The sequence below is a fragment of the Cupressus sempervirens genome, chromosome 2 (genome assembly GCF_028749045.1).
Source record: "Cupressus sempervirens isolate cs-2001-9-10 chromosome 2, ASM2874904v1, whole genome shotgun sequence".
NCBI lineage: Eukaryota > Viridiplantae > Streptophyta > Pinopsida > Cupressales > Cupressaceae > Cupressus > Cupressus sempervirens.
In genome coordinates, this window is record NC_143119.1 from 165266858 (window position 1) to 165338946 (window position 72089).

The 72089-nt window shown below is 34.4% G+C and overlaps 2 pseudogenes across 1 annotated transcript; one reads left to right on the plus strand and one right to left on the minus strand.

Annotated features, from left to right (window-relative positions):
• Positions 1–22015: 22015 nt before the first annotated feature.
• Positions 22016–24526, plus strand: LOC149571566 (LEAF RUST 10 DISEASE-RESISTANCE LOCUS RECEPTOR-LIKE PROTEIN KINASE-like 2.4; annotated as a pseudogene). The gene is made up of 2 exons (XR_016359831.1): positions 22016–22971; positions 23065–24526. The product of XR_016359831.1 is annotated as an LEAF RUST 10 DISEASE-RESISTANCE LOCUS RECEPTOR-LIKE PROTEIN KINASE-like 2.4 (transcript).
• An 11741-nt stretch (positions 24527–36267) lies between these two features.
• Positions 36268–49267, minus strand: LOC149571567 (rust resistance kinase Lr10-like; annotated as a pseudogene).
• Positions 49268–72089: the final 22822 nt, after the last annotated feature.

Genomic DNA, 72089 nt, shown 5'->3' on the forward strand with positions numbered 1-72089 from the left:
AGATCTCCAAAAAGTGAGAGAGGTTATTGTAGGACTCCACAACATGGTCCTATAGGAACTAGAATTACATCCATACCTCACACGAGCTCCGAGATATACCCCATCAAAGATTGTTGCCCTATGGAATTTAGTGACCCTCAGGGACCTTTTGGTTTGACATGCCTAAGAATGTTCAAGCACTCAATGAGATGGGACAAGGATGGGTATAGGGTTTACCCAGCCACTTGGAACTAAAAAAATAGATAGTTCGATCTCGTGATGAAAGGTGAGTGAGATTTGGCAATTGGCAACTTTGTACTAGCCAACACTACAAGTTTTAGCATCACTTGAGATGGCATCGCAAAATCAAAACAAAGTAATATCTCTAAAAAGTGAGAGAGAATATTGTAGGTCTCCATAATATAGTGCTATAGGAAATATAATCACATGCATACCTCACATGAGCTCCGAGATATGCCCCGTCAAAGATCGCTACCCTATGGCATTTAGTGACCCTTAGGGACGTTTCAGTTTGGCATTCTTGAGAAAATTTGAGTACTTAATAAGATGGTATGAGGTTGGGGATAGGGTTTACTTAGCCATCCAAAGTTAATAGAATAGACAATTCAATCTCGTGACAAAAGGTGAGTGAGATTTGGCAGTTGGCAACTTTGTACTAGCCAACACTACAAATTTTAACATCACTCGAGATGGCATCACAAAATCAAAATGGAGTAAGATATCCAAAAAGAAAGAGATGGTATTGTAGGTCTCTACAACATGGTCTTATAGGAACTAGAATCACATCCATACCTTGCATGAGCTCTAAGATATGCCTCGTTAAAAATTGCTACCCTATGGCATTTACTGACCTTTAGGGATGTTTCAATTCGGCATGCTCAAGAATGTTCAAGCGCTCAATGGAATGATATGAACTTGGAGATAGCATTTACCCAGCCATCTGGAGCTAACAAAATAGATAGTTCAATCCCATGACAAAAGGTGGGAGAGATTTGGCAGTTGGCAACTTTGTACTACCCAATACTACAAGTTTCAGCATCACCCAAGATGGCATCGCAAAATAAAAATGAAGTAAGATCTCTAAAAAATGAGAGAGGTTATTGTAGGTCTCAATAACATAGTCCTATAGGAACTAGAACTATATCCATACCTTGCATGAGTCCTGAGATATGCCTCATCAAAGATCACTTCCCTATGGCATTTAATGACACTTAGGGACATTTTAGTTTGGTGTGCCCAAGAATATTCAAGTGTTCAATATGATGGGATGAGGTTGGGGATAGGGTTTACCTAGCCACTCGGAGCTAATGGAATAGACACTTTGATCCCATGATGAAAGGTGAGAGAGATTTGGCCGTTGGCAACTTTGTACTGGCCAACACTACAAGTTTTAGTATCACCCAAGATGGCATCGCAAAATCAAAATAGAGTAAAATCTCCAAAAAGTGAGAGAGGTTATTGCAGGTGTCTACAACATGGTCCTATAGGAAATAGAATTGCATCCATACCTCACACGAGCTCTGAGATATGCCTTATCAAAGATCGTTGCCCTATGGCATTTAGTGACCCTTAGGGACGTTTCAGTTTGGCATGCCCGAGAATGTTTGAGCACTCAAAGAGATAGGACAAGCTTGGGCATAGAGTTTACCCAGCCACCTAGAGCTAACAAAATAGATAGTTTGATCCCACCGCCCTTTTTCCACTAAATTGCAAATTTGAGCAACTTTTACAACTTTCAACAATGCAACTTTGCACAAAAAGTGCAATATTTACATTTTTCACTTGATTCCACTTCTACAACTTGGAAAAGTTTTAGAAACACTAAAATAAATTATTTTCAAATGGTCAACCCTTCACCAATTCCCAAACTCTTGCAAAGTTGTCAACATTTTTGAAATTTTTCTTTAATAACTTTTACAATTTTTGACATCTTGACTCCTAGAGACCTAAAACTTAACCTAATGACCATAAGGACCTTTATAACCTCTTTAGGCTTGAATTTATGATTTTTAAAGTCTTTAATTTTTTCCAAAATCTTATTTTCATTTATTCTTATTCTAAAAATGCCTTCAAACTCCTCAAAAATTCAAATGCCAAATGTGAAATTCACTGACTACAATCATGTCTACTCTTCTCTTTGACTATTTTATAGTTAGTTGGTTGTAATGACATCTTTAAAAATCATTGTATACAAGGTTTGATGAATAAATGCCACCATCATTTCTTCTCAACTTTGCACTATCCTACACCATGGCAACTTTACACCATCCTACATGTTGGCAATCGAAGACATCCATCAACCTAATATTTTTGTTTAAATTCCATGTCTTCAACAAGAATTTATGGTGTAGGGCACTCTGACCGTCTCCCATGGAATCTTGAATCTTATTGAGTATGGTTTGAGTCTTGATAGATTACGAATTAGTTATTTTATATCATGTTATTAGGTGTTCAAAATAAGGTCATGTTGACCAATTTCATGTTTTAAGTGTTATGAGTCATAGTGAATAAAAAGTGGAAAAAGGCATAAATGAAATATATAATAGTATGAAGATGTTATAAGATGATGATAAACCTTTTAAGGTACCTAGGAAAGTATATTAGAACTTAAAATGCAAAATATGGAAAAGATGTATAATTACCAAAAAGTGCAATCAGTAAATTGTGTAAAATTGAGCAAGTGTAGTCTAAAATGAACAATCATTCATATTGTTAGAACTTCTTAGGAAGGTAAAGAATCATGTTATGCTATAAATAAATGTAATCTCATATCGAGAGAGATATAGAGTGAAGGGGAGAATTTGTGGAGAAGAGAAACAAAGTGTTTTGTATATAGTTGTGAAATAAAAATCAGTATTTTGGTGTAATATTGCCGCTATATTGGCATTTAGATTACAGACCTTCTATCCTCTCTTAGGAATTCATGGTTATGATGATCTTTAAAGTTTCCTATTTATGGTGAAGAGCATAATACTTCTATGGTTGATAGAACATTTGTATGTTATCATTAAATATTATTACTAGGAATACATTACTTGTTGTTTGCACAGTAAATTCTATAATTTTTTAGAATATGGTGTAATAATGATTGCATATTCTCATTTGTGGAGATAGTGGAAGGTATTAACGATTCCCATGGTTATTCTAGTTTTTCCTCTTACTAAGTTAACACCTTAACTTGTTCCTTGTAAGGGAGATGCCCATAAATTAGCAAGTTACTTGCTGCTGCATACATTAACAGTGAATCAACAATTTGAAAATAAAGAAAATGTGGCAGAAGTTGATGTGTGGTCTACATGCTTTTTGGGAGATTTCTTTTGTTCATAAGACACTAAAGAAAAAATTTGAAAGAGAAGGAAAGGTAGGATATTGGATCTTAGAAGCCAACCATAGTAATTAGCAATAAAATTCTCATCAATACAAGGGTTTGATAGTTTAAAGATCTCGTTAATAATTGGGAGCCAAACATCAACAATTTGAAAGACTTTAATGAGGTAATGAATTATATAAGTTCATTTGGTAGAGTTTACTGAGGTTGTTAAGAGTCATAGTTTGAGTGAGGATTGTATGCCTAATAGCATAGGCCTAAGTCTTCGAATTATATGCTTGAATAAGCAAGTCAAAATCTCAGATTTTCGAATTGAAAAAAAAAGTGCAGTAAAAGGTATTAGAATCTACTTTTAGTAGTGGTAGATTATTTTAGGGATTTGATTTTTAACCTACATTCCAAGGTAGGCTATGAGATAGAGTAGTTTGTATTGGTGTTTTGAAGTCTCTAAGGTGTCTAGAACCTTATGAATAGTGAAGATACTATATTGGTAGTGACTTAATTCCTTTGGAAGCTTATAGGGAGATGGTGTTAATAAAGATCCTAGAGGTGCAATGTGATTGAGGTGTTGTGTGGTGAGGTGTAGGGTTGTTGTTGTGTGATTTTGTGAAGGTGTAGATAGAGAGAATTGGAATAGGTGAAAGTGGCAGAAGGAATAGGTCATTCACCTTGTCTCTAACCTTAGAGAATTGAAACAGATAACATATGTTATGCTTAGGTAGGCTTGGAAGAAGCCTAGCCTAGTTTGAGAGATTTTGTGTTAAGAAACAAGTATCATCACCACCATTCTTGCATCAATTCCCATCTCTAGGTAGATCCTCAAAGATTAAATCACAAATAAGCATTTTAGGTAATTGTGCACATAACATAGCTTCATCCACAAAAACAAGTTTTTTCTACAAGTCAAAATTATGAATATTGAGTTTTACACAAACATAAATTGCACAACCACTGTTTCCTATACCTAAAGCCTAAAGATTGATCAACCACCCATGATTATCCTTAAGGGTGTGGATTCTTCCACACAATCATAACCTTGCAATATTATGACTATGAGAAAACAAACATAACATCTTATGGTCATCCTTAAAGGATTTGACCCCCGAACCCATACATATGCTAAAAACTTGAATCTTGTGACTAGGAGTAAACCAAAGATCATACACTTTGCTATTAATGCTTCCAAATAGACAACATCTGAAAAATTTATAAGATGGGTTTTATAAGTTTATGATTTGGATTTAAATTTGTTTTGGAGTTTATCTAAAATAATTACAAATGACAAAACAAATAAAAGATAAAAGTATGTTAGTCATAATATCGTTATTGGTAACAATGTTCCAAATGCAAAGAATTATTTGTTTGAGCTTCTAGCAATGATCAAGCAGCTTACTAAATGGCTTGATGAGTCTTGGAAACTTGTCCCATTGTATCCTTGCTTTCGCCAATTTGAAGTTTCTAGTTACATGCACACAATCATGACTTTACATCACAAAGCATTCACATTCTAACAATTTTCATGTTCTTTCATTACATTTTGATCTAAAAAAAAATTTGAAACTTTCACTTATTCAAATGACTAATCTAAAAATGGGTCCTATTAAAGAATCTAATATAAATTCAAATAATGTATCTAGATTCTAAACAAATCAAAACATAAAATCTATGATTTAAACTTATCTTATCACTTACACATAATAAAAATACCCACCTTGTCATGTGGATAGTCTTGGGGGAGAGGTTGCAACATTGTATTTGGATCCAATTGATCACTCTTTCTCTCTCTCCCTATTCAATCTAATGAACCAACTAGATTTTCTCTACATTTTAATGTCTCAAGTATTGCCTCGTGGTCTGACTTACAAACTTTCCAAAGAATCTTATTATGTGGTTTTTCACCATATTTTATCAAGTGGATGTTTGATGCAACAATAAGGTTTGAATAATGAAGAATCTTTCTCTCTATTCGCCAATCCTTGAATAACCACAAGTTAGGGTTCTTCATAGAATTCTTTCTAAGCCATGTGTTAGTTACAACCACCACACCAATATGGTACTCTAAACCTTCACCGTCTATAACGTAGTGATCCAATTTTTGTTTGGCTTGGACACAATGAAAAAAATAACAATATGTCCCTTCTTCATTGTATTCAGGTGCAGTAATAGTAAAAACATGGCCTGTAGTGACAAATGTACAAAATGTGGTCATTAATTCAAAAAATACTTAAGTAAAAGTTATAAAGTTACATATTAAAATTATATATATATATATATATATTACCATGTTGCACTAGATCAGACAAGTGGTCAAAGTTAATAGACGAATCCATCTCTACCAATTCTAGTGCTTGTGGGGGACAATAGGTGTCAATTGGGTCCAAAACCCATGTATCCCATTTGTCCACCCATTCATTTGACTCACAGTCATCCCAATTTTTCTTTACACATGATGGACAATAGCATGTCATTTTTCGTGTGTGGATACTCCATGAACTTGCATCAGAGATTCTAAAAGAGTGCAGCTCACTAGATCCTATTAGTGTGCAACAATCCTCATATGGTGCAATGTTAGTATTATCTATCAACAAAAAAATTCTATGAACCATAGACTCGCCTTCCTTACCTGGACCCATTGTAGAATTACACCACTGGATGATGGATTTTGCATCTATTAATATTGCTCCATCTTTGTACTTTAGGTCTTCATGAGCTAAGGCTCTTTTGATGCATGCACCCACACCATTGTGCTCTCCCTTTCCATGACCAGCCTCTATGAAATTCCACATATATTGAATTCTAGACAACCTGTGCATCCTGTTCAACCAATAGAACATCCATGCATTCTTGAATTGAGATGCATAATTTTCTGACCAAATAATGTGCTAACGGTATGTTATGCCCATGTTAGCCAAATCTCCATAAAATAATTAAGAACAACCATACACAAACTCCATAGAATGTGATCGATCATCACTGATGTAAAAATGGTACTCCCTCAAAATCTTTCTATCATCCTCTATACTTGTAGGTGAATGCATGAATGTTATGTGAACAAATATGGAAACCTGTTGAGAAGTATAATACTTTTCTTGCACTTCATTTTGTGGTTGTAGTGTGTAGTTCTCTACAAAGTCTACAACCGAAACAATTCTATCCAATGGAAATGTATCCTTGCACAACTTGAATTGCAAATCCAGCCATCGAGCTCTATGTGTATACCTTGCATACTTGTAAATAATCTTTCCATGAAAAATCTTCATGAACTCATACACTGGAATCTTTTCAATGACTAAATCACATCTTTTACCCTGTTTCCTATCTTTTAGAGCATATGTCACTATCTTAAATTTTTCGTAATCTACTATTTCATTTCTAATTGCATGTGTACTATCCATATCTTCACTAGTTGATAAAAGTTGTAAAAAATCACAAAATAAGCATGTACCATCCAAGTATGATGTCTTGTAAAACTATTGGCTATCCCCTATTTCACATAAAATGTTGCATGTGAATTTTCTTGAAGATCTTGGTGGCTCATTCATGTCACAATCTTATAAAGCAAACTTAGAATGCAAAAACACACATATATGCCTAAAAACATCAAAATGGTTAGAAAATTCAATAAGTATCCTACAACAACAAGTTGTGCATGTGTGATTTATCTTCACATAAAAAGGCTTACCCATCTCAAAAAATCTTTGACTTATTCAAATTTTAAGATACATACAAATAAAATTTTCAAAATATTGTGTTTGAGTTGAGTCCAAAAAAATGTTTCACATATGGGTCATGATTTTGGCTACCAATCCTCTTTCTTACAACATCTCTTTGATTAGGGGAAACATGTGAGTTATTTTTTCAAAAAAATTCAATCAATGATTTCAAAGCTTCACTAATTTCTTTATCCTTTCGTGGTAGTCTACCACTAAATGTCCATAACTCATTTGTTGTTGGATCTTCCAATCTCTCATGCCTTGACATGGCTCTCCTTAGAGTACCTTTACCAATTTTCAATGTTTTGCTTGTCTTTCTCATGAGTTGAGCTTTCTTAATTAGGGTACTTACTATTGTTGATGTAAGTACTTGTCTTGTGATATTACTATCTTTGGTGCATGATTGAGAACCCACTTTGTCATAAGCACTCATTAGATTCTTTACAATGCTTTTTTTTATTTGAATTGTCCATTGTTCTTAGCCCAAGAATCTTCATGATAGGTCTAAATTTCAAATTCCTCATCATTTCAAAAAATAATTTGCATTGACCTATAATATTTAATTCTTCAAAGAATAATCTCCACATATGATTAACTTTTCTTTGACAGGTACGCTTGCTAATCTTGTCAGGCATTGATTTCAAAATGTTAGTATCAATATCAATCAAATATTTTGGTGTTCTAAAATGAATTCTAGAAGGTGTTATAATATCTTCCATTCCCTCAACATTTTGAACATTAACATAAGGTTTAGTGTTTTATGTACCTTGAACCAAAGATGATGTGCCTTGGCAATAAGATGCAAAAGATGGAATATCACCTACTTGATATGTTGATGTCATGCCTTCAACATGACATGATGGAGTGTGTACATTATTGGATCTAAAAATTAGTATCTCTTTAATATGAGAGGATGATATGACTCCAACATTGGAAGATGGTGTAGCTTCACAATTCAATTGTCTTCTTGAGTGTAACAGTCTCATTCATTCTCTTTGTCTTTCCAATTCTTCCTCTTTGTTTCTTTGCATTGGTGGTTCTTGATCCTCTTCGAAAGTCAATTCTTCATTATTGCTTTGCAATTTTTTTTGTTGACGTAGTAGTTTTATTTTATCTCTTTTAATTGCCAAATCTCTCTCCCATCTTCAATTGTTTGAGTTTTTGGTTTCTTCCTTGGCATGATGATGATTTCTACATGTCAAATTATTCAAACATCTGAATTACTTACAATTTGTAAATTATAAATCATTCAAATACATATAAAGATTACAATTATTTCAATGAATACACAATATATATCAAACAACTTACCAAATTTCAAACCATTTTCAAATAACAATTCATTCAAACATACAAATTTCAATGAATTCACTATATATTAAATAACATGTCAAATTATAATCAAATTTGTCTCTATATATCAACAAACAATATTTAAAAAGGACTGCACTAACCTTTTCTATAGAAAGAATATTCATAAAGCTTATCCAATGATTGAATTTGGTGTTTGCTAGCTTCAAAAAGTCTTCAAATAGTGTTTGCTAACTTCCAACAGCTTGAAACTCGTGTTTTCTTTTGGAACAACAGAAGGCACAATAGACAAAAAGTAGAATATGGATCAGAAGGGACCCAAACTTTCTTTTTGACCATTTTTAGGTGATTTCACATAGTGCATATGCACTATATTGCATACTTGCTATGTCAAAACACATTCCTCCCTATCCCACTATCCCTCATCCCCTACTCTCTCTCTCTCTCTCTCTCTCTCTCTCTCTCCCTCTCTCCCTCCCTACTCTCTCTCTCTCTCTCTCTCTCTCTCTCTCTCTCTCTCCTCTCCAATCCCCTACTCTCTCTCTCACTCTCTCTCCCATCGCCTACTCTCCCTTACTCTCTCTCTCCCATCACCTACTCTCTCACTCTCTATCCTCTCCTATTCCCTACTCTCTCTCTCTCTCTCTCCCCCCTCTCCCATCCCTTGCTCTCTCTCTCTCTCTCTCTCTCTCGCTCTCTCTCCTCTTCCATCCCTTTCTCTCACTCTCCCTCTCCCACCGCCTACTCTCTCTCACCCTCTCTCATCTCCCATCCCCTACTCTCTCTGTCTTACACACTCCCATCCCCCCTCTCTCTCAGGCTACTCTCTCTCTCCCCTCTCCCATCCCCTACTCTCTCTCTCTCTCTCATTCTCCCTCTCCCTCCACCTACTCTATCTCTCATCCCCTACTCTCTCTCATTCTCCCTCTCCGTCCACCTACTCTATCTCTCATCCCCTACTCTCTCTCACACTCTCTCCTCTCCCATCCCCTACTCTCTCTCTTACTCCCATCCCCCCTCTCTCTCCCTCTCCCACCACCTACTCTCTCTCTCCCATTCCCTACTCTCTCTCACTCTCCCTCTCCTACTCCCTCTCCCACTGCCTACTCTCTCTCTCCCTCTCTCTCTCTCTCACTCTCTGTCAAGTCTCCCATCCCCTACTCTCTCTCTCTCTCTCTCTCTCCTCTCCTATCCCCTACTCTCTAGATCTCTCACACACTCCCATCCCCCCTATCTCTCTCCCTCTCCCACCACCAAATATCTCTCTCTCTCTCTCTCTCTCTCTTTCTCTCTACTCTCTCTCTCTCCCATCCCCTACTCTCACTCTCTCTCTCCCACCCCCCTACATTCTCTCACACTCTCTCTCATCCCCTACTCCCTCTCTCTCTCCCATCATGTTCTCTCTCTATGCTACCCCCTACTTTCTCCCTCTCACACTCTCTCCCATCCCCTACTCTCTCTCTCTTACACACACTCCCATCCCCCCCTCTCCCATCCCCTACTCTTTCTTTCACAGACACACACTCCCGTCCCCCATCTCTCTCTCCTCTCCCATCCCCTACTCTCTAGATCTCTCACACACACTCCCATCCCCCCTCTCTCTCTTCCTCTCCCACCACCTACTCTCTCTCTCGCTCTCTCTCTCTCTCTCTCTCTCTCTCTCTCTCTCTCTCTCTCTCTCTCTCTCCCTCTCCCTCTCTACTCTCTTTCCCATCCCCTACTCTCTCTCTCACTCTCTCCCATCCCCTAATCTCACTCTCTCTCTGCCACCCCCTACTCTCTCTCTCACTCTCACACTCTCTCCCATCCCCTACTCTCTCTCTCTCCCCCCCCCTCTCCCATCCCCTACTCTCTCTCTTTCACAGACACACACTCCCATCCCATACTCTCTAGATCTCTCACACACACTCTCATCCCCCCCTCTCTCTCCCTCTCCCACTCCATCTCCCACCACCTACTATCTCTATCTCTCACTCTCTCTCTCCCTCTCTACTCTCACTATCTCTCCCATCCCCTACTCTCTCACACTCTCTCCCATCCCCTACTCTCACTCTCTCTCTCCCATCCTGTACTCTCTCTCTACCACCCCTACTCTCTCACACACTCTCACACTCTCTCCCATCCCCTACTCTCTCTCTCTCTCTCTCTTATACACATTCCCATTCCCCCTCTCTCTCTCTCTCTCTCCCACTCCCTCTCCCAGTGCCTACTCTCTCTCCCTCATCCCCTACTCTCTCTCTTTCACACACCCACACACCCATCCTCCCTCTCTCTCCTCTCCCATCCCCTACTCTTTAGATCTCTCACACACACTCCCATCCCACCTCTCTCTCCCTCTCCCACTCACTCTACCACCACCTACTCTCTCTCTCTCTCTCTCTCTCTCTCTCTCTCTCTCTCTCCCTCTCTCTCTACTCTCTCTCCCATCCCCCACTCTCACTCTCTCTCTCCCATCCCCTACTCTCTCTCTGCTACCCCTACTCTCTCTCACACTCTCACACTCTCCCATCCCCCTTGTCTCTCCCTCTCCCTCTCCTACTCTCTCTCCCATTGCCTACTCTCTCTCTCTCCCATCCCCTACTCTCTCTATATCTCTCTCTCCCCTTTCTCATCCCCTACTCTCTCTCTTTCACACATACACACCCATTCCCCCCCCTCTCTTTCTCTTACACACATTCCCATTCCCCCCTCTCTCTCCCTCTCCCACTCCCTCTCTCACCAACTACTCTCTCTCTCCCATACCCTACTCTCTCTCTCTACCTCTCCCATCACCTATTTTCTCTCTTTCACACACCCACACACTCCCACCCCCCTCTCTCCTCTCCCATCCCCTAGTGTCTAGATCTCTCACACACACTCCCATCCCCCCTCTCCCTCTCCCACTCCCTCTCCCACCACCTACTATTTATCTCTCTCATTCTCTCCCTCTCTACTTTCTCTCCCCCATCCCCTACTCTCTCTCTCCCCTCTCCCATCCCCTACTTTCTCTCTCTCACACCCCTACTCTCTCTCACACACACTCCCATCCTCCTCCTCCTCCTCCTCCTCCTCTCTCTCTCTCTCTCTCTCTCTCTCTCTCTCTCTCTCTCTCTCTGTCTCTCCCTCTCCCATTGCCTACTCTCTCTCTGCCATCCCCTACTCTCAATCTCTCTCTCCCATCCCATACTCTCCCTACCTCCCCTACTCACTCTCTCTCCCATCTCCTACTCTTAATCTCTCTCTCCCATCTCATACTCTCTCTTTATCACCCCTACTCTCTCTTGCACTTCCTCTCTCTCCCATCCTGTACTCTCTCTACCACCCCTACTCTCTCTCACTTTCTCTCTCTCCCATCCCCTACTCTCTCTCCCCCCTCTTCCATCTCCTACTCTCTCTCTCTCTCTCTCTCTCTCTCTCTCTCTCTCTCCCTCTCTCTCTCACTCACACACACACACACACACACACACACCCACCCACCGCTGCCCCTCTCTCTTGCTCTTGCTTTGCCTCTCTTCTTCCCTCTCTATGCACTATTTAGGTCTCAATAGTGTGTTTGCACTATAGCGTACATGCGCTATTGAGACCCAAATTTAAAAAGCTTTAAATAGTGTGTGCATGCTATAAGGCATATGTGCTATTCAAACCTTTGCATTCTACCAAGCCTAAGGCTTGGTTTTTCCTTGGGGATTCAACCCAAATGTTTGGAGTCTATAAATTAGTCTGAGATGTGTTTTGTTGCAAACATACAAAAAATGATTGATTTTTCTTGTGTGCTCTCCTTCAAGATTCCTTGTGGTTGAGCATCAGTAAGATCAAGTTACATGACATTGTAGGTCTCTATGTCAGCTATATAACCATATAATTTATTTTTTATTTGAACTATTTCAAGCCTTTCATCTATAATTTTTTTTGAATATATGTTCATTTTTTGTCAAAAACCAACATGTACTAATTGGGCTATAGATTTGAGCTCATTCATCGAGTTTTGCAACAACTTAGTTTTTTAGAAACTAGAATCCATTCTACACACTTTGAGAAAAAGGAGTTTTGATTTTAGATTAGTTTTCAATCATTTCTAGGGGAAGCACACACATATTTCATATTTTTGGGATGTGTCTAGTTAAAAAATTCATAAAAAATAAAATACACATTATAAAATTACCTTAAAAATTTGGGATAAACTACATAGTGTTAAGTAACTTTTGACCAGAGTGATTAAAGAATTTCAAAAACCAAGTAAAAATTTTAGGGGGGCCACAGTTTGTACTGTGTTATGTTTTTTTGGAATAAATAGTACCACTTTCTGTGGCCCCCTTTTTTGAAGACCTAAAACTAATCCATTTTGAAAAAAATTTATTATTTTAGAAACTAGATTCAAAGGACTACTACTTTTATTTATTGTCATATCTTAAAATTTTGAGCATAATTATCTTCAAATTCTTGTTGAAGTTTAGAAATTGTTGATTTCAGAAAAAAATGTGTCCACTTATACCTCCCTTTTAGCATCACAACTTGGTGCACTTACCCCTCAATTGTGTGTGGAATTTACATTTGAATAGTTAAGATCCCCTAGGATCCCTAGGTCCATTAATGTATCTTAACATGTCCTACGGTCCATTCATGTATATTAGGTTTCATTAATACATACAAGGACCTAATGTAGCACTTAGGTACCTTTAAGACATGTATTAGGACCGCTTTGGATGAATTATGATACCTACGACCCCTTAAGGAATTCTAGGACCCCGATCCATCCCTTACAACATGTTACCCCTAAGACCCATTAATGTATCTTAGCATGTCCTAGGAACCATGAATGTACCTTAGGTTCAATAATACATGCAAGGATCCATTATAGCACTTAGGTACTCTTAAAATATACTAGGATCAATTTTGACCACTTGTGACACATATATAACACATGTGACACATATCTAACCTTTATGACATACATATGATACATATGATACATATGTAGCATGTATATATGACACAAATGACACATATATGACCCTTAGACACACCTATGACACATATGACCCTTTAAACCCCAACATCCATTAATATATCTTTGGATTATCTTATTATTTCTTATCCTTCCTCTCTCCCTATCTCCTTCCTTTTATTTTTATCTATCACCTTCCTTCTCTCACACTCTTGCTCATTTTATTTTTATCTACTAACAATACTACCTAACTCTCTTATTTTCTCACCCTCAAAGACCCCTTTATCTTTTTCATCTCTACTTGTTTGATTCTCCCTTTATCTCTCCATCTTTATCCCTCTTTCCCAAGGATCTATATCTCCTTATGTCTCTATCAAACTATCTAATCATTCACATCTCTCTCTCTCTCTCTCTCTCTCTCTCTCTCTCTCTCTCTCTCTCTCTCTCTCTCTCTCTCTCACACACACACACACACACACACACACACACACAAACTTTAAAAATAACATGGAGTTATTGGAATTAAAGTCTAATTATATTCATTATTTTGTGGTTTTATTCCTTTCATGTTTGGATCCCTACAAGTGGATGTATAAATCATTTTAAGATATCACTTATTTATTAAAACTGTTGTTGTCCAAGCATCATCATTTTCTAGATAGCCTACCAATTGACATTATGTATTCGACAAATGTATGAAAAAACAAACATAATGATCTTTTGCACCTCTTTGATTTATCCATTGCACAACATAATACAATTGCTAACTTACTTGATTTTTCATATAATTAAATATTTGACTATAAAACATATCATTTTTAATACAAATTTACTAAAAGCAATGTACCCAATAAAACTATAAATATAATTGCTAATTTGATTTAAAATAATAAATTATTTATATAAATCTCATTAATTTTTTGTAAACCACATTTAGAAGAATAAATAATCATGGAAATAGGTATGTAGTCCATCCCGACTTTACGAAGTTCAAACGATTGACCTTTGCATGTGTGGAGAGGCATAGAAATTCTTAGAATTTCTCCAAGCGGGATCCATGGGAAAGCCATAGGATTATGGTAGGAATATCCCGACCTTGGGGATGCATAAATTCTAGAAGAAAATATGTGTTAATGTGCAACTTGGCACATGAAGGAAAACAAGCCAACTCAGTCAATGAATAAACTGAACTAGCTTGATCAATGAAGGAACTGAGCCAACTTGGCTCATGAAGAGACCGAGTTAACATGAGATATTAACCCAACCAAAAAGTGTGTTAACCCACATCAAAGAATCTAGCCCATTGAAGGTCTCTCAAATCGGTTATCAGTGATGGGCTAAATGGGGGGTAAAAATGGGCAACAGTTACTGAAATCTCAATTCTAAGAGCGCATAGGAAAAAACTATCTAGTTAGAAGAAAACAAATGCCTTGTACAAAAATTTAGGATGAATAATCTTATGCTCATTCTTGGATGCACTTGACAAATAAAGATCACATTGAAGTGTGTGGTTCAATTAGAGGCCCATATTTAACAAATACAGTTAGTAACAGATGTATCAAGAGCTATGGTGTTTGAGAACAATGTCTCAAAGACAATTTGGAGAGAAGAAGTTAACACAAATGTATATATAGTGAAAAAATTTCAAATTAGACAAGGTACTGAGAAGACCCCCTATGAGCTTTCATTTGGACATACACCCTCGGTTAAGTATTTCAAAATTTTTGTAAGTAAGTGTTACATTAAGTGAGAAGATGAGATTGGTAAGTTTTATGGATGAAGTGATGAAGGTATTTTTATTAGTTATCCATTGAAAAGTAAAGCATACATATGTTTTAATCAAACAACCAATACTATTGTTGAGAGCATGAATGTTAAAGTTGATGAGAAGTTTTGAATTCAAGAAAGAATGCTTGATTATAATTCTGATGAAGTGACTAATCCCAAGGCTAACCAAGAGAATACTGATTTTTTTTATGAAATTGACATATATTTACCAAATGACATACAGATTGTGGAAAGAAGAGAAGAACCAAGGAGTGAAGCTAGAGCTAAAGTAAGATTTGAGACAGTGACACCTAATAAGAACTTGATATATAATCATACTATTGATTAGATTACTGGTAGCAAAGACAAATGAGTGATGAAAAGGAACAAGGTATAAAGAGAAGAACTATGTTTCATTTCTCAAACTGAGCCTAAAAGTGCAAATGAAGATAGTTAAGATGAATTTCAAATTCAAGCTATGAGAGAAGAATAAGATCAGATTGAGAAGAATGATACATGGGAATTGGTTCCTAGACCTAAAGACAAGAATGTTATTGGAACTAAGTGGATTTTCAAAAATAAGATGAATGAACAAGGTGAGGTAGTGAGAAACAAATAAAGACTAGTATGTAAAGGTTATTCACAACAAGAAGGTATTGATTATGAGAAAATATTTGCACCTGTTGCTAGAATAGAAGCAGTTAGAATGTTTTTTGCATATGTCGATAACAAGAAATTCAAAGTGTATCAAATGGATGTCAAATCAACATTTCTGAATGGAGAACTTGAAGAAGAAATTTATATTGAACAACTTAAAGGTTTTCCTTTAACAAAAGGAGACATGGTTTCTAAGCTTGAAGAAAGCTTTGTATGGATTGAAACAAGCACCTAGAGCTTGGTATGCAAGGTTGGACAAATATATGGCCAAATTAGGATTTTCTAAAGGTATTGTAGATAGTAACTTTTATCAGAAGGAAATTGAGAATGTTTTGCTAATTGTTGAAGTTTTTTTGGATGACACAATATTTGGAGGTAATGATGAAGCAAGTGATAAATATTCTAGTGAAATGAAGAAGGAATTTGAGATGAGCATGATTAGTGAGATGAAGTATTTGTTGGGCTTACATATTGTGTAGAGAAATGATGGTATTTTAGTATCACACACTAAGTATCTGAAAGATTTTCTAAAAAGGTATGGTTTGGAAAGTTGTAAACCTATTGTTACACCTATAATAATTGGTCATAAATTATCTAGAAAAGTTGAGACATATATTGTTGAGAAGAAGAAGTATAGATCTATGATTGGAGGATTATACTATTTGAGTTACACAAGACTAGATATAGCTAATGCAGTTAGCATTGTGGTGAGATTTCAATATGATCCTAAAGAATCATAGTATGCAGCAATAAAAAGGATTTTTAGATATTTGAAGGGTACACCTAATTTTGGGTTATGGTATGACACATCAAATTACTTTAAATTATGTGCATTTACTAATGTAGATTGGGAAGGTAGTATGGATGACATAAAGAGTACAAGTGGTGGATCATTTTTCTTAAGAGGAAGCTTACTTTCTTAGCTAAAAAAGAAACAAGATTGTATTTCTCAGAGCAAAAAAAAAAACACTATGTAATAGCAATGAATAATTGTAATTAGACCATGTAGATGAAGCATATGTTAAAGGATATTGGAGTTAAGAGTTATAGAGACTGTTATCATACATTGTGATAACACAAGTATAGGAAGTGTGTATAAGAATCATGTGTTACATTCTAAGGCAAAATACGTATCTATTATCATATTTTGATAGAGAAAGTTGTAGAGAAGGAGATCTAATTAGAGCATATATTAGTACAAAGGAGAAGATAGAAGACATATTTACAAAGCCTTTATCGAATGATACATTTGAGTACCTAAGAGGTATGCTTGGGGTTATGTCCCTACCTACTTATTAGTAGTTGATGTAGAGATTGCATCAATCTAGCAATACAAAGCATTAATATTTATCTAGACTATGGGAGTATTTGTGTTTGAGCTAAGTCATGAAGCACTCTTGGTAACCAATATTTAATAGTGTCTTTGGACACCTAAGCTTGTCAAATATTTATTTGTAGAAGAATTGACATAAGGATTCCTTTTTCAATGATGTCAATGGGGGAAAAGATGTACATGAAAAACATCACATGATACATTGAAATGGGGGAGAAAAAATGGAGAAAGTATCAATGTCAATGGGGGAAGTATATCTATGGGGGAGAAGCATTAATTGAGATTTTTTCCTAACATTCAAATTTGATTGATGAAGAGGATTTGAAAAGAAAGAGTATAGTGAGTAGTTGCAGCAGATTTGGTATTCATGAAACTAGATGTTTTTCATCTATGTTGCCACCAATGCCAAAGGGGGATATTGTTATCATGAATGTTGATGATATTCCTATGGGGGAGTATCCTAAGACTGTTGGAGCATTTAGGAGATTCTTATCATGATTGTGTGTTGCATTCATGACTATTTTTTTCGTTGATGTCAAGATACTTATGAATATGTGAAGAGTCGTAGAGAAGCACATAGTAATTGAGATCACGAGGTTAGAGGACTAAAAATAAAGAAAAGTGTAGTTTAGGACATGTTCTACAAAGTTTCATGATGGCGTAGCTAAGAGCACACAAAGAAATATGAAGAGAATTGACAATTATTCAAGATTTATTGAAGAAATTTTTTTGGTCAAGTTCCTAAGAAGCAATTTTCGGTAATTGGATTATATCTCCTAATAGAGATACATTCTAGTTAAGCATTTTTAGATAGAGGTAGAAGACATGATGATGATGGTTTAGTTGATCATGCAAAGTCTGAGGTTGTGCATGTGAAGATTTGTGGAGACTATGAGTCAAAAATGTTATGTAATTATGGAAAGATGCAATATAATGTGTATTATATTATCTTAATGAGGTTCTATTGTAAATGTAGATTGAGAAATCCTTAAGGCTGATTTAATAATTAGTTTGAGGACTTGGTATAAAAGAAAAAAAAAATCCTTTTAGTTAAGTGTATGTGTGTCAAGTGATTGTGAATTGAAACTATTGACTGCAAATTATAAGTAAGTGATCTAAGGGATTTTATGTGATGTGAGTATGTGAATCTAGATGCAAGATTCAATAAATCTGATATTGAGATCAAAGAAGTGTTTCATGCAATAGAGGCACAATGATTATATTTGGCAGAGAGTGCTAGTGGAAAATTGATCATTTGGTATGATTCTAGAAGGAATACTACTAAGGCCAGTTGGATAGCTAGTTCATTTGTCTTTACCCTCAAGGTGCTTGGACAATGGGTCCTTCTGCCTTCTACAACTCCTAACAAGGTTGGAATCTCCTCACATGGATTCAAAGTCTCCTAATAGGGACTAATATGTACTAAACGTAATTTATTGACTCCTAATAGGGTCCATCCTCTTACAAGGAATTGATACATTAGTATATCATTTTGTGGGTACCATCCCCACTGGGGTTTTCCCCTTGATCAAGAGTTTCCCTAGTTAACAAATTTGATATTATTGTGCATAGTTATCTTCTCGTCGTTGTTGTACTTGTTGATTACATGTTCCCAATTTAATAAGGTTAATAAGTTTTCTTTAAATTGGATAACTAATTTATCCCACCCCCTCCTCTTAGTTATCTTGGTGGACTTTACTTTCAAAAAGACTTGCCCTTGTATGTTTCACCATATTAAAATTGCCTCCTACCACCTAGTTAACATTAGGAAAACTTTTATACATCTAATCTCATAATTAATTTGTCTTTTTCACTATTAGAGGCATAAACTGATAAAAACTAATGTATTTTTCTATTGATAAAGGTTAGGAGCTACCCACAACAATAAGAAGGGTCCTCAACTTTATCAAGTTATTTTTGAAATCTACATCAATGACCTTCCCTACTTCTATGTGCTACATATAGAAGAAAGATGAATATCTATATAAAATAAGTGTGATAGATGGCATTGATATTACCTTCATGAAGAAATATAATATCTAGTTTGCACTCAATGATGTAAAATATTTGACTCCATATTCATGACGAGGGAGAAAATTCCCTCTTACATTCTAAGACAAATTTGAAGATCATGGTGATGAAATTTTAGAAATGGTCTCCTCTTATGGGAAAACATAATCGAACGAATTAAACATCACACACTAAGGCTTGATTCCTAGTGCAAAAGTGTTAAATAGTCAAAGTTTGACTTACTTTTCTAGGCTTAATTTCTTCCTTAGTGTGTGATGTTTAAGGTTGGCCCAACATAATGGGGGTTAGTAAGAGAAAATAAGTCGTTGGAAATTTCTTAATATTTAGAAGGAAAAGGGGATCAAAAATTTTCCTTGGAATGGTAGGAGGAAAAGAAGAGCTCCATCCCACCTCCCTTACATGTGGCGTTGAAGGAGGGAAAGAGTGATAAGAGAAAAACATGTACCTTAAATTCTAAGAATTCTAGAATTTTAATTTACTTTCCTCGCCATCTTCAAAATATCAATCATTACAATATCTTGGATGGGTGAATTAAACATATCTAGGTACTTGTTATGATTTTAAACATCAGATGGGACATGTTGTTTCTTAGGGTAAAAGAATATTATCATTAGGCATAACTAAATTTTGGGCTAGAGATTTTATTAAATGTTGACTAGTAGGTGACATTATCTTGTAATATTGTAATCTGACATTTCTTGACATGACAGTCTCTTATCAGATAGCCCTCTTTATAGTAATAAAAACAAGCATTGGGTTTATTTAAGTATATATTAGAGGTTTGTTAAAATTAAAACTAGGTCCTTATATGTTTTATATTTTTAGATGTGTACTTGTTTAAGTTCATTCCTTCACATACTCTTGGATGAACCCTTAAGGTCAAGAATTTTTCCTCACTACTTTTGCACTAGATGACTCTTATATTGAGCTAAGACACCATTTCTCACAAGAAAGTCCTAAATGCTAGTTTCAAAAATGAAATTTCACTCACATAGGGTAACATGACTTAGATGGGCCTCTAGGATAAAAATATAAGGTTTAAGCTTGTAGATCAAAAAATCTAACTACATATGATCCAAGTGCCATATTGTAGTACAACTTGTGCACGGTCACCTATTTTAAAATTTACAAAAAAAATAATCTTTATCTAAATCCCTTATTTAAGCCTAAATCTCCCAACCCCTAATATGCTAGTCAATTTTACTTTATTTACAAAAACCAAATTACGAGGGCATGCCTCTTAAGAAAAATAAAATTACAATTTTGTGCTAGCATTCAACAATGCAGTCCATTACATTACTAGGGACCATTAATTGTAAAGTTTTGTAACCTCTTTTTTTTTTTTTATTCTAATATTTTGTTTTGTACTTCTGTCATTCTACTTGTTTCTATTTCCTTTCCCATTATTGTAGTTTATTCTTCTCAAATAGCCAAATTTTCTTCCTCCATGCTTTTCACGGAGTTTAGTAAAAAGTTCCTCTAATTCCTAGTTGTTGGCTTGAGCCTCATCTTCCCTTGGTGTCTTATTCCTCTTTTCTATTCAAAAATTTCAACCCTAGCATATAGCTGCAAATTACGAGCAGTGGGGGTACCTAAAGGTGAACTCATACGAGCCTACTCCACCATTGTCAATTATGTGGAGCCAACAATTAACACATCTAGAATTGCAAAAAACCCTCATTCATTTGCTCTAGAAACTCAAATGTGATATAATTTAAATTTTGACTAAAATATAAAAAATTTAAAAAGTTCTGCAATACAAGATCTTTTAAATTTAATACTTTTTCATAAATTGTAACAATTTGTTTATCAATTAAAATTTTAAATAATACATTGTGTTATATATATATATATATATACACATATACATACATATATATATACATATACATATACATATATATATATATACATTGTGTTATATATACATACATATATATATATATATATATATATATATATATATATATATATATATATATACATACATATATATATACATATACATATATACATATACATATACATATACATATATACATATACATATACATATACATATACACACACACACACATATGTACATATATATACATCTATATGTGTGTGTGTGTGTGTGTAATATGTATGTACACACACACACACACACACACACACACACACACATATATATAATTTACTAAATCTAAAATAATTTATACATTATTTGCATAATTTCATTAATCTATTCTACACCACATTCATGAAAAAAAAAAAAATTTAAATTATAGGGAGTTCAGACCTGCAAGGCAACCCAGCAAGGCACGAGGCCTCTAAGCTACCAACCAGTAAAAGGCACCACTTGAAAATATTATTTGTCTTTGCACAACCATTAATTTTGGCAATCATAATCTTGGGAGGCTAAAGATGTGTAAATTGGTGTATTGAAATAAGCTAAATTTAATTGGGCAAATTTGTGTAGTGAGATGTGTCTCTAGAACCACTGAAATTTCGTAGAATTTGATGAAGCCGAGTTTAATAGGATAATGATTTGCTGTAGAATCCTAGCACTCTAAGAATAATGTTTGTACCTTGTATTTTGCATGTTTGCATGGTAGGAAAAAGCTCCGAACCGGTATTGAATTGACGATAAAGTAAACACCCAGGCAATACCCACATTTCATATTATGGATTCCTTGCAATTTCTCTCTTCGTAGGGATATTTTCGTAGAAATATCCAGGCATTTGGGAAGCCAGAATTGAGAACTTTCAGTGCTCTCGAAAGGCTACACCCGAAACTTCCTCGAGGAACCGTTTCACGGAAGTCAGATATTTTCTGTAGTCACGGGCGACTGTGACACTTAAAAGAAAAGCGCGTGGGATTTTATCACCAGCAGATGTGAATAAGGAAGAAAGAAAGAGACAACCGAAATCGTTCGGAAATTCTGGTGTTAAATTTGTCCTAGTTAATTGAGTAGGGGCAACGGAAAAGAAGAATCAATTTGGCGTATTGACTCCGTTGTGGTCTTCCTTGCGCCGGGTCTTTCTCTCCCCCTTCTCTCCCAAATCTTTCCCTGCTATTAATCTGCTCTTCATCGGATCTCTCTACTTCAATTCTAGTACTGTTTTGCTTGTTGCTCCTGTAAACGACTGAAGATGAAAATGGAAGGCCTACATCGTTATCTATGTTGCTCTCGGTATAGCAGTCTATCCCCTCTATACCCCCTGCGCTCCCTCTTTCTTGTCTTCACGATTTTCATATGTTGCCTGCCTCCTTCATGTCGAGCTTGCCAAGCACCCTGGAAATGTGGGAATCTAACATTCTCATATCCCTTCGTAACAATGAACAGCAGCTGCGAGGACCCTGCTCTTCGGGTTGACTGTGATTCTGCACTGCATATGCCTCTAATCAATATTAGCGCCCATCAATACTACATACTGGATATATCAGAGAACTGGAAGATGGACAATTGGTATGAGGATCCCACTATAACAATAATCGACAAGGATCAGTGGAGTCAGCGATGCAATCCATTGTTCAGTAGCCATACATCGGAAATCTGGTCCAGTCCCCAATTTAGCATTGCCCATGACGGCAGGAATTTAACTCTATGGGAGGATTGCTCTCCTCTCACAATTCAGGAAAACCTAGTGTACCCACTATCATGTAACCGTAGTTGGTCTTTAAATTCGACTGAGGAGTTAAGTTTTGGGAGAATGTGTAAGTCGCGGGTTACTTTGCCAGTCCCAGCTGAGAGCTTGGAAAAATATCCACCGGATCTACCTTATCTAGGGCTCCGAATAAAGTGGAATCCCACCCAAGAGTGCGAGCGTTGCCTGTATCACCAGGGGATTTGCGAATATGAAACCAATTCAATGCAAGTTCATTGCAATTGCACGGACAGCCCCAATCCAGACTGCCGCTCTGGTAAGAACACTGACTCCATTCTCTCTCTATTCAATCCTACAAAAGTTTATGGTAAGAATTGTTCATTGAGCTTTATGTATTGGCGCGTTGCAGACAATTCAAAGACTAAACCTGCCAGGTCTATTATTCTAGGTGACTGGACATTAACTTCTTTATCGATTGTGGCTTTAAGAGATGATGTATACATTTCGTCGGAAATAATTATTAAATTTACCGAATTTTATGGATTGCGGCGTGGGGACAATCCTTAATGTTTATTCGAGGAGGTTTTCACCCACTTCCTCTCAGGAGCCCGATCTGTCCGGCGTGGAGAAATTTCTGCAAGATTATGTTCATCAAATGCCATCTAGATATTCCTACTCTCAGCTCACAAAGATCACCAATAACTTTGCTCATAAAATAGGGGAAGGAGGTTTTGGTGTCGTATATAAAGGAAAGCTACCTAGCGGCGAACTGGTGGCCGTCAAAATGCTTGATCAGTCAAGGCGATGTGAGAATCAATTCATGAACGAAGTAGCAACCCTCGGAAGGGTCCATCATGTTCATTTGGTTCGCCTGATGGGATATTTCTATGAAGAATATAGAAACGCGTTGGTGTATGAGTACATGGCTAATGGATCTCTGGATGAGTTCATATTTGTAGGAAGACAAAAAGAAGAAATCTTAAATTGGGCACAGCTGTATTCAATTGCTTTCGGTGCAGCTCGTGCAATAGCATACTTACACCAAGATTGTAACAACCGTATCATTCATTTTGACATTAAACCCCACAATATATTATTAGATGTGGATTTAACACCCAAAATAGCTGATTTTGGTCTGGCGAAATTGTGCGGCAGGGGAGACGATCACATATCAATGACAGCTGCAAAAGGAACGCCAGGGTATGCTGCTCCAGAGGTGTGGAATAGAAATTTGGGGTCTGTAACAGACAAATCAGACGTTTACAGTTTTGGAATGGTATTATTGGAGATGGTTGGAGGAAGGAAGAATGTCGATGTGTAGGTAAGTCGGTCCAGTCAATTGTATTTTCCAGAGTGGGCATTCAAGATGATGGAGAAGGGTGAGTTAGAGAGGGGATTGAGGGGAAGTGGTAGGGCAGAAATAGAATGTGAGGAGATGGAGAAAGGAGTGAGACTGGCCAAAGTAGGACTGTGGTGCATTCAATACAACTCAAGAGATAGACCGAGCATGAGCAGAGTGGTTCAAATGATGGAAGGAAATGGAGATGATGTCAGCAATCCTCCCCTCCCTTTCAATTCATCACACAGGGCTGCACCGTCAACACATACAAGTGAAGATTCTTCTGTGTAAGTAAACAGGGGAATCTCATCGACACCCTTCATTCTGCTCGTCGACTTAGTCCCAAAGAGATGGGAACAAAAAAGTGAGATCACACATATGATAAGTGTTCAACCTCACCGTACATAAACTCTCTTACTTCATTCCAACTCATTGAGGATTATTTTTAAATGTTTTTGGTGTGACTATATTATTTTTATTTTCTTCGAAGTATCGTTTAATGCATCTTTGAAAATTGTCTTAAGTTGACGAACATATGTATTTTTTGAAGAAAGTGTGACTCTATTTTTATTTTCTTATTTATCATATCTATGCAACTTTGAAAGTTGTGAAGAGCACAATTTGATTAGAATTTATTAATTTTATATTAAAAACATTGTCTTCATTAAAAATTAGAATTGATTATGTATTACATATGGTATTAAATGTTAATTTTAAAAAACGTTAAATAGCGAGATGTTGACAATAGTTTTCTTCTATGTGTATAATTATATATTTTTCTATTATTTTGAATGTATTTTATCATTTTAATCTTGGTGTCTTTCATTATGCAAGCTGGAAATTTCTTCACACTTGAATTGGTGATAGTAACTATCTTTATCTTTGCAGTCTCACTTTTTCTTCCTTCTTAGAAGATTTTCATTACCTTTTTTTGTGGATATTGTTGTCATAAAAAACAATGATATCAGGGTAATCTCTTCTTTCTTGGTTGAATCTTTTTTTTCTTGGTTGACAATTGCAATCCTTCAAACTATTATTTGTTTAGTGGTACAAATATCTATTCTAAACAACAACTTTGTCTTATTATAGGATTCACAATGTGCATGTGTAAGTGGGTGTAGATGTCTGTGCAAGTGCAAGCTCGTGTGTGTGTGTGTCGTATGCCTACATATACTTATATATGTTAGTTCATACTCTCTATGATTTTTTGGTTTACTTATATTGTTCTTGTTCTTTTTTCACTTTAAGACTATGTTTGGATTTTTCTCTTATTGTGCTTCATTTTATTTCATAGTAATTTTTTTTTTCTTTTTTCTGGGTAGTTTTTTTATTTTTATATTTTGTTTTGTTATTTCTTATTTTCCCTTGCTTGTGTTATTTTATCTTTTGGTAGGGTTTTGTGTGTGTGTGTAATTTATTCTTTTTATTATTTTGTTAGGTTTTGTTTTCTTCTTTCTTTAATTTTTTAACCTCTTTATTTTATTTTAGCAATCATTTTATTTCTTTTTATTTATTTTATTTTATTATAATTTATTTATTTCATTTAATGGTCTTGTTTCTATTTTAGGTTTTTAAAATTGATCCTCTCTTTTCTTTGATTTTATTCTTATGGTTCATTTAGGGGTTGGCTTGTTGTGTTTCTTCTTTGTATTCCCATTTACTTCCCTCATCTTCTTATGCTTCTTTCTCTTGGTCTACATGTTCCTCTTTGCCCACATTCTCTCTTCTTTTTGTAATGTCTTGGTCTACAATCTATTCTATTTCACATTCTTACACCCTCTCATCCGAATGATGTGTCATGAAGTATAATCTCAAACATTGATGCTAACAATGTACACACAATTTGACCTAAAAGAATAACACATTTTATGAATTGTAGAAATCTTCTATCTTCAAAGCACAATGTGTTTTACTTTTAGCTTTTGGCCCATAAACAAAAACAATATGCATGTTTTAGAAGGGACAACACTTTGAGCACAATCTATTTTACTAAAAACTGATAATCTAGTGAAATTTGTCATAGATTAAAATTATGAAAATATTAGATGATAGCATAATAAGTGCAAGAGACTAATCTATAAGACATTAAAAACTTGAAGGTTCAAACCTTAATTCAATAATAGGTTTGCTAGCATTTCCTTTGCACACTGAAAACTTTTCTTTATCTATAAATGAAGAATTACTACTTGATTTGCAATCGTATCATTTCAATGTTAATGGAAGATGATGAAGCCACCATGTGTAGTTATTTTTTTCTTTCTTTAGAATCCATTTTCCTTCCCACAATTGTTTCATTTTTAAAACTTAGAAAATCATCATCATGCAAAAGATTGATAAGTTAGTTGATACCAATGATACTTCTCAAGTTAAATCAGAGAGTTTTGCAAAAGCATATTAACATCTTGTACAAACTATGGAACTATCCATGGAAGATTTAGATGTTCTTCCTTTAAATCAAACACAAATGATGATTGCCAAGATCACATCAAAATTATTAACCTTTGTTATTGATAAATGATCTACTTAGCAACTTCCAAATAAGAGAAACAACAATATAGATTAGATATGGTACCTCTATTCCATTCCTTTTTACATGTTAAGAGATTAATCTACGAGAAACAAAAAAATCACTTGAATAATGTATGGTGATTGATAGTCACACCCAAAATTTTAGCAATTCTTGCTAAGATGAAAATTGAGGGTAAGATATTGCCTTCATTTATACTTATACAGGACAATGAAAGAGACCATATTGTTCACTTTCTTATTTTTCCTTGATGACAAGGATGGTGTGGGTCAATTTATCCTTTTTTAAAATAATGCAAGGTTTTGAGTTGGCACTTTAATCTTTAGTGATTATTTTATACATATTATTAAGGTGTCTTGTCATGAATTTTATTGGCAATACTTATATACTTGTATGCATAAGTGAAAAGGACTTTTCAGCTATGATATTATTAGACCAAGTAGACATGACATACTATGAACTAGAACTCAAAAGTATTAAACTTCACTTTGGGATATATTAAAATTGAAAAAGATTGATTCTTTTTGTGTTGTGTTTATGATACTATCACAAGGCATATGTAAATTTTTTGTGAACTTTTCCACATTGATTCATCCCACTCTTAGAGTGAATGTACTTCCAATAATATTGATAATTTGAATAGTGATGAATTAGATCATGTTTGACTAGATGAAAAGAATAAGCATGCTATGATCCTAGCAGTGCAGTTTCCATATTGACAATGGCTACTAAAGATGATGCATTAACAAGTCCTATCATTCATTTAATTTGCATTCATATAACAACCTTTCTTTCATGCTCAAAATTATAACCATCAATTTTTTAATGTCATAAATATCTCAAAGCATGGATGTAGCCAATGGAATTGTAATTCAAGAATATTGTGTATAATCTACTACATGGAGCAAAAGCTTAGAAAAGAGCACTGCCAAGTATATAAAAGAATATCAAAATAAATAGAAGAGCTTGAGGTGGTTATTTGAGATATCAATTAAAATAGTACCGATAAAAATTAGGAATTAGCTACCTATCAAATTATTGCTAAGATATTATTTCTTCTAATGAGGTTACAAGTGCTTAATACTTTCATCACAAATCAATAATAAGGAAAGGAAAACATTATAACCTCAATTATTGTAATTGATTTTGAGGAGTCAATTACTTGAAAGTCCAAACCTGAAAAGTCTTACTTAAGGGAGTCTTTAAAAAGGATTTTTGTAAAAAATGATAATGGAGGAGGTGTTGTAGAGAGTCCAAGATCTTGTGCTCAAGTGGAGGAAATATATAATAATTTTAATATTATAAGAGGAGAAGATATCAAATACACTATTTTTTTAAAATATGATACTTTTGTAGAGTGTTGGTCAATGAAATAAAGGAGATTTATTGAGCTTTATATTTATTATATTTCTTCTGGTTGTGTAGCATTAGAAAATGGAAACAAGTCAACCCTATGTATGCATTAAAGGGGGAAGACAAAGATCCACCCTTTTGGATTAGATTTGATTAATACAAGAGAGAGTGTCAAACCAAAACCTAATAGAAAAAAGAATGACTAACTTGGATTTACTTCCCTCTCACCCCCACCTTAAGAGGATTTAAGTAAAATTGGAAAAATAAGTAATGTTAAAATGGAAAGTATGGAAATATAAAAGAGAAGATGATACCTTCTAGAAAAAAAAACCTGAAAATATGTTGTTTGATGGTGTAAAAAGCTATTGTAACCTAAGATCTAGTTTGAAGTATGTGGGGTAGATAAAACCAAAAAATATTGCACAGATCAATGAGGGGAAAACTAGATTTTCAGTGGTGAAAAGAGATCTTCAAGGGTGCAATGCACCTCTGACAATAGTGTGCAACATTGATTTTGATTTTGGCATTCCAAAAAAGGAAAAAAGGGTATTCAAAACAACAACCTATTCGTCAATCTAATATCTAAAAGCTACAAAATAAGGAGATTGTTTATTTTTTGTTGGGTGGGTGTTCCTCAATCAAAACCTAGTTTAGGAATTAACCAACAATCTAGCATATAGATTAATAGGATTTCTGAGAGCCTATTAATTAATACCAAGTCCTAAGCCAGTGTAAACTTATTAAACAAGCACGTAATAAAATTTAGGATAGCTATTTGTCAGATCTTCAACAAGAGGATATTCATGAGAAAGAGTGGTATAAGGAATGATAATAAGAGGAGGAGGAAAAGTGGACTTATATTTTATCGTATTAATAGTAACAAGAGGATAAATATGCTCCTCAAGGAAGGTAGAAACATCCTCATTGTGAACTAAAGTTTAAGCTTGATGTAGAAGTGCTAGGACAAGAAATGGATAAATGGAGAGATAGTATGTTTTAGTTGTCTCAAACTTGGACACATTGGTAGAAACTATAAAACCAAAACACTAGCACCAACACCTAGTAATGGAAGTGATGAACCTAAAGAAAAGATAAAATGGATAGAGATAGTAAGAGCTAGAAGTAGTAGAGCAGATGAAACTATGATCACCCAATTTGATTGATCAAGTGATCACACCACATCTCACTAGAGAAAGAAGGTATCTAGAAACTGTATACTCAATGTTATATTTTACATCAGTTCCTAGCATATAAGTGATAAAATTTCATATTTGCATAATCAAACATGCATTAAGAACTGTTAGAAAAACAAAATCATAAAGTATCAAGCATTAGTCGTATAGTCTACATTGACTGAGATTTGTAGTATAGTCTGAGTAATCAAGGAAGGTAATGCACTAATTGAATGAATTAGTTATGGCTAAGTGAGTTAGCTTGACTGAGATGAAGTTGAGACTGGGATAGTTGACATACACTAACCAAGTACAAAGACATTAATTACAAACCTAAAATGCAAGTTTGAAGGTATTGATAAAATTTGGACATTCATTTTCATTCACCAAGTGATCAAAGAGCTTATGAGAAAATTTCAAGGTGATCGACAGGATTTTAGAAACCAGAGAAAAAGAATCACAATAGTTTATCAACAAATTTGTGAAACAAAGGAGGTATTGTTCTCAAAGATTTGTCATAAATATTTAGTGAAGATATTTGAAAAATATTTTTATTTCAAACTCTTATTTAAATTGGCATTTATAAGTGAAATGATGAAGGACAATAGTGCACAAATCATATGAAATGATCAAAGTCCTCCACCAGACTTCAGAAATTCAGTGAACCTCAAAAATATTGTTGATGATATTGGAGCTTTATCATAAATTCTACCCAAAGTCTTGATTGTTTAAGATTTAAGATTATGTTATCAATGCAAATTTGGAGAAATCAAAGATTTTGAGATTAGAGTAGCTTATGATAAACTATACATTGATGGAATTCTGAAGGATGAATACAAGATCATTATCGAGAAAGGGCTTATCCATGCCCTAGGATTTCTAAAGATTTTCAAAGTTGAATGGATAAAGATTGTTCTCAATTGCATTCATGATATGAAAATATAGATATAAGGTGGGCTGATCAAGATTAACAAGCCTATCATTCATAGGGTAATTGGGTATCCTACCTTGGATCGACCAAAGAATATTAGAAGTGGAACAAGGACTGAAATGGAAAATCTAACCAAGGAAAAGTGGAATGGTTGTGGTATGCCAATTGATGGAATTGAAGACCCATTAATTGAATTTTTTGTTAGTGTGATAGCACACAAATTTTATCAATCTATTAGGTTGAACAATGTATCTTATGTAATAGTGGATTATTGTGAAGAAGGATCACTCATATGATCTTTCTAACCTGCAACTTGACCAACTTCTAGAGAACTTAGATGTAGTTAGGAAAGTAAAGAACATCACTTGTAAGTTTGAATCCTTATTAGTTTGTATATTTTTATATGTACAAAACTTTTTTCCTACTATTGGAATAGATGTATGGGATAGGAATCTAACAACTATAGAGAAGACTAGTGATTTAATCAATAGATTGGGAGAAAAATTTGAAGCAATAATGGACAACTACTTTAAAGAATGCAAGGTAAAGATGAAGAACAGAATGAGAATTCCTAAGTCTATTGTCAATAAATACTATGATAAAGTATGTTTCATGGTAGATATAGATTTTGTATATGCACAAATAGTTTTGTTGAGGGTAGCATGGCTAAGGCCAATGCCCCATGAAGTAAATGTAGATGAGATAATTGCAGTAGTTATTGCACTTTTGGCAGAAGATATAGATGTTACTATTGAGTAATTTGGCATATATGGAATTGTAATTGTCAGCCAACTGTTGATCTAACACATCCAAACTAGGGAAGAAAAGAAAGAGAAAGGTTGTTGAAGGTGGTAATAAGGAACAAGTATATGGTTCTAGAAAACCTACAAAAGTCGAGGAAGGCAAAGGAAAATAACTTCTTATTGTGATGCTGAAGGCCACCAAGAAGAATTTTTTTTGTTGTGATAGAGCCTAAGGTAAAGGCTGGCCTAAAGAAGGACATGCAATAATTTGTGACACCTCAAAGGCCAAAGGGAAAGGTGATCATCACTAGGAAAAGGATAGAACAACCCCCTATCAAGAAATTAACATGAAGTCCATTTTAGAAGAAGAAACCTGATGAAGAACAAAAAATAGTCAAAGAGAAAATTGTTCATAGCACAAGAGGAGGAGGAAGATGATGAAAAGACTGAGTCTTATGAACCTAAAAAACTTCAAATAGTAAAGAGACTCCCTCTAATGATTGTAGACTCAGAAAAGAAAGGAAGAAGAGGACAATAGGAGAATTGTTGAAGAAGAAAGGTAAAAGAAAACAAAGGAAGAAGAAAGGAAAAGATTAGAAGAAAAGAAGGAAAGAGAAGAAAAATAAAGGAAAGAAGAGGAAGAGAGGAAAGCTAGGGAAGCAACAAAGAAAAAAAGGGAGGATGAAACTAAACCATTTAGTTCATCTACTCCACTCTCTCTTGCAAGTTTGGCCACTAATGATGATGATCAAACTAATCTGATTTCATCCATATAAAAACTCCTACAAAAGAATAAGATAATAAAGAGTTTGCAAGGATCTTTGATGGAAGTGACTAACAGATTGCATAGTACTTTGATAGTACAACACACTGAGTCAAATCTAGAACTAAGAGCACAAGCAGTACTAAAGTCTTTTGATGAAGAGTTTACAAATTTTCTAAATGTTGCAGAGGCAAAAGCTCAAATTTCACATGATGCTAATTTGTTTAGCACCATCTGCCAGAATATCAAGAATAACTTAGTTAATCTTGATACATGCATCAAAGAACTTTGGAGATGTCAGTAGGAAGGGAAAGCTTTGTATGTTAAGTGTACCTTATCATACAAACTGATTAAGGATTTGGACAGTCGGTAGAGGCAAAGATGAATTAGTTAGAGGCTTTATCTAGCCCAATCTAGTACCCATCAAGTAAAGTTTATGATATTGAGAGTCAAGTTGCCAGTGTTCACTATGAGATAAGGAAATTGGAACTTTAGAAAGAGAAGATATTGAAGAGAACATCTAATTTCAGAGAATCTATTTCTCTGAAGTTATTATTTGTTGAGAAGTAGCTAGAAGAATGTGTTAAGACTAAGGACACATATACTAACTCTTTGTATTCAGATATCAATGCAATTGAGATTGCATCATATGCATTATGCACAATTCTCTCATCAGCAGAGTCTATAAAAGACATTGGACAAAAGATATGGACAACTTGAAGACTATTTTTGAAGATTGTATAAAGATTATTTTAGCATAAAGACAATGACAACAACTTTGATAGTTTTTGGACAAAATCTTCACATTTTAACCTTTGTCATTGATGTTAAAGGGGAAGTAATAGCAAAGAAAATTGTATACATGTCATTTTTGGGAGAGATACATGTGTAGTATGAAGTATATTGTAAGGGAGAGCATATATATGTAAAGTTGTAATAGATGTAATGTTTATTTTGATAGTTTGTTTTTGTCACTTAGCCAATTTTCCCTATTTTGTTTCTGTCAATGCCAAAGGGGGAGATTGTTGACAATTGGCTAATTGTGATATATAATTATTTTCATTAATGACAACACATGGGCAACACATGAGGTACATGTTGATAGGAAACCTAAGAAATAAAGATACTTAGTGTTTGGTTATTAGAAAATTGTCTAAGTATAGAATTTGGTTTACAGTAGTGTACTGTTTTGTTTATAACATGTTGCAAATGTCATATTATGGCAAGAAAAGTTACATGGAGATAGTATAAATGTTGGTAATGATGTGTATATCTCCAAAAGTTTGTACAAACTGTATGAAATAGAGTTAATTGTGTTTTGATAAAATAGGACAACAAAATTGTAGGAAAGAATTGTTTTGGTTGCAAAATAATTATTTGTCCAATTAGGATTGACATCCTAGATGTTTACTCTAACTTGAAAAAGTGAATTATGGTCCTGGCCAACCCAACAGTATTTTATGTAAAGACATGGTATTTATGCAAAGGACTTCTTGTAATAAGAAAAGTGTGTGTGTGCGCGCGCGCGCGTGCGCATGCGTGCATGCGCTATTATGTATTAAGTGTGTGAACTTGAGAGCGAACTTTTGTGAAACCAATATATGTGAAGTTTTTTATGAACTATTTGGTGATCCGAGATTTAGCTAAAGATTAGAGATCATACAAGGAAGGAAAATAATAGTAGATTACTTGTATGTGTAGTGAGCTCTTCTTGTAGTTGAAATTGCATGTTTGGACAATGAGCTCATCTTGCATACATCACAACTCCTATTCAAGCTAGAATCTTCTAACATGGATTCAAAGTCTCCTAACAGGGACTATTATACTAGATTTTCTCATTGACTCCTAATAGGGTCCATCCTCTAACAAGGAACATATATCAATATATTATCTAGTGGGTATCATCCCCACCCAAGTTTTCCCTTGGTCAAAGTTTCCCTAGTTAAAAAAATATGGTTTATAAGTTATATTTGTGTTTTGTTACTATTATTGTTCAACATTACTTTATTGGTTTGTTATGCATGGTTTAAAGTAAGTAATAATACCCAGTTGGTGATTAAAGTTTGTAGATTATTGATTCACCCCTTCTTTCAATAATCCCTATTTGTAACAGGTTATGCCTTAGCTACATCAGAGTAGATTAGGAAGAGCTTGCATTAGTCCAGTGGTACAAAGCACTATTGCTTATCTGGATTGAATTTTGATGCTTCCTCTATGAGGGATTATCTATGATTAAGCTAAGTCATGAAGGGCTCCTAGTAGCTGGTATTATACAACATCTTTAGAAACTTGAGATGGTTGAAGATATTGAATAGTAGGATGACATAATGATGTATTTTTCATTGATGTCAATGGGTTAGAAAATGCATGAAAAACATCTCCTACTTATGGGGGAGAGAAGTACATGAAGATAATAATGGGGAAGAATTGTACATTAATAGAGTATTGATGTTAATGGGGAAGTATATCAAGGAGGGAGAAACAATATTGATGAAGAGTTGTTCCTAAGAGATTCACATTTGATTGATGAAGAGGATTTGAAAAGATGAGAGAAACATTTGTAGCATAATGATATGTTTGGTATTCTTGGAACCTATATGTTTTTCATCTATGTTGCCATCAATGCCAAAGGGGAGGATTTTTATCATTAGTGTTAATGATATTCTTATGGGGGAATATCCTAGCATTGTTGGAGCATTGGAGAGATTCTCAGCATGATTATCTATTGCATTCATGATTATGTTTGTCATTGATGTCAACATACTAAGAAGATTGGTAGAATAGGAGATAAAGATCGAGATTGTTCGAATCCATTATTCAAGATGAGGTCAAACACAATTGGGGACATGTTATATAGAGTGTCCTAATTTAGTGGTTAAGTGTGCATGTAGTAAGTCAAAGACTAGAAGCAGTTATTCAAGATTTGCAGAAGATAGTTTAAAGACAAAGTTCTTAAGAAGTGGTTTTTGGTAATTGGATTGTACCTACTAAAAGGGATAGAATCTAGTTGATCACAACTAGATAGAGGAAGGAGAGATCCTATTGATGACCTTAGCAAGTGAACAAAGTCTGAATTCATACATGTGAGAAGTTACCAAGACTATGAGCTGACAATGCTATGTAATTATGAAAAGATGTAATGTCGTGTGTTATCTTAATGAGGTCATATTGTAATTATATTTGGAAAAGCTCCAAGGTCAACTAAATGAATTATTTTTTGGACTTGGTATAAAGGAAATTTATTTTCCTTGTGACGAAGTGTGAACGTATCAAGTGAATGTGATAAGTAAAGAAGATTGGTAAATTTGAGTAAACGATCAAAGAGAATATTGTGATGTAAATTTTGAGATCTAGTATTGAGATCTCAAAAGTGTTTGGTGCAAAAAAGACACGGTAAGAAGACAAAGAAAGAGTTTGAGTTGGTGACATCAGTTGTAGTTTTTATTATTCTGAAAGGAATAATACAAATACTAGTTGAACAATAAGTTCGATGGTCTTGCCCCTAAAGCTATTTGGATATGACAAATTATAAATTAATAAATAAAACTTCATCAACATCAATGACACATGGCTTTGGCCAAATTAGTTCAAATTTAATACCAATAAATAGATCCTAAAAAATAGGATCTACTCTCTCTAAGAGCTCATATTCAACACCCATCCCAAGGAGTAAACTCAAACCACAAATATGAAAAGTATATTCCTTCAATGATGATTCAAAACACAATTTGAAGTTTTTTCATTATCAACTAAAGAAAAAATTCTTCTTGTACAAGAAGAGATCACCTTGGCAAGATTAGATCATTATTTTTTAATTAAAGCAATCACATTTGAATTTGGAGCTGCCACAAAGAAAGGAATGAGAATCTTCTAAATAGAAATAAAAGGTGAGACTACATACCAGCACCAATCTAAAGGTGAAGAAATTTCTAATTTGTATAAAGGAAGCTACCCCAATTGAAAAGGTGAAGAATATTCAAAGCAATACAAACAAACAATTCAAAATATTTTGTTTAACATAATTGTTATTTAAAAAAATTAATAAATTCTAATTACACTAATCTAACAACTCACACTTAGGATCACACTTAGAATCACACTCACCCAACTTACATGAGTTATAGAGATGCATACATATCTACTATTGCTACTTGTCAAACATGTAACTAGTCCTTTTTCTACTATAATACTTCTTTCAATAGAAGTTAATTTTACTCATAGCAACTATTTTTCATGCAATGTAACTAGTCCTTTTTCTACTGGAATACTTCTTTCAGGAGCAGTTAATTTTACTCATAGCAATCAAATTTTTGTTGTTTATATGGACATGACATATGCTTCATTTTTCATTAGTATTATGTCATGTTGAATTTTTCCTTAATGTTGTAACTAGTATTTGCCAGTCTATAGTTATTTTCTTTATTGAATGGCTACTCTAGATTTGTAATTCTGTTGTATAAATCTTCTTTCAATACACATACGATAATATAAAAAATAATTATAACATGACTCTATAATTAAAAATCATTCTAGAATCCTCAAAAACAAAAAGTTGTCCTTGCTTTAAGAAAACATAAGTTAATATTAAAATCCACACACTGAACATAGGATAACTGTTCTCGTTAAAAAAAAATCTAGACAATAAAGTATAATCAAGGTAACAACTACCATATTCGGTGAGGTCACATTCTTTTCATCTATGTGATCTCACTTTTTTGTTTTGATTTCCTTGGGATTATGTCACTGATTAGATTGATGAGTTCCGAAGGCATTCCCTAGGTTACTTACACGGAAGACTCCTTGCTCAAATATATGGAAGCTGCAGTCATAGTTGATGGATCGAAAGGTAGGGGAGGATTGCTAACATCATCACCATTTCCTTCCAACATTTGAACCACTCTACTCATGCTCAGCTAGTCTCTTGAATTGTGTTGAATACACCACAAACCTACTTTGGCCAGTCTTATTGCTTTCTCCATCTCTTCATGTTCTATTTCTACTTTACCAATTCTACTCAATCCTCTTTCCAGCTGCCCAATCTCCATCAACTTGAACACCCACTCTCAAAGATACAACTGACTGGACCGTCTTACCTACAACTCAATGTTCTTCCTTCCTCCATCCATCTCCAATAAGACCATACCAAAGTTGTAAACATTTGATTTCTCTTTCACAGACCCCAAATTTCTATTCCACACCTCTGGAGTAGCATATCCTAGCATTCCTCTCGTAGCTGTCATTGATATGTGATCATCTCCCCTCCCATACAATTTTTCCAAACCAAAATTTTCTATTTTGGGGGTGAAATCCTTATCTAATAAAATATTGTGGGGTTTTATGTCAAAATGGATTATACGATTGTGACAATCTTGGTGCAAATAGGCTATTCCATGAGCTGCACCTAAAGTAATTGAATATAGTTGTTCCTAATTTAGGATTTGTTTCTCATACCTTCCTGTAAATATAAACTTGTCTAGAGATCCATTAGGCATGTACTCATACACAATGCGTGTTGGTGACATAGGCTTCCAGCTGTCCTTTTAATCTCCACTGCCTTTACCTACTCCAACTATTTTATTTATTGTTGTCTTCTCATTGAGAGTTCTAGATCTCTCATTTTGTAATATATACTTCTACATTATTAGGTTTAGGTTTAGGGTTTGTTCCAAAAGTTTGAGTCAACTCTAATATTTTTTTAGAAGTTTGTAGATGTTTTGTCTTCTCAGCTAATGGTAGATTTCTCTAGAATATTGTTTGATTTCTTATAAAAAGCACTATGTACTCATTTGAGATTATGGGGGAATGAAATATAATATAGTTTATTGTGCAGTAACACATCATATTGTTCTATGCCTTTTTTATTTTTTATCCTCTACCCATCCATCAGATTGGTATCAGAGCTATAGAAAATTTGGGCATTATTTTTATAGGCAGATGTCATTGTGGGTGAAGGGGAAATGAGAGAAAAAATATATAAGGAAGAGATCATAGTTGCTATGTGAGGAAGAAAGAGAAAGGGTTTGTAGTGGTTACAAGTCAGAAAGTTTTACTGTTAAATCATGGCAGGAACCAGTGGAAGTATTTCACAGCCACAAATTCCTACTTTTAATGGCAAAAATTATGATTATTGGAGCATCAAAATGAAAACACTTTTTCGTTCTTAGGATGTTTGGGATTTAGTTAAAAGTGGGTTCCCTGAACCAGTAGACCAGCAGGCATATCAAGCTCTTTCACAAGCTAAAAAAGATTTATTAAAGGAAAATAAGAAAAAGGATGCTAAGGCACTGTTCTTTTATTCATCAGGTAGTGGAGGAAGCAATATTTCCAAAGGTAGCTACTGTCACAAGCTCAAAGCAAACATGGGACAACTTGCAATCAACATACCAGGGCACAAGAAAGGTAAAAACTTCAAAGTTACAAAATCTTAGAAGAGATTTTGAAAATTTACAAATGAAAGATTCAAATTCAATAGACTTATTCTTCACTCAAACAATGGGGATAGTAAATCAGATTAGATCATATGGAGAAACCCTTGGGGATCAACAAGTTGTAGAGAAAATACTTAGAAGTCTACCAAATAATTTTGATTCAAGAGTTGTAGCCATTGAAGAATCTAAGGATCTCTCCTTGTTATCAATAGATGAGTTAATGAGTTATCTCTTATCACATGAACAAAGGTTGAATTGTTCAGGAACTTCATCATTGGAGAATGCTTTCAAGACTCAACTTTCATTTGGAAGAACAAGAGGAAGATCATATTACAGTAGAGGCATAGGACATTTTACACCAAGAGGAGGAAGAGAAAATCCACAGTTTGATAGTAGAAGGCCAGCATCAAGCTCACAAACTAATTTCACATCAACAAGTGGAAGGGGGCGCAACCATCATCAAGGAGAAATGTATGACAAATCTAACATCCAATGTCATTATTGTAATAAATTTGGGCATTTTGCATCTAAGTGTAGAAAAAGACAATATGACATGAATAGGTAAAAGGCACATTTTACAAATGAAAGTCAGCCCAACACTAGTGAGCAAAACACCATCTTGATAACATGCAATGTTGCACAAGAGAGTTCGAAAGAAGTATGGTTCTTAGATAGTGGTTGTAGTAACCATATGAGTGGGTCTAAGGAGATATTTTCAACAATAGATGAATCAATAAAATCAGAGTTTAAGTTGGGGAATGATCATCAAATCTCAGTCATCGGAAAAGGGTCAATTAGCATAAGAACTAAGAAAGGTGAAGAAAAGGAAATTCTTGATGTATATTATGTTCCTGGATTGCAACACAATCTGATAAGCATTGGACAACTAGTACAAAAGGGATATAGAATACATTTTGAAAATGGTTAATGTGTGATTCTAGATAAAAGACCAAGCAATAGGCTGATTGCAAAAGTTGAAATGACTCAAAATAGAATGTTCCCACTTAAAATTCAAAGTGAATTATTCTTAGAGCCAAACGAATTGCAAAAAGTAGTTGAATCTGCATTCAAAACTTTACACAAAAATGAATCTTGGCTATGGCATTTAAGGTTTGGCCATTTAAACTTTAAAGGGTTACAACTCTTATATAAGAAAAAAATGGTCTATGGGTTGCCATCAATAGAGCCACTTAAGAAGACATGTGAGAGTTGTATTTTGGCAAAGCAACATAGAGAAAAAATTTCAGTTGGAAAGTCTTATAGAGAAAAACATCCACTTGAGATAGTCCATTTAGATCTTTGTGGGCCAATGCAAACACCATCCTTAAGCGGAAAACTTTATTTCTTGACATTTATTGATGATTTCAGCAGAAAAGTTTGGGTTTATTTTGTGAAGTAAAAATCAGATGTATTTTCTATTTTTAAAGAATTCAAGGCAAAAGTTGAGAAAGAAAGTGGATACTCTATTAAAACATTAAGAACCGATCAAGGTGGAGAATACATATCAAATGATTTTCTGAATTTTTGCAAAGAAAATGGCATATGGAAACAATTTACAACAAGGTACACTCCACAAAAAAATGGAGTAGTAGAAAGAAAAAATAAAACAATTATGGAGATGACAAGGAGTATGTTAAAGGAAAAACACTTGCCAAATGAGTATTGGGCTGAAGCAGTTGCATGTTCAACATACATACTAAATAGATTTCCAACAAAAGCAGTAATAAATAAAACACCAGAAGAAGCTTGGAGCAAAAGGAAGCACAATATAGCACATTTGAGAATATTTAGTTGTGTGGCATACTCATTGGTACCTCAAGAAGTGAGACAAAAATTGGATGATAGAGGACAAAAGTGCATATTTGTGGGATATAATGAACAATCTAAGGCATATAGGCTATACAATCCCATCTCAAAGAAGTTAATAATAAGTCGTGATGTTGAGTTTGTAGAAGAAGAAGCATGGGATGGTAGCTTGGATAAGTAAACTACAGTTGCAGCTAGTGTTCCACAAGAAAATGAAACTCAAGATGTGCATTCTACAATACAAACAAATGTTCCTAAAACACCTACAAGGGCACCTACCACTCAAAGCACTACTACTCTAGTAAGCACTAATAGCAGTGAATCATCTAATCTAACACTTGCTTCACTAAGATCAAGATCTATAAATACTTCAAGGAAGACACGAAGTCTTAGAGACATATATGATGAATTAAAAGAGGCTGAAAATGATGATTTTTGCATTAATTTTGTACTCTTAGCACATGCTGAACCAATTTATTTTGAAGAAGCTATTAAAGATGACAAATGGATTTCAGCCATGGATGAATAATTTCAGTCAATAGAAAAGAATGATACTTGGGACTTAGTAGATCTTCCTAAAGGCAAGGATGTGATTGGAGTTAAGTGGGTATACAAAACAAAATATAACGTTGATGGAAACATAGAGAAACGCAAGGCAAGACTTGTAGCCAAAGGCTTCACACAACAACTGGGTATAGACTACAATGAGACATTTGTACCTATGGCAAGATTAGACAGTATTAGAATGATTTTATCTATTGTAGCCCAAAATAATTAGAAGGTTTATCAAATGGATGTGAAATCAGCATTCTTGAATGGCATTTTAGAAGAAGTGTATATAAAACAACCATTGGGATATGAAATTTTGGGGGAAGAACATAAGGTATACAAGCTGAAGAAGGCACTATATGGCTTGAAGCAAGCTCCTAGAGCTTGGTACAATAGAATAGACTCTTATTTTGTGAATAATGGTTTTAGTAAGTGTGGATATGAACCAACTTTGTATGTCAAAGTGAACAATGAAGGAGAAATATTAATAGTTTTCTTATATGTAGATGATTTGATATTCATTGGTAATATGTCAATTAATAATTTCAAGGCAGCCATGAAAAATGAATTTGATATGACTGATCTGGGACTCATGAGATATTTTCTTGGGATACAAGTAAATCAAAATGATCAACGCATTTTCATTTCTCAAAGTAAGTATGCTACTAATTTGTTGAAAAGATTTAAAATGACAAATGTGAATTCAACCCCTACACTAGTTGCATTGGGTATAAAACTTAGCAAGAATGATGAAAGTCCTAATGTGGGCACAACTTTATTCAAAAGATTAGTTGGCAGCCTTTTATATTTGATAGCTACAAGACCAGATATAATGCATGGAGTTAGTCTCATTTCTAGATTCATGGACAAACCAAAAGAAACTCATTGGAAAGTTGGAAAGAGGATTTTGAGGTATATAGCTAGAACAAAGAACTTTGGGATCTTATATGCACATTCAGATCATTACAAGCTAATTGGCTATACAGATAGTGACTAGGTAGGTAGCTTTGATGATAAAAGAAGCACTTCAGGACATCTTTCACCTAGGATCAGGAGCTATTTCTTGGGCATCTAAGAAGTAACCAATTGTGACATTATCATCAGCTGAAGTAGAATATGTTGCAACAACATTAGTAACATGTCAAGCAATGTGGATGAGAAGAGTACTTGCAAATTTGAAGCATTCATAAGAAGAATCTACAAGATTATATTGTGATAATAATTCTGCAATCGCTTTATCAAAAAATCATATCTTTCATCAACATAGTAAACATATAGATATAAGATATCATTATATTCATGAATTAGTGAACAATGGTGACATATGTCTTAAGTTTTGCAGGTCCAAAGAACAATTGGCAGACATTTTCACAAAGCCTCTTGCAAAGAATGTCTTTGAATGTCTTCGAGAAAGTATTGGTATTACAGGCATACATGGTAGTGAAGATTAAGGGGGAGTGTTGGTGACATAGGCTTCTAGTTGTCCTTTTAATTTCCCCTACCTTTACCTACTCCAACTATTTTATTTATTGTCATCTGCTCATCGAGAGTTCTAGATCTCTCATTTTGTAATCTATACTTCTACATTATTAGGTTTAGGTTTAGGGTGTGTTCCAAAAGTTTGAGTCAGCTCTAATATTTTTCTAGAAGTTTGTAGATGTTTTGTCTTCTCAGCTAATGGTAGGTTTCTCTAGAATATTGTATGCTTTCTTATAAAAAGCACTATGTACTCATTTGAGATTACGGGGGAATGAAATATAATATAGTTTATTGTGCGGCAACACATCGTATTGTTGTGTGTCTTTGTTATTTTTTGTCCTTTGCCCATCCATCAATGCATTTATGTGTTCTTCAAAGCAATATCCCATCAGGTGAACCAAATGAACATGATGGATCCTTCATATTGTTGCACCTTCATTGATGAACTGATTCTCACACCACCTTGACTGATCAAGCATTTTGACGGCCACCAGTTCACCAGTTTGCAGATTTCCTTTATATACCACACCAAAACCTCGTTCCCCTATTTTATGTGCAAATTGACTAGTAATTTTCTTGAGCCGAGGGTACAAATATCTACATGGCATTTGATGAACATAATCTTGCAGGAATTTTTCTATGCCAGAATGATCGAGTTTCTGAGGGGAAGTGGGTAAAATTCTCTTCCGATTAAAGAAGAGAAGTAATGCTCCCATAAGTAATAAAGCAACGCTTCCAATAACCCCACCGAAATGGAGGCTCAAATTAGAAGGTTTATATTCACCTCAATGAAAGACACAGTTAAAAAAATAGAAAGATGAACATATATACTCAGGAAAAAAAAGTTGTGTGTGCTAATGGCACTTTCAGTACCTAAACTATTGGCAACACCTCAATTCATTTTGATCTCTGTTTAATATATAAAATACTCCGCCATTTACATTTGTAACATGGTATTAGAGCACTAGGGTTTCAACATAAAAAGTCTATGAATTCGTGGAAAAACATCTGTATTTTATTTCAAATCTGCCAAATCATATCTCTTCCTTTGAGCATTTGAAATACGTCTGAAATACATCTATTTTTGGCTCCAAATCACGTCTCATCCTTTGCTATGAGCGTCTTAAATATAAATCCGCCATTTTCTCAGTTCGATTGCAAATCGTGAGCTCCTAAAAACACGATTTTTCAATCCAAAAACTCGCAGTTTTAAGGTAAAATCATTTTTTTTTATATGTTACCTTTGCCATCTCAGTAATAAAATAAAATAAAAATTCCCCCATTCTGCAACTAAGATCGACCACTTTCTATGCTAATTCATCCTCCATAACTGCCAATTAGGGTTTTCTTTGAAACCCTAGTTTTTAACCTTAGAAAAAATTTATGATCTCATATTCTTGGTGGGTTTCTCGAGATCTCAAATGGGTCTTCATCAATTTTTTATGGGTGTCTTATTTTTCATGCCTTAATTTTCAAGCCAGCAGATTCAAATTTCGACAACATTTTGTTTTTAGGTTTTTCGAGCTCTTTTCTGGGTTCTTCTCCAATTTTTTTGGGTCTTTAATTTTATCACCTCAAAATTTGTGCCATTTGAGATATTCACATGTTATGAACATCTATATCAGCAGCATCAGAAGTCAGACTCAATTCAACATCAAGCCAATGCTGCCCAGCACTCAGAGCAGAAAGAATCTATCTATCATGCATTTATGGCCAGCATACCTACAAATCATGCGAAATCTTTTGCTTGGTACATCGATTCTGGTGTCTCCCGACAATTTACTCATAGGCATAATTGGTTTTTTGAATTCACTCCCTATTCTGATTCAGTAATCTTTGGAGGCAGCGAAGAATACAATATTGTCAACAAAGACAATGTTCAAATTCAGTCTGGAGGAGGAAAACTCATGTTTCTCAATGTATGTTATGTTCTTGGCATGAAACATAATCTTCTGTCTGTTAGTCAGATTATGAAGCACTCCCCTCAGTTGGATGTCATCTTGAGTGGAAATAAGTGTTCGATTATTGATCGTGCTTCTCGCACTACCCTTGCTATCGGTCTTGAGGATCATGGTATTTATAGACATATAGATTCAAGAGATTCTCTTGAGCATGCCTTCATTGCCAAATCATCTGCTCTCAAAAACATCTCTCATCAACGATATGGTCATTTGAACATGCAATATCTAGCACAACTTGCTTGAGATAATTTAGTCCATGGCCTACCTAACATCCAAACCCAGAACTATCGCGTTTGTGGAGCTTGCCAAGCAGGGAAGCAACATAGGACACCATTTAAGAATGGCGAATCATGGAAGACATCTAGAGTGCTACAGTTGGTCCACGTTCATGTATGTGGTCCTATGAATACTTCTTATATTTTTGGGAACAAGTACTTCTTACTCTTTGTGGATGATTTCATTTGCAAAATGTGGGTATATTTTCATAAGAAAAAATCAGATGCTTTTCCTGTATTTCAACAATTTAAAGCTCTAGTAGAAAAAGAGTCTAGTTCCTCCATCCGTAATCTTAGGACCGATAATGGGGGGGAATTTTGTTCTTCTTCTTTCTCTGCCTTCTATACTACTCATGGCATTAGACATCAGTTGACCACACCTCACACTTCTCAGCAAAATGGTGTTGTAGAGCGTCAAAACTATACCATCACAAAAATGGCTAGGGCTATGCTAGAACATAGAAATGTTCCTAGAAAATATTGGGCAAAATCAGTATCCATAGTGGTCTATCTTCTTAACCAGTCACTCACCCTTGCCATTAATAAAAAGACTCCTGAGGAAGCCTGGTCTGGTCGCAAACCTAGGATCAACCATTTGAAAGTTTTTGGCTCTTCGGCATATGTATGGATTCCTGATGCCAAATGCACTAAGTTGGATTCCAAAAGCCAAAAACTTATGTTTACAGGATATAGTCAAACACATAAAGCCTATAGGCTGATTGATGTAAATACTGATCATTTAATCTTTAATTATGATGTTGTATTTGATGAGGAACTCAAACCATTTCTGCTCTCTGACTCTCCACCACATTCCGAGATTCAGTCTTCAGCAATCTCTGACTTGGGTTCTTCTATTTTACATGAGTTATATGATGTTACTGATACACCACCTCAGGCATCTCCTAATAATACAGCCACTACTCCTGCTCCTCATCCAGCTATTCTGACAGCATTTGATATTGGCTCCTCGACTCTTCGGCCAAAATGGTGGGCTAAAACGATTAGTGATCTTCATCCTGATGAACTCATTGAGGGTAGAACCTCCAGAAATAAGAGCATTCAGCACAACACAGTCAATATAGCTCTTATGGCCAACATCCATAGTATCCTTGAGCCCCAGACATATGTAGAGGCCAAAGGAATTCTAGAATGGGAACATGCAATGGATGTTGAGCTTCAAAGTCTTCAAAAGAACCATACCCGGGTTCTTTCAGATCTTCCTCTTGGGAAGAAACCCATCAGCTGTAAATGGGTCTATAAGGTCAAGTACCATGTAGATGGTACCCTGGACAAATACAAAGCTAGACTTGTTGCTCGAGGATTCACCTAGCATGAAGGCACTGACTATGAGGAGACATTTGCTCCAATAGCCAAGATGAGTACTATTCGCATTCTTCTTGCTATTGCAGCTCAGTATGGTTGGAGAGTTCATCAGATGGATGTGAAGAGTGCTTTTCTCAATTGTGAATTATAGGAAGAAGTCTACATGACGCAACCCCTAGGTTTAAAGGTTGCCGGTTTAGAACCAACTGTATGTAAACTCCAGAAGGCCATCTATGGTATTAAACAGGCTCCTAGGGCTTGGTACATAAAGATTGATCAGTACTTGGTTACTCAGGGATTTTAGCGTAGGCCGTCAGATAGTAATTTGTATATTAAACACTCTCGTAATGAAATTCTTTTTCTTGTTATCTACGTAGATGATCTGACCATTACTGGGAGTTCAGAGCATTTGATTTCAAATATCAAACAAGATCTATGCAGAACTTTTGATATGACCGATCTTGGATTGCTTCATTATTGTTTAGGTATTGAGGTTTGGCAGACTGACAACAATATTTTTTTGTCTCAGTCCAAGTATGCCAAAAATTTGCTTGACAGGTTCGAATGCAGGATTGCAAACTTGCCTCCACTCCTATGGAGACTGGTCTGAAATTATCCGCACAATCTGATTCTCCTCCTGTAGATGAAACACTCTTCAGGAAGCTAGTAGGTAGTCTCATCTATTTTACTACTACTAGACCTAATCTCAGTTTTGCAGTCAGCTACATCTCTCGGTTCATGACGAACCCCAAGACTGATCATTGGATTGCAGCAAAACGTGTGTTACGCTATGTACAGGTTTCAGATTATGGTCTTCTTTACACAAGGAGTACTACTCCTCAGCTTAGTGGATTCATCGATTCTGATTGGGCCGGCTCAGTTGATGATAGGAAATCTACTTTTGGTTATGTGTTCATAATTGAATCTGCAACAATTACCTGGACCAGTAAGAAGCAACGGGCACATGCACTCTCCTCTACAAAAGTAGAATATAGAAGAGCTGTCAAGGCAGCTTGTGAAGCAGTTTGGCTCCATCAGATGCTTGCAGATATGCATATTTCTCAAGCAGGTCCAACTTCTTTGTTTTCAGACAATCAGGTAGTACTCAAACTTGCCAAAAACTCAGTGTTTCATGAACAAACCAAGCACATAGAGCCTCATTGCCATTATATCCGACAGTTAGTAGAAGATGGATCTATTCAGTTACTCTATGTCCCTACGTCAGAGCAACCAGCAGATATTTTCACAAAACCCCTTGGTCCTGACAAGTTTGTTAAATTCAGGGGATCTATTGGTGTAGTAAATAGATTGAGCATTATGGGGGGTATTAGAATAATCTTTAATGCTCACTGTTGTAGTTTATTGTAAATATTAGAATGTTTCTAATATTGAGGTGCAGTGTAGAATAGAATGTTTCTATTCTATTCTAATCTCCTTTTGTATATATTGATCATTTTTTATCTCTCTTTAATATATAAAATACTTCGCCATTTACATTTGTAACATAATTTTTTCCAATGGAATGCTTACATCGTCGCAGACCAAAACTAGTGAAGATCTTATGCCCAAGGATGCTTACCTAGGATGCTAGCCTTGGCTGGAGGCTTGTCTGCAATGACACAGACAAAATTTTTGTGACAAACATTTAGAGTATAATTTGCAGCTATTCGGTTCGACAGTATATAAATTCCAAAAATTTCAGGTCGTTCGCCTACTAAAGAAATATTTTATAAAAATAATTATTAGAAAGGGAAGTGATATTAGTATGGAATGAAGATACACTCACTTTTAGGCCGCTTGCAATAAATATGGCTCGGATTGGTTTTATCATAAGCACAGAGCCTGCCAAGAGACTGGCAACCCTTGCAGGTTTCGCTGAGATACCATTGTATTCAGAATCCTTTATGAACGAATCTTGCTCCAGGAATTGGTAAGCTCCACGATGAGACTAGGAATGTAACATTCGATTTACACTTTTTTGGTAAACAGATTTGTCACAGAAGAATTGCCCAACGGAATGTGTGGCAAACCATTCACAACAGTTGGATAGGCCCTTGATATCCGACCTTCCTCTGTGTTTGGAGGGGCAGCTCCCTCATATGATATAATTTTGAAGCTTTTCAAATAGATATAAAATTAAAATGAAAGGGGAGAAAGCTCATGATGACGAATGCACCACACGACTTCAAAGCTTTCTCAAACTACTAACTTAAAATTGCTAATAACAATGATCAAGATCTACGCTTGAAAAACTATTACTAGCACAACGTTGATCCGCAGATTCATAAACATCTACACCATACCGTGAGAATGCTCACTACAAAGAGAATCAACATTTGAAACAATTTAGATTCGAAAAGAGGGAACTCAAACTATAGATTCCATTATTTTCTTGCACCAAGAAAGCAATAGAGATTTTTCAATTCAGAGATAAAAAGTGTACATACTTTCCAAAATTTATCCCTAGATCAAAACTTCAGCATCGTGTTCCCTTATTTTTCCCACCAAAAAAAAAAAAGTCCTTTCACAAAGCTAAAAGGTGTCCTTATATAGACATAGAGGTTAATAACTACCTCTCCGTGGTTAATAACCACTTCCAAAATACGAAATTTTGGAAGGTTAATTAACCTCTGCAAAATTAACCTATGTGACCTGAAACTTTAGACCTTAGACATGTCCATCAAATAGTAACTATTTGTTCATCAAATCTCTAATTGCATTTAGAATTGCCAAGCATCTCATTCTCCCAAGATTATGGTCCTTTGAAAAATAGAAAGGATCATATGATGATATGATCAAATCTTGCATACGTACCCTCCATGACATTGATCATATTGGATGATTATGTTTACCCATTGAGCATCAAATGTTCAAATTAGAATATCTGCAAGCCTTTGAGGGGTTTTTGAGAGTTTACATGCTCCTTCGTCCTCACTTAAATCAACATCTCTCACATACTTCTTCCATAGCCAATGATGTTTCCACACTTTCTCTGCTATTTCTTCAATTGGCACATTCTTTGTAGTGAGACTCTGTCCGGCTGATCTAGTTTCCAGTGGGAATATTTCACTGGGAATCGGCCATTCAAGAGGCCCGCATGACCATGAAAATGCTGAAATAAATGTGCACACCATAACCACTATCACAATAGTTGTGCTACGAGAAAGATGTTCATCCTGTTTGAAACCTACTCTCAACAGAACTCCAATTATCACCTGGTTAATAAACATCTGCACCCCGACCTCAATAAGAAGCATTCTGTGCCCCACTCTATCAACAGAGAATATTGAAATTATAGTGCCAACAAGATTTACTACACTAGTAATGATAGCAGAGTAGAGCGAAGCATCACTCTGAATCCCAATGACTGAAAGAGCAGAGGTGCATAAAACATAATAGCGTTGATACTAGTGAATCGTTGAAAGATTTGAAGGCAAATTGCTATGACAACTTGAGGCACGTTTCTACGCTTCCATAGGTCTCTAAATGGATGCTTAACTTGTTGTGCCATTCAAATGGCCTCCACCAACTCACTGAACTCTGGATCTACATTATTTGTTCCTCTTATCTTTCTCAGTACATCTCTGCCCTCTTGCAGGTATCCTCTTTCAACAAGGTTGTTGGGTGTTTCCACTATAAACAAGGAGCCCACTTAGACTTTGTGGAGAGAAATCTAATGGAAATGGACTTGAACGATTAGCTTTGTCAACAAAATTATGCAGGATGTGCACGAAAATGGCAGAGGAAGACAAGTATTTTTCTCCAGTTTTCATCCGATTGCGGCATTATTAACCAATGTCACATATATCACCCTCGATACCATATCTGAACCGGATAAGTGCTCTATTAACAAGGGTCTATGCTTCTCGCACTGTTTTGTTCCTCCACAAGGATGACACTTTGAAACCAGTTGCTCAAATGGGGAATAGAGTGCACTCGGATTACACGCATATCACAGCCCATGTCTGTTTTTACAAAGTTGATAAGTTGGCATGTGTAGGGGTTGCTGCTAAGCCGTGTCAACTTTTCAAATTCTTAACATGACGCTGAGAGCTATCATCTAACGGCATGATCATACCAATGATACTCACGTACACACTGCAGCTATATATATCTTACCAAACTCCCACCTGCACTTTATGATGAGAACGATCTGCACTAATCGGCTTTATTCCAGTTTACTTATGTACATGCCCGCGCTATGATCATGGTGATATTATATAATGTTGCCAAGTTTCCATATATATATCGTTGTTTATCTACAGGTTGAATATATGTGTGCCTTTGGATCAATCTACCTACCGTAGCCTCACATGGTTTACTAAACTTTTAAACATTTCGCACTTGGGAAGGAAAGCCGCAGTTTGAAGACGATCCCAACAAGGCAGAATTGTGAGTTGACAATGTATTGAATGAGGTGATGCACCTTTGTTGCTTCTGCAAAAATATTCTTACCCTTGACTTTATGGAAAGAAATCTGCAGTTCTGTGACACGATACAGATGCTATTATCGAGGTAAGAAACCTCCTGGCACCTTGTTTTCCTCCATTTTCCCAATAGTGATGGCTTTGAATGATTGGCTTTATCTCCAGGGAAAGGCAAGTAGTTATCTCCAGTTATCATGCGGATGCGGCATTATTAATCTTCAATACCATGTTGTATGGCTAGGCTAGTATCTAGCATTGAAGAGTAGAAAAACTTAAGCCGAACTTTTAAGAAGTTTCCACAATGCTCACACAAATTAGAATATCTCTTACTGCTCATGATCAATTTTCAGGAACTCCATTCAATCATTTCCATTGTCATTGCCAATTGCTCTCATGTACATATCTGAGTTCTTATGAGAGAGCTTTTTTTTTATAAAAAAAAAACAAGTTAATAACTTCCTTATACAGGTTAAGAAAAACATGTTTTTGATCGTCATCATTAACCTCTTGAGAGGTTAATAGTTAGGAAAAACGTGTTTTTAGGGGTTATCATTAACCTCTAGGAGAGGTTAAGAAAAACGTATTTTTAGTGGTTAACATTAACCTTTTACTTGGAGGTTAAGAAAAACACGTTTTTGGTGGTTAACATTAACCTTTTATTTGGAGGTTAAGAAAAACACGTTTTTGATGGTTAACATTAACCTTTTAAGAAGTTAAAGGTTAATAAATACGTGTTTTTGGCAGCAATCATTAACCTTTTATATCTTGAGGCTCAAAAGCTGGATTTCAATGATCTCAAGTGCTGTGCGGAGCTGGGAACAAGCCGGGGACATGGAAGTTTGGAGACTCACAAAAATTCAGCGATAAAGTGGCCAATTGAAAGCTTAAAATTGGACAATTTAATAAAAATTAACCAAAGCTTATAAAATTGAAAGAATTTTATAATCGGGCAACACACTTACTCCTCAAAGTTTCAAACTCGACCCTTCTGTCAAATTGACAAACCGTCATTACATGCCAATGGAACCACTGGTTCAATATCCTCAATTGGGCATTCCCCCCATAGAGTTATATTCGTGTTTTCATCAGTAATGTTACAAGACTAAGAGGAAATGAAGACGAAGGGCAGATTAATAGCAGGGAAAAGATACGCAAGAGAAGGGGGAGAGAAAGGTCCGGCGTAAGGAAGACCGGAGCGGAGTCAATACGCCCAATTGACTCTTTCTTTTCCGTTCCCCTACTCAATTAACCAGGACAAATTTAACACCAGAACTTCCGAACAACTTCGGTTGTCTATCTCTGTCTTATTCACTTGTAGTACCAGTAATAAAACATTTGAATTCCATTAAAAGTTCTTGAAGGAAATTTCAAGCGCAGCCTTCTAAAAGCGCTTCAAGAATTTATGCTTCCCGAAGGTCGGGATATTCCTACGGTATTCGTATGACTCACCCATGGAGTTGAGTTGAAGGTATTTGAAGAAATTTTTATGCCTCTCACGACGCCTTCTTACTTAGACTATTTAACATTGGATGGGGTGCATATAAGTTGTCAGGTAGCTATTGGCCTCTTCACACATGCAAATTGAACTTCGTATAGTCTAGAATGACGAGTACATATCTGGGTAGATGATTATTTACTTTTCTAAATGCAGGTTACAATAAAATAACAAGTGCCACGTAGGTGTACTTGTCATTATAGCTATAGTTAACAAAATAAAGATGTAATATATAGTTATCTTAATAGAAAAAAATATTTATTATAATTGTAGTTAATAGAATATACTATTATTCTTAATACTATTGTATTAAATAAATAATAGATGAATTGGATTATTTTATTTTTTAGATGTACTTATAAACTTGATTAATGTGTTATAAGTAGATAAGTACATAATTTTTTTTTTTTGGAGTCATCTATTCTGATGCAAAAAGCGACACGGATGCCGCATTTCATAGCATAAAAAACATGATTATGTATATCAAAAATGAAATAGCACATACATAAATTGCATGTGATCATCATTGTTATTAGTAACGGAGGTAAACAATGGAAGTAGGAAGTACAAATAATGAAAAAGTGAGTAAAGGTCAAAAGGGAGTAAAAGCGGCAAGTACAAAACTATACAATGTTAGTTCAATCACAAACCATCTGACATTACATAAATATGCTCACGAAAAAATTCGAATGCATTTAGTTTTGTGAATTTTTGTGTATGAAGCATTATTTTATTTTATTTTTAAATTTGTACTCCGTTAGTTTATTCCTTTGTCTTGTATTTTATTTTTAAAAAAATATATTATATTTTTAATAGTAGTTCTTTTACTATTTTTTAATTCGCATATGTAAAAAATAATTGTCATATTTTTTTAAGACATGATATATACAGAAATATATAAATGTGATATGTTATGCATTGTATATCTAAATATATATTCAAATTACAAAATCAAATATGCTTATTTTAATATGATCTTATATCCCCCAATGCTTTTTTGTGAATTGTAAACTTAATATATTATTTATTAATAGAAAAGGACTATTCATCAATATTTTTGAATTGAGACTTAAAAAGAAAATAATTATCAATATAATATTAAATAAAAGTAAGGAATGTGAATAAAATATAAACTAAAATAATTTTAAATTATAATGAAATAACCATTAGGCTAATAAATTAATTATAACACATTATAAATCAATGTCTAATAAATCTTCAAGAAATATACTAATCTTAAATTATAACAAAAACTATATAAATCATGGCTAACTCTAATTATTATCAATAGTACCCTATATTTTCAATTATTAATTAAAAATATATAATTTTTAAAAATAAAATAAGCAAACAAGATTAAAAAAAATCTTTAATAATTGTTGAAAATATAGTGATAATTGAATAAACTAAAAGTAAAATAAATTAAGGCTAATGTTTCTATCAAGATTTAACTCTATAGTTTTTTTTTTTTTTTTTTTGTGTGTCAAACTCATTGATTCCTTTAGTTCAAATGCACTTAACCCCAAAGTTAGGATTTTTCTAATGGTTACCATAAGGGTTTTTCATGTGACTAGGGAGAAGGTTACAATTAGGATAAACATTAGGGATAAGATTATATAGTTAGGGTTATTAGATTCAAGATTATGGTTGAGATTTTGTGAGGGGCTAGATTTTACACCATGGTGAGGGATATAGTTATGGTTAGAATTAGGGCTTAAAGTTATGGTGAGACAGATGTTTAGGTTTATTATTTTCATGATGGTTTTAAGGTTAAAATTAGGGTTAGGGATGGAATTATGATTAGGGATTATTATGGTTCAAATATTGGTTAGGGTTAATTTAATATAATAAGTGATCTAATCTACATGATGTAAATTGGATGCTACAAGCCCTTTCCTTCACTAAGGACTTACCTAGGCCTTCTCCTAACCTTCTAGGGTTCCCCATTGTCAACCTAACCTCAAGAGGATATCTATCCTACCCTCTAGACTTCACTATCCAATTACACCAATGATTTTATAACTTGCATCCATCCTAGGGACATTCCAACTTGTTTCCCAAACTCACAACTTTACCAAAAATGGACATTCTACTTTCAACTAGGAGTGACGAGTTCAATTTGAAGGGTTTTGAACTTCTACCTAACTATTGGCTTCAAAATCCATAGCTCTCCTTATCAATTCCTTCAAATGTAGCAAAACTATCCTAATTAGGCCTAGTTGAATTAGGCCTCCAAAGTTAGTTTTTGGGCTACAAATCCAAGTTTTTCTTAACAAGGTGGCAACCCAATCTCAAATATGGATACCTCTTTGGAAATACTAAAAGATTTTGTGGGTCTCAAGTCCTCAACCTATCCATATACTCCCTTTCTACTTTTATGCCTAAAAATAAGGGTTTCAAGCATTTCCAATCAACACTTGCTAGGGTATAATGGAATTCATATAAAAACTTGTCTTAGAAACTTATTCTCATACACATATTGTCTTCATACATCCCTCCTCCTTATGCAACTTTCAAGTTGAACTATCTAGAACATTGGATCCACCAAATTCCACTCGCTAGCACTATGATGGCCTAACCATGCATTGAAAGCTTGCCTAGGGCATCACTTGGACTATGGAAAAATAGTTTGTCTAGGCCTCTCTTTTTGTATATACATTGTAAAAAGACTCCACTTCCATGCCCCTTAATACCATGATGATTCCACAGTGACGATTCATGGGGGAGCCATTTTCAAAAAGATTGCCAAAATAGAACACTAGATTGTCTAATTGCAAATGATTTTCAAACTATGTAGAAAAGAAATCCTACTAACTTGAAATATTAAAAAAAAGTACTATAAGAAAATTAACTACAAAGATAAAATGAAAATAGAAGTCCACTAATCCATTAAAGTACTAGTGCTATCAAAAACCCCTAAACTGTCGATTCTAGAACAATATTATATTGGTTTTCAGTTTCAAAATTCATTCATTACAAACTCCAACCCTTGGAATGGGTGTCCTTCATGAGTTTATAGGTTCCTCAAAAGGTTTCAAATAGTTATCCTAACTATCAACCTCATTCACCCAAAAATGCAACATTTTGTCAAAATCTTGTCAAGAAACTTGTCAAAGTTGTTGATAACTTTTTACATCTCCTAACAATTTTGACATCCATTACTTGGAAACTTCCAAATGGGTCCATTGTGATCCATTTTTGATGTATAGGCATTTTTTATCCTTCAGAGCATCAACTCACATGATTTTGACCAATTTTGCATAACTAACAACTTTTGCAATAATTTACATCTTTTTGACATCTTTCCTTTGTGGCAAATGACAATGTATGACCTCCAACCTATAAACAAGGATGTAACAACATCATAGAGGACAAAATAAGTTCAAAACCATACCTTCCTCAAACTTATAGGGTATAAGACCCATACCCCTAATCTTCATAACAACCAAAATACAAGGTAAGCAAAAACAACTCAAAATTAACTACAATGGATTGAGCCTAGTTATATCTTTTTGACATCTTTCCCATCTTTGTGCCAAATGACAATGTATGACCTCCAGCCTATAAAAAAGGATGTAACAACGTCATAAAGGACAAAATAAGTTCAAAACCATACCTTCCTCAGACTTATAGGGTATAAGACCCATACCCCTAATCTTCATAACAACCAAAATACAAGGTAAGAAAAAACAACTCAAAATTAACTACAATGGATTGAGCCTAGGAGAAAACACACATGACAATTCTAAGGTCCAAACACAACCAACTAACTTGGCTAAGGTCAAGAAGCCTAAAATTGAAATGTGAAACTAGGACTATGAGTTAGCTTAGGTGCTCCTGTACCACTACATGTATAAACATTATATCAATATTATAGTATATTATTTATATGTATATCATAATATTAAATTAGTTATTTTATATTTTAATCTCTTTATTTTGTAATATAATATAATAAAAATATAATAATCTCCCAAAATCTCTCTCTCTCTCTCTCTCTCTCTCTCTCTCTCATCCCCCCCCCCCTCTCTCTCTCTCTCTCTCTCTCTCTCTCTCTCTCCCCCCCATCTCTCTCACTCTTTCTATCATATCCCCTAACCTCTGTGTGTGTGTGTGTGTGTGTGTGTGTGTGTGTGTCTCCCACTCTTTCTATCATATCCCCTAACCTCTCTCTCTCTCTCTCTCTCTCTCTCTCTCTCTCTCTCTCTCTCTCTCTCTCTCTCTCTCTCTCTCTCTCTCTCTCTCTCTCTCTCTCTCTACCATAACCCCTAATCTCTATCTCTCTCTCATATCCCATCTCTATCTTTCTCCTATCCCCTTCTCTCTCACTCATTCTCTCCATGTCTATCTTATTCTTTCTATCATATCACCTTCTTTCTCTCACTATCATGCCTATATCTCTACCTCACTCTATTTATCTATATCTAATTATGTCTAGTTCCTATATTCAATCCATCTCTCCCTTTATTTTTTATCCCATTGAACTCATTTACATCACCTTCTTTCTCTTACTCTCATGCCTCTATCTCTACCTCACTCTATTTATCTATATCTAATTATGTCTAGTTCTTGTATTCAATCTATCTCTCCCTTTGACTATCCATCTTTCCATATATTTTTTATCCCATTCAACTCGTTTGCATCACCTTCTTTCTCTCACTCTCATACCTCTATCTCTACCTCATTCTAGCTACCTATATCTAATTATGTATAGCTCTTGTATTCAATCCATCTTTCCCTCTATCTATCCACCTCTCCCTCTATCTTTTATCCCATTCAACTCATCTACATCACCTTCTTTCTCTTACTCTCATGCCTGTATCTCCATACCTCACTCTATTTATCTATTTCTAATTATGTCTAGTTCTTGTATTCAATCCATCTCTCCCTATTTTTTTTTTATCCCATTCAACTCAACTACATCACCTTCTTTCTCTCACTCTCATGCCTCTATATCTACCTCACTCTATTTATCTATATCTAATTATGTCTAGCTCTTGTATTAAATGAATTTGCGAGGAAAAGAGTAGGAAAGAGAAAATCTTGAAACACACGAGATGTAGTTCACCCTATGCTAATAGAGTTTAGGGTTATCTATTAATATATATATTTTAGACCTTAGGGTTGGATGGTTTAGGATGTTAGGCTTGGGTAGGCTTGAGGGTTTTGAGGACAAAGAGATGGGGATGTAGCCCAAGATTGGGTAAAATCACTATTAATCTTTATCTATCTGTCTCTATATTTGTATATATCTATCTCTACATATTTATATTTTCCTATCTCTTTGCCCATCTCTTTGTTCAACATCTCTCTATGTATTTCCATTTATTTATCTATTTATACCTTCCTCACCCTCTCCTCTCTATCTTTCCCTATACTTGGCTCTCTTTATCTCTTCCTCTATCTATTAACCCTCTCTATTACCATGAACACCAATAGTTTTCTATATTTTATAGGGCACATTGCTTATTTTGGCACCTCTTCCCCATCTTAACCTCTTGTTTATCCCCTCTATCTCCAATTCTTATCTCCCTATCTCCCTATCCTCATATTCCCTCTCTCCCTTTCTTTCCCTCCAAGTCATATGGGCCTCTCTATTTTAACCTCCCTTACTCTCTCCCTCTTCCGCTCCCTCTCCCCTTGTCTTTCTCTATCCCTATGTGTCCCTTTTATCTATCTATCTCTCTCTTTTGTAATTTCCAAAATGTAAAACCTAATTCCAAACCCCTAGTTAATAATAGTCCCTAAATTCTAAATATATTATTACTAATTAATCACATTTCTTGAAATAATGACTAATGAGATCACAGTTCTTGATATTGTGCAGGGCACATTGCTTATTATGACAACTATATATTTAGTATAAAATACATGAATGATAATATAAAATGAGGGACTTTGATGAATTATTGCTTTCAATTAATTAGACAGAGGGTCCACCACTATCGTGTGTGTGTGTGTGTGTGTTTGAATGAGAGAGAGAGAGAGAGAGAGAGAGAGAGAGAGAGAGAGAGAGAGAGAGAGAGAGAGAGAGAGAGAGAGAGAGGATCAAGCTACCATTGGTGGAAAGAGAGAGAAAGTAGGAGAGATGTGGGGAGAGACAGAGAGAAATGGGGGAGAGGGAGAAAGTAGGAGAGAGGTGGGGAAGGGGAAGAAAGGGGAGATAGTGATAAACTGAGAGTGGAAAAAAGAGAGAAGGGGAAAGGGAGAGAGATAAAAGTAGAAAGTGAGTAAGTAGATAGGGGAGATAATAAAATAGTAGGGGAGATGGATATTAGAGGGGGGGAAAGACAAAAAGAGAAAGAATTTATGGTTAAGGGTTTATAGTTATAGGATTTAAGTTTTAAGTTTTTGGTTTTATTGTTTAAGGAGGGAGGGAGGGCGAGAGAGAGAGAGAGAGAGAGAGAGAGAGAGAGAGAGAGAGAGAGAGAGAGAGAGAGAGAGAGAGAGAGAGAGAGAGAGAGAGAGAGAGTTGACCTTGTGTACTTAAACATTGCACCATCAACCATAATCATAAACCTATGTAGAATGGGAGAGGGAGAGATATAGGCGATGAGAGAGTAGAGGAGGAGAGGGGTAGGTTGAGGGAGAGGTAAGTTTAGATGAAGCGATATAACTAGATGAGGGATTTATAGAGAGACAAGAAGCCTATAAGGGGATAGAGCTATAGGAGAGGTAGTTAAGGAAGGATGATATGTATGGAGGAGGGTAGAGAGAAGTGGGTAATTCGTTATTATTAGAAAGGTAAACCATCTTATTTAATTTCATGTGAAATCAAATGATAGAAAAGAAAACACCTCTCTTTCTTTCTATACTTCTCTCCCTCTCCTTTTTGATATATATCAATCTCACTCTCTTCTATGCAAGTCATACCTTCTCCTATTCAAGAATGCCTTAAGTTTGTATTGGTTATTTTTTGTCCCATTCAACTCATTTACATCACCTTCTTTCTCTCACTCTCATGCCTCAATTTCTATCTCACTATTTGTATATTTCTATCTCTACTTATTTATGTTTTCTTGTCCCTCTACCCATCTCTCCCTTGAACTTGTCTCTCTATCTTTCCATTTATTTATCTATTTATATCTTCCTCAGCCTCTCCTTTATATCTTTCCCTATACTTGTTTCTCCTTATCTCTTTCTCTATCTACTAACCCTCTCTATTACCATGAACACCCATAGTTTTTGATCTTTTATAGGGCACATTGCTTATTATGACACCTATCTATCATGATGAGTTCATACTAGTTTCTTTTTAGTTAACAAGATAAGTTTGATCTCTTTTAGATGCCAACCAAAAAGGATCTTAGTATTTCAATATTAAAACATTAAATTTTTAAGGTTTAGTAACATAAGTTTTGAAGTCATTTTTCATAATAAAGGAAATAATTATCCTATGGCTTTCAAATACAAAGGCTTGATGGCTTTGTGTTGCCATTGAGAATTATTTATATGCTATCCCTTCATCCTTTTTGAGTTTTTCTAATCTAACTTGAGTTATGTTTCTAATCCCCTCTTTCTCTTGTATTTAATGGCTTAGGGTGAATTTTCTTAACTAATAAATGTGGTAGAGAGAGAGAGAGAGAGAGAGAGAGAGAGATATCTATATCCCTCTCTAAACATAATATTTGACTCAATAATAGATTCTACTCATATTTATTCACTTAATCTTATACATTATACTTGGACATTATCATACATTTTCTCTTCCATCCATACTTACACTTTTCACTACACAAATACTTTCAAATTTATTTAAAATTCATTATCCATGATCATGCATAAGGTTAGCCTCAATATTATGTCAATTACATAAGGTGTCCCTATTAGATACCCCTCCCTCTCTCTCTCTCTCTCACACACACACACACACACACACACACACACACACACACACACCCTTCCTATCTCTATCTCTCATCATTTTCTACTATCTCACTTCCTCCTATTATCCTTTCCATCTCTTTATTTTTTAATAAAATGTAAAAAATATTAATATTTAAATGTATTCTTAATAAATATTAGAATTCAGAATTGTTTCTACAAAAATTTAATTTTAAGAAAAATATTTCTATTTTTATATTCCCCATCTTTCCCCCTCTATCATTCTCCCCCACATCTCTCCCTCTCCCTCTCTTTCTCCCATTACCTTTCTCCCCTTCTCTCATTCTCTCCTCGTATGACCCCCTTTAAACATTTTGATTGTATTATGTGTGCTAAGGGGTACTTAGATATGTCCTTAGCAAGAAAGAATCTCGTTGAGTTGCCAAGAATGTTGGCCATTTTTGTCCCCCATTCAACCCATCTTTGATAGCCAATCATAGAGATCTTCAATGGGATGGATTCTTTGTTTTGGGTTAACACGCTAAAATTTGCAGCTAACATTTCATGTTATCTAGTTCCTTCTTTTACCAATTTGGCTCAAGTTCTTCATTGATTGAGTTAGCTTAGTTTACTCTTCGTCTGGGAGACTCAGTTTTGGCTTGGTTTGTTCTTTAACCAATTGAAATTGGTTTCCTTTGTTGCTGAGTTGGCTCATTTTCTTCTATGACTGAGTTGTGTATTAACACACATGTTTTCTAGGGTTAACTTTTGTGAACTAACTATTTTTATCATTTCAGAGAGGCATTTTCATGCTCTTTTTGAAATAGTGAATTTCGCTATTTTGGAATGCTTAACTTCTTGTCTTTCTAAAATATCAAAACTTTCTATTTCAGAAATCTTCATTCCTTGCTCCCACGAAATTATGAAATCATAGTTGTATCTTCCACCATGCATTAGGAAATGTGCCAACCAGTAGGTTTGTTCCATGTAGTGTTAGGAAAATATTTCATGTTATTCCATTTTTGCTCCCAGTGAAATGGCAAAACTAGGTAGGCTCTTGTGTGTGGCAAGGTTAATATTGCATGTTATTCCATATCACAATTTATTTTGTTGATTGTGTAACTACCTCTAAGAAATAGAGTCTTGACAGATCATCATTGGGTGGTGAATAAGAAGATAGAAAGATTAAACATCAACTAGCTGTAGGAGTCATAAGCGGGTTAACACGCAGTTTCTAGGGGTTAACATTTTGTATTAACCATTGAAGATAGAGAGACTAAACATCAACTAGGTGTAAGATTCATAGATTTGTTAACATGCACTTTGTAGGGGTTGACATTTCATGTTAGCCATTGAAGATCTAGAGAGATTAAACATCAACTAGGTGTAGGAGTCATAGGTGGGTTAAGACGCACTTTGGTAGGGGTTCACATTTTGTGTTAACTAGTGAAGATAGAGGGATTGAACATCAACTAGGTGTAGGAGTCATAGGTGGGTTAACATGCAGTTTGGTAGGCATTCACATTTCATGTTAACTATTGAAGATAGAGAGATTAAATATCAACTAGGTGTAGGAGTCATAGGTGGGTTAACGCATGCTTTATAAGGGTTAAAATTTTATGCTAACCATTGAAGATAGAGAGATTAAACATCAACTAGTTGTAGGAGTCATGGTGGGTTAACACACGCTTTGTAAAGGGTTATCATTTTGTGTTAACTATTGAAGATAGAGAGATTAAAAATCAACTAGGTGAAGGAGTCATAGGTGGGTTAACACATGGTTTGGTAGGGGTTAACATTTTGTGTTAACCATTTTCGCTATTTTGGAAAGTGATTGTCATGCTCTTTCCAAAATAGAAAAGTTCACTATTTCTAAAGGCTTCCTTTCTTTCCTTTCTGAAATAGAGAGTTTTTCTACTTTGGATAGCTTCTTTTTGAATGATACTGATTTTTCTCTAAATTATATCTATTACAAGTGTAGAATATTATGATTTCCAAATTTATTAAAATATACATATTTGTAAAATGTTGAATATTACATAAGTAACTAAAAATATTAATAGTTATAATTTAATGATAATTTTTACTAAGTGTATTGCCTCTCTCTCTCTCTCTCTCTCTCTCTCTCTCTCCCCCTCTCCCTAACCTCTCTTCCTCACTTGCCTCTCTCTAAGGGTTAGGTTGAGGGTTTTCTTTAGGGTTACAAAAAGTATTGGAATATATATTAGGATTATGGTTATGGTAAGGAATGAAATTGGAATGAGGATTTTTGTTAGGGTAAGGTCCTATAGTATGGGTGGGTTATCTAAAATTATAACATCATTTATATGACCTAAACCTTATACCATGGATCTTGCACCTTAAAATATATAAAGAGAAGGTTGGGGGGTACAACTAAAAATCTTTCCCTATATCTCTCTATCGCTCCATAAATATCTTTATCTCTTCTATATGCTTTTCTATCTCTTTATATCATCCTCTCTCTCCCACTCTACATCTCCTTTTCAATATATTGAGCTATGTTTCCCTTTATCCATCCCCATCCTCTCTCTCTCTCTCTCTCTCTCTCCCTCCCTCTCTATTTATTCTTCTATCTATCTTTGTTTGTTTGTCTCTCCTCTTCTTCCTCCCTTCCATATCTAGGTTTCTTCCTCCCTTATTCATCTCTCTTTAAGATAATTGATAACTGATCTAAGAGATCTTCAATGGGTTGGATTCTTCACAGTGGGTTAAAATGCTAAAATTGTGGTTAACATGCATGTTATCTATTTCACTATTTTGGAAAGGCACTCCCATGCCCTTTCTAAAATAACAAAATTCTTATTCTTCATATTTATTTTCTCTCCTTTTATCGATCCCTCTCTCTATTTTTTTATGTTTTCCTATCTCTCTACCCATCTCTTCCTTCAACTTCTCTCTATATCCTTCTCTCATTACCTCTCACTTCCTTCTTGCACTTACTTGGCCTTACTATATTTGATGTCATCCACTCTTTTAGGACAATATAGTATATACTACATTCTCTTCTCTCTTATTCCTAAGATATCATAAATGCTTGAGGGTTGTGTGTTACATTCATAAATTCAACCATTAGGTAGCTCTATATTTTGTGTAGATTAAACTATTCATTGAAAAATATAAATATAGATAATAGTTATTTATTTTATATTTTTGGACAATGTGATAGTTAAGTTGTTATAAAAATAAATTGGGTTTGTATGTTGAAATAATAATATGGTCATGGAATTATAAAGGTAGTTGTATTGATGTTATTATAAATTTAAAAATATTTATAATGTATTATGAGTTAAATGTTTGTTATAGTACTATTATCAAAATTTAATTGTGTAATTTTTAAATAAAATTTCCTATGGTTCATGAATAATTATTTATTATAATTAATCTTATGAAATAGCACTTATTGTATAGAGATGATGTATACATAGATGAATGGTTAGATCTCTTAGAAAGATCTTTCATCTTTGAATTATTATAATTAAACTCACTTAGTTTGTTTCTTAATGTAATTCCAAGACCTAAACTAAAATATTAAAACTTGAATATTCTATATGTTTAAAAAATAATGGATAATAAACAAGTATTAAACTTTAACAAATGCAATGCTCATTTCTTATTCTAGACACTTCTTAATTTAAAGAATAAATGTTTTAGTTATTTTAGTTCTATAAGCTTTTGAAAGAAATGATTTGTACTTTTTCTAGATACATCAATAAAAACCACACAAAAAAGGCCAACTTTTACATGCCTCACCTTTTAAGTACAAATAAGTCAGTTTGGGGTGCCATTTGTATCCATTGAAATGTGAACATGATATTTACATGTCAATTGTGAAACTCAATTTCAAATAATATGATATCATTGTGCAATCTCCCTACGTGAACTTTCAACTTCAAGAAATCCTATCCCTCTACCCATCTCTCCCTTCAACTTCTCTCATTACCTCACACTTACTTGGCCTTACTATATTTGATGTCATCCACTCTTTTAGGATAATATAGTATATACTACAATCTCTTCCCTCTTATTCCTAAGATATCGTATATGCCTCCTCCAAAAGTATCAATCACCATGTATTAATGAAAAAACACCATTGCAATACAACCATGAAAGCCTTCAAAGCCATAGCCACAACCAAGCAATCTATGTGAACAAGCATGAATTCACACATCTTATGCCATGCTTCCAACCTTCACAAATGCTCCCTTGGCTAACCTGTCAAGCCTTGTCCTACTCAACTCTTTCCCTTTTTCCCTTTTTCTTCTCACACACAACAACCACCCTTGTGGTTGCTTATATAGTAGCAAGTCCCACAAAATCACCAAGTGGTATTACATAAACCATTTGCTACCTAACCCCTCGACCCCAGATTTAATATTAGAATTTTAATTCATTTCCCCAATATTAAATAATTACATTAATTATTATCACAATGTTACAATAAAGCTCATCAAGTATATCCTGTGGGAATATTTACATGTTGTACGTCCATCTAGATGCAACATTACATAACAAAATAAATTAATAAAATTTAAGCAATATTATGCAATGTGTGCAACACCAATCATCTCAACCAAATCAAGACTTTGACAAATTTAAAAAAATGATTTAAAAAATAATAATAATAAAGGTTTTTTAATTTAAAATTAAAAGAGTTAAGACAATAGTACTTTCAAATATGAAAGGAATCTAGTAAGGCTATTTGTGAACATATTTTTTAATCCTATAAGTTTCCTTATACCTTGATCTAATGCTTGAAAATCCGTTCTTTTACATTTTGCGATATTTGTATGATGATTTTAGGCTCTGCAACTCGATCTTATTATAAATGTATGAATAATGTCAAATCTCAGTAGTAACTTCAGAAATTGGTATTATCAATCTACAAGCTTACATTCCACACAATGAAATTCATGTAGGAACACTAAGATTTAAATTAAATTCAAAATGTGATAGAAACATATAAAGAAATAAATCAACCATCTATAGTAAGCAATTAAAAAAGGCAATAAAATAATTTAATGGCTAATGTCTATCAATCCTAATCTTTCCCAATATAGTACATTATACAATGCATGAATTATTCACTAATCTGGACACCACAAGTGCATATAAGCATTAAAAGGACATGAACAATAAAAAATAAAAAATTCAGATGGTAGCCTACCAACTCATAATAAACTACATATAGCTAAGGAGAAAAGTGTTAAATTTGTTATAGAAAAGGTTTTATCCAATCTTGTTGAATCTCTTCATGTATTCTTGTTGGTCTAATACTACTAATACATATTGAAAGAAAGATGTCTTTGATATGCAAGTTACTAGAAAGATTATCTCAGGAGGTAAAAGTAGTCACAAATAACATCATAAGTCTAAATTTGGAAGACAAGTTGAATAATGCAAAGGAAATTATTACCGTCAATATTAGATCTAATAATTGGACATTGTAAGATCTCATTAATTAGGAATATACTGGGGAATGCCCCTTTTAAACTATGTATAATTTAGGACCTCGATCCCGAGCAAGACCAAAGGTTTTCTTACTTTGTTCTTTCCTACTAGTGCCTGTTTGAATGGAGAACATTGTAACTGTCCTTTTAACATCTAAATTTAATATAAAGGTTTCAGCTGTTTACCAATTTTTTTTTAAAATTGAATATAAAAATATTTATAGCTATAATTAATTTTAAATTGATTATATAAATGTAATGTTACTATAACTTAATTGTATCTTACTCTATTAATGTTTTGTTAAAATTAAAAAAATATTTTATATAAATTTTATGTCGATGTGAAAATATTGGTAAAGGAATAATATTTATTTTATATAAGCTATTACTTATTTACACCAAGTTAAAATGTATAAATCTTGGTCCTTTATAATCATCAAATAATTACATTATATTTTAATTCAATAATAAAATATTTGAAGAAATGTGTATTATTCATTTAATATTGTATACACTAGTTAATAGTGCTTTTTCACAAATATAATAGTATTAAGTATTATACAATTTAATATGATGAAATACTATACATGCTAAAATAAATATTTATAAATCAAAATATATTTAGTTCAACTAAAAGTTTTAGTCATTAATAATTGTAAAATAAATGTACTACATTTTAATCTAATGAGAAAATACTTTTACCTTTTCATAAAATCCACTCCTATAAGAACTCCAAATGTATGAGTGAATCAAGTACAAGTAAAACAATTTTAAGAATTCAAATTACAAATTTCAAATATTAACATTACAAAAATTAAAACTAAAAAATTGAAAAGAAAATATTTGCATCTAATGTGTTGAGATAGAAATGATTAATCACTAGTTATATGCAAGTGATTACAAAAGTATTAGCCTATAGAAAATACAATAATATAGGATGTTAGAAATGCTTTAGAATAACTGAGAGTGCGGGAAGGGGGGTGTGGGAGGTGAATCAGTTATTCAAGGTCCAAATGTCCTTTTTTCATCAAGTAAAGTGAGCCTATAAAACTATTCATTCATCCAAGCTTAAACTTTCCTACTTAGCAAGTTAATGTAAATCAACATGCAAGCATAACACATGAAAGATCAACACATAACAAAGTGATTTACGTGGAAAACCAATTTGGGAAAACCACCAGTACATGGTACTCAATTGTCACTCTTCTGAAGTGATGCCATATGAAATGCCTACCCTATTAAAGGCTACAATACATTGTTAAATGTGACTTGGTTAAAGGATTTAACCACCCTGTTAGAAGTCGGTCTGGTTAGAGGACTTTTAGAACATTCACTTGGAATGCCACCCTATTAAAGGATTTAAAAATGGTTATTAAACCAACCTAAGTCCATACAATTTTACCCTAGCTTGCACAATTGTTAGAGAGTAACAATAAGGGCTTTTGATTTGATACAACTCACAACTTAACTTGCAGATTTCATATCACAGTTTAGCTCTTCACAATTTGCCTAGCTTTTAGTCTCTGTAGCTTTGACAGCTTGTTCTCCTTTCAAGCTTTATCTCCTTGAGTCTTCATACTTGATGTACCAGTACAATCTTCTTTCTGACCACTTATCAAAGCAGAGTCTCTGTGCTCTGTTCTTCCTTCTCCTCTTGATGTCTGCTCCTTGATACCTTTCAACCACTTTACAATTTATCACCCTAGCAACTCTTACTTCTTGGCCCGTGACTCCTTAAATAGAAGTTTGGAATTTCTTTTCCTACTCAATTCTTCCCTCCTTTAGTTTCAATTGAAATGGATTAGGTAGGATTCATTAAATCTAACCCATATCTTTTTCCTTCTAGAAACATCATGAAGAATCCTTTTCAATTCACCTAAAAATAGTTTACATAAAATTCTGTGCCACCAACTCATCATCTTTATCCTCCATCTGGTTCACAAAATTCAAGGTAACAAACTTGTCAACTCAGATTTGGTGAATCTTTGACTTTCCAAATAATGCAGCAACTCAACAATATTGTAATTCTAGTGCTTGACACATACTGTGTTACTCGGTACTAACTACATTTTACTAACACTTGGCACCTACTGTGGATTCACTTGGCATCCACTAAATTTTACTGATGCTCAATACCAATTACTTTTCTCGGCACCTGAACACTCTCGGCTCTTTCTGTATCACTTGGCATACACTAGATTTTGCTTTTTCTCAGCACTAATTGAAAATCTTCTTAGCTCAAACTAGCTTGCTTGGCACTCACTAATAGACTTAGTTGAGCTTTGTAGACAACCTTGTTACAACCTATTCTTCTAGTGTTTCTAAGTGAGACCAACCTCTGTATCTTCAAGTATGTTATCAATACATCATTTTACCATTATCTTAACTAATCCTTGCACTTCATTACAAAACCATAACTCAACCTTTCCCTTAAGTATTCATGTTACATCTTGTTGATTAAATCCTCTTCATCAATCAACTAAGTGATAGTACTTGGATCTTATAAGCAATTGTCATTTCAGAAAATAGCAAGTTTGACATCAATGACAAAACAATGATTGAAAATATTCTTTATCAACCTTCTTCCTTCTTTGCAACAATCTCCCTCTTTGATAGTATTCATTTTCAATTAGATTTCCAAAAATCTCCCTCTTTGGCATTGATGGGAAAAAAAATTGATCAACCAAGTTATCAAAATGCTAACTAGGTTAAAATAGTAAATCAAATGCCAAAAACGAAAACTTTATTCAAAACTATTCATTTTATCATCAAAATAAACTAGCTTATGACTCCCTCTAAATTCTTATGTTGATAAATTGTCTTCTCCTTCTTGATTCTGGTATTCCTTTGATTGATTCTTTTCTATAATATTTTCTCCCTCTAAGCTATTAATACCTTTTACATATTTGAACTCTCTCTCTCTCTCTCTCTCTCTCTCTCTCTCTCTCTCTCTCTCTCTCTCTCTCTCTCTCTCCTGTGGCTTATCACTATTCACTTTGTTCTTGTGATGTTCCTCACTCCTTTTTTACATTATTTCTCCCTCTATATTCATTGATCATGTTTTCATATTAGCTAGTTCTCCCTCTATCCATTTGATCCTATAGATTTGATCAATTTCTTGCTACTTCTTCTTCTATCCAAATGAAATGCTATTGATCAGTTTCTTGTTACTTCTCCCTCTTTGAAAACAATGCCAAAGACATATTGTACCACCATCTTAACATGCTACTGTAGCATTTGCAGGTACTCCAATTTCTCCCTATATTACCTTGCTTGTAACTAATTTGGAACTTTAGACTTTGATTACATCAAAAAAAATCCTAAAGTAAATATCCTCTACATCAATTTGTAATATGTCATCAATCAACTCATTTGATGTAGGGTAGTCTTGCTTTTGCTTCAAATGGCCTTGGATAGCACTATCACCCCTAATTTACCTATAAGATACTCAAAAGCATCCTTAGGTAGTGCTTTTGTAAGATGTCAGCAATTTGTTCCTTTGAACTGACATATTCCATCCTTACTTGTTTGTCTTCCACTAATTCTCTTACATAGTGATACTTAATTGCAATATGTTTTTTTTTACCATCCATCACAAGATTATTTGATATGTTGATGGCACTTGTGTTATCGCAATAGAGTATTGCAGGTTCATTTACCTCTTCTTTCATACCTTGTAGCAGATGTTTGATCCATACAATAATAGTGCAATTGATAGTAGCAGCAACATATTCAGCTTCTACAATGGACTGTGAGGTACAACTTTGCTTTTGGCTAGTCCAAGTAATCAATCTTTTACCTAAGAAAGGTGCTCCTCCACTAGTGTTTTTCCTGTCATCAATATTACCTTTCTAGTTTGCATCAGTGTAGGCTTTCAATTCAAACTTTTCACTCCTCTTCTAGTATAAACCAAAGTCATCAGTTCCTTTTAGATACCTTAGGATTCTGTTTACTACCATTAGATGATTTTCTCTTGGGTTAGCAAAAAATCTTGCCACTATTCCAATAGCTAATACACTGTCTATTCTACTATGCACTACATACTACAGCTTTCCAATCATTGATCTATTCATTGTTTGATTCACTTAAGCTAACTCATCATTCTTAGATAACTTATGTCTTATTACCATTGGTGTACTAACTGGTTTTGAATCTTCTGGGCAAAATGTCTTGAGTATCTCCTTGATATATTTTGATTGGGTCACAAATATGCCATGCTTTAGTTGATGTACTTGCAATCCAATAAAGAATTTGATTTTTCCAAACATTGACATCTCAAACTCATGTTTCATTTGGTTGAAAAAATCTTTGCATAGAACATCTTTCCCTCCAAATATTATATCAACAACAAAGATTTCAAATATCAAAATATATTTACCTTTTTCTGCCTTGATGTATAGGTTGTTGTTGTCATCTATTCTCTCAAATCCTATCTTTTCAAGGTATTTTTTTAGTCTCTCATACCATGCTCTCGGTGCTTGCTTCAAACCATAGAGTGCTTTATGCAATTTGCAAACCATATCCTTGTTGTTGTCATCAATGAATCCCTCTAGTTGTTCTATGTAGACTTCCTCTTCTAGTATACCATTTAGAAAAGTAGACTTTACATCCATCTGATAAACTTTGAAACCTTTATAAGCAGCATATGCAAGCAATGTTCTTACTCCTTCCATTTTTGCAATAGGGGCAAATGTTTCCCTATAGTCTAGCCCTTCTTCTTGTGCATAGCCTTTTCAGACTAGTCTAGCCTTGTTTCTTATTATCTCACTATTCTCATCAAGTTTGTTCCTAAAGACCCATTTGGTGCCAATTACATTTTTATGAGCTGGTCTTGAAACTAGGGTATAGGTTTTGTTATTCTCAATCTGATCCATCTCATCTTCCATAGCTTTATGCCAATTATCATCTTGTAGTGCATCTTTCACTATTTTGGGCTCAATCTTGCTCAGCAGACATGATTCATTTCTTAGTCCATTCTTTGTCATTGGTCTTGCTTCCTTATCTCCAATGATTTGTTATGTAGGGTAATGTCTTCTCACATACTTGGATAGTCCTTTTTTTTTCCTTCTTTCCATGTTTGGTCCTTCAGCTTTAGAGTCACTTTGCACATCACTTTTTGGCATTTCATTATCTCTTCCGTGTGTACTGATTTTAGAATCAAAATGTGCATTTTCTTCATTCTGCAACTCAACTTTTGAATGCAACTCAACATTCACTAGCTATGACTCAACTGATACTAAATTTTTTTGCTAATTCCCAACTTGATAGGTAGCATCATCTTCAGTAGTCATTCCTTTATAGAAGTATACAAAAGATCTATACTCTTCTAGTTTCTTGGATTCATGAACTTGGACTTCTGCATGCTCATCAAAATTTACATTTGCACTCTCCATAATCTTGTTAGTATTAGTATTCAAACATTTATATACTTTACTTCTAGTGGAGTATCCAAGGAATATGCCTTCACGACACTTTGCATCAAACTTGCCATTTCTAGTATCTTTAAGAATATAGCATTTGCAACTGAACAGTTTGAAATATTTTATATTGGGTGAGTGACAATACCATAATTCAAAAAGTGTTGCATTTGTACCTTTCTTGACTTGTACTCGATTCAGGGTGTAAACAATAGTACTTATAGCTTCTCTCTAGTACTTCAAACCATCATTTTTCTCCATCATTAATGTTTTGGCATAGTATATTACTGATCTATTCCTTCTTTCTGCCATCTTATTCTATGGTGGAGTTCTAGGTGCTAATGTTTGCCTTTTAATTCCTTTGTCATTGCAAAATATCTCAAATTCTTTTGATGTAAACTCTCCTCCTCTGTCTGATCTCAAGCATTTTAGACTCTTTCCTGTTTCCTTCTCAACCCTTGCCAAATACCACTTAAAGAATTGAAATGCATTAGATTTTTTCTTTAAGAACATGGTAGTCATCATCCTAAAGTAGTCATCCACAAATAACATTATTTATCTGTCTCCTTGGTAGCTTTGTACTTCTATTGGGCCACATAAGTTAGTATGCACTTACTCTAGTACTTCTTTGGAAGTGTAGATTTTTCTTTTGAAACTAGACTTAGTCATCTTTCCCAGTTGACATTGTTTGCACATTGTATTGTTAGGCTTTTTCAGCTTAGGCAAACCTTTGACATTCTTCTTTTTTCTAATGCTAATCAAATTATCAAAGTTAACATGACATAACCTTTTATGCCATAACCAAACATCATCAAGTCTAATAATAAGATAGGTTGCTTCTTCCATATTTAGGTGAAATAGATTACTCCTAGTTTTTTCATCTTTTCCTATCAAATTTCCATCACTATCATAGATTTTGGCAGTTTTGTTTCCAAATTCTACTTTGCAACCTATATTGCCTAACTATGATACACTTATCAAATTGTAGTTCATTCCTTCAACATAGTATGCATTATCACATGAAATTTTTTCTATAAGTTTAATAGAAGCTTTTCCTTTGATTTGTCATGGAACATCATTTTCAAATCTAACACTATTTCCATCATACTGGGTAAAGTTAATAAACTTACTTTTGTCTCCTATCATGTGATGTGAGCATCCACTATCTATGATCCATTTTTCATTCTTATTGACATAGGTTACCAATGTTGTTGCCTCATCTTCATCTGACTCATCCTTCATGGCTACATAGACTGCTTCATCATCATTCTCATCAGAATCTTCTTTAAAAATGTAGCATATTTTTCCTTTGTCCTTATAATCTTTGCTATCATCTTCTCTTTTTTTCTTGTAATTATTTCCTTCTTTTTAGTTTTTCTTCTATGTACACCTTGTAGCAATATGTCCTACTTCATTGCAATTTAAAAAAATGATAGTAGCTTACCTTTGAATTTACCTTTGCCTCTATGAAATCTTCGTGCCAATAATGCTTTCAATTGTTCCACATCTTCTTCATCTATGCTATTGTCTCTAGATGCATGTTTTCCTTTTCTAATATTCTTCTTTGATTTCACCTCTTTAGTATCTTTCAATGATAGCTTACCCTTGAAAGCAAATTCAAGATTCTCAGGTCTATAGTTATCATAATTGGACAACTCAAAAGCAGTGAGTCTCCCTACTATTCCTTCAAAAGTTAGTTGATTTCCTGGGACAAACATTAGCTCTTAGATTGTTTAAAATCTAATAGCATAGATGGGGAAAAAATTTCTTAACCATTTTCTATTGATAATGTCATCTTCCAAATGACCACCCAAACTTCTTATTGCACTCACTACTTCTTTCATTCTAGAGGCATATTGAGCAACATTCTCACCTTCCTCCATTTTCATGTCATCAAACTTTCCTTTGAGGCTTTCTCTTTTTTCTCTTTGAACATTATGATCACCTCCATAGATATCTAACAGGGCTTTCCACATCTTGAATGTAGAATCACATCCTTTGATTTCATCAAATTCAGCATAGTTGAGTGCAAAGGCAATCTCCGACATTGCCTGATTATGCTCCTTCCTTTTGTTCAAATTATCTATAGTAAGAGCTCTAGCTAGATCTCCATGTTCCACTCCAATTGAGGTTTTCGCATAATCACCTATTGAT